Below are 72,089 nucleotides of genomic sequence, written 5' to 3'. Positions count from 1 at the left end.
TATCTCCTCATCTTTTAGGGTGACACCTTTAACTGTTAACTCATATGTATGTAAGTCACATTGTCACGTGTGTGCTGGGCCATTGTATGACATCCTCTAGAACATCTGAGAGTTTTATACAACATGCGTGAGATTCACAAACTACTCTGAGGTCCACATGCTCATTTTGACTCTGAATATTATATATTGCCTTAAACCCAGATATGAGAGTCAGTATCTCTCATTTATGCTTAGTTCAGGAATGAGGCTTATTTTTATGCCTGTGAGCTGGGTCTAAAAATGAGTGATGGTTGCACCTGTGGCAAAATCCACAAATGAGAGTCACAATTCCATCTTTGTACTGTTTTACTTGTTAGACTCAGTATCTCAGCAATGGGCTTTCTTAATGAGGGGTGGTGACAAGTTTTACTTTCAATTGTGTGTGTAATTCAGAATCACAATCTTAACTTTTTGCTGGGCTTTGTTAGGAAACGCTGTACCACCCAAGGAGTTTATACAATATTAATTATTGTTCTGTGAGCTTTCCTCAAATACGCAACCCAGGATTTTACCTATTGCCCTAAGCCTTGCGATGAGAGGCAAAATATCTTCTATTTGCTGAATCACAATGTAAGTTTGACCATCATACCTGTAAACTGAAGCAAGGTATATTTTATAATCCCATTTGTGGGCAAAAAATTACCAAAAAGAGTAATGTCACTTAGGTGCTGTGGCACGCAGCATGTCACAGTGCTGTCTCTAGGCAGAATACAGAAAGCAGGGTCATGTTATCTGGATGCTGGACCTAGCAATATGACACAATTTTACTTGTTAAAAAAAGAAACTCAACCAAGGGATGAAAGCCAAAACACTTACAGATTTGGCTGAAGATATGTCAAAATGCCCTCTGTGGCTCTGGCACTGGTGGGACTGAAGCATCATTAGAGTGTTGGGCCTACCATTATGCAATCACTCCCTCATTATTCAGGACTGCAGCAGAAGAGTAACATCATCTGAGTGCAATAGGTGAAATTTTCCCTTTGTGGGCATGGTTCAGAAAAAAGGAAATAGTCACATAACCTAAATCCTGGTCTCAGAAATACATCACAATTTCAGCATTTTAAAGGCTGAGGCAAGGGAAGAGAGTCATATCACTTAGGTCATGGGCTTAGAAACATGTCCCAATGTCCCCAGTAGGCAGAAGTCAGGCAGAATTCAGGCAGAAGAGGAGAGTGGTGTCTCATTGGTGCTTCTTTAGGTGTATGTCTCAATCTAACACATGGGCAGAACCAGACAGAAGAGCCATATAACCTGGGTACTGGGTCCTAAGGTATGTTGCAAATCCCGATTAGTTCAGAACCAAGGTGAAAGAGTTACATCACCTTGGTTCAGGTTTCACTTTCATGTCACAATGCTCTATGTGTGTGAGGCCAAAGCATTTAGTCCCATAAACTAGTTTATTGGCCCAAGAGATAGGTCACAAAGTCCCCTGTGAAGCATAGTCTTGGCAAAAGAGTATCATCACCTGTGTGCCTGGCCTAGAAATATGTCATTCTCCAGGTTGTCAGGGCCCAAGCAGGAGAGCCGCTTAACCTAGGTAATAGGTGCAGAGATATGTCACAATGCCCTACTTTGGGCATGGCTGTGGCAAAAAGTACCCACAGCTGTATGCCTGGCTTCACAATATGTCACCATCCTTCCTTTGTGCAAGGCCCATTCCAGAGATCAGAGTTTCATCCCTATGAGGTGCACACACAAATATGTTCACAATAATTTTGGTTGGCGTGGCACAGGCAAGAATGTGAACATCACCTGGATGCTAGATCCAGTGATATGTACAATCCTTACTGAGAGAAGGGCCCAGGCAGGAGAGTCACATCTCCTTGAGGTTGGCCTAGGTAGATATCACAATCCCACATATGGGCTGGAACAAGTCTGGAGAGTCAAATTACACTGGTGCTTAGCAAAGATTTATATCACAATCACACTGTCAGAAAATTCCAAAGATGTGATTTACAATACCACACATGTCCTGTTTTCATGTGTGACAGTTGACTTCATCCATGAGAGATGATGACAGTCCTTACTGTCAGGCGGGTGTGCATACAAGACTCACAATTTCACCTGAGTTGAACCCTGCTTTGACTCTTTCTGTATAAACCAAAGACTCTGTAAAATGTGTGTGTTGTAATCTTTTGTGATGTTTGTACAAGAAAGTGATTCAGGACATCACGCATGTCCCTAAACTGAATTATAAGAGTAAAAATATTCTCTGTTGGATGAGTCCACATATAAGAGTCATTATTATTCCTGCAAGCCCTGCCTAGGTATTTGTTATAATTTGTTCTGTTGTTATGAATCAGGCCTAACAGCCACATCACCTAAATGCTGGGCCAGAAATATTCCAGTATTCTTTTTGCAGGAGGGGTCTTGTCCAAAATATCACATAACTTGTGTGCTAAATCCAACTCTGTTGCACAATGTTCATTTTGGGCTGTGTCTAGGCAGGAGAGGAGAGTCACAGGACCTAAAAGCTGGGCTCAAGCATGTGTCAAAATGCCTCTCAACAGGAGAGTTTCTCCAAAAAAAGAGAGCCATGTCATTTGAATGCAGTGTTTAGAAAAGGTACAATTACTATAGGAAGCAGGGTACAGGTCAAAGAGGAGAGTCATATACCCTAAATAATGGGTCCAGAAACATGTGACTATTTTGCCTGAGGACACTTTTTAGATAGCACAGTCAAATCACCAAGGTGCTTGATGAAGATATTTGTCAAAATCGCTTTTGTAGGCTATATCTAGGCAGAATTATTAAATCACTCAGGAACTGAAATACAATATATGTCACAATTACACTTGCGGAAAGGTTTAGGTATAAGACTCAACTGTGGGCTTTGTAAATGTGGGATGGTGGCAACTTTTAATTCCACCTGGGTGTGTAATCGAGAGTCCCAATTTGAACTTTTTGCTGGCCCCTGCTATAAAAATTTCTACCACAAAGGAGTTTATAAAATGTAAGTTAGTTGTGTAAGTTTCTGTGAGCTTGGTACAAATATGCAGCCCAGGACCTTATCTATTGCCCCAAGCCTAACAATGAAAGGCAAATATTTTCTATTGGCTGAATCCCAGTATAAGTTTGATCATCATGGCTGTGAGCTTAAACTGGGTATATGTTATAATGACATATGTGGGCAAAACACTACGCAGAAGGGTAACATCACTCAGATGCTGTGCCCAGCAATATGTCACAATGCCTTCTGTATGCAGGGTGTAGGAAATTGGGTCACGTTAACTGGGTGCTGGACCCAGAAATACGACACAATTTCACATGTGTAAGAAACCCAGCCCAGTTATGAGAGCCAAAACACCTACATAATGGGCATAATATATGTCAAAATACTTTCGGTATCAGCAGCACAGGCAGGAGCATCACATCTTAAGGGTGCTGGGCCCAGCAATATACAATATGCCATAATTATCTCTTTATGCAGATCCCATGCAGAAGAGTAACATGATCTGCATGCTGGGCAATAATATGTGTCAAATTTCTTTTTTGTAGGCATGGTTCAGGAGAAAGAGAAGAGAAACAGATCCTGAGTCCTGGGCTCAGCAATGTAACAAAATCTTCCTTTTATGAAGGCCCAGGAAGAAAAACAGAGTCACATCACTTAGGTCATGGGCTCAGAGACATGTCCTAATATTCCAACTAGGCAGAGCTCAGGCAGGTGAGGACAGCCGAGAGTCACATATCCTGAGTCCTGGGCTCAGCAATGTGACAAAATCCTCCTTTTATGAAGGCCCAGGAAGAAAAAGAGTCACATCACTTAGGTCATGGGCTCAGAGACATGTCCTAATACTCCAACTAGGCAGAGCTCAGGCAGGTGAGGACAGCCGAGAGTCACATATCCTGAGTCCTGGGCTCAGCAATGTGACAAAATCCTCCTTTTATGAAGGCCCAGGAAGGAAAAGAGAGTCACATCACTTAGGTCATGGGCTCAGAGATATGTCCTAATACTCCAACGAGGCAGAGCTCAGGCAGATGAGGACAGCCATATCACCTATGTGCTTCCATCAAAATATGTCACAATTTAACATGGGGGCAGAAACTATGCAGAAGAGCCACATCACTTGGGTGCTGGGTCCTGTGATATGTCACAAAGTGCTCTTAACACAGCACCTAGCCAAGAGAAATACATCATACTAGGTGAAGGGTCTCTGCTTATGACACAATGCTTCATCTGGTTAGGACCCAGGGAGAGAGTCACTTCATTTAGGTGATAGGCCCAGAGATATGTCACAATGTACTGTGTGAAGCATAGCCCTGGAAAAGGGTACCATCACCTGTGTGCCTGGCCTAGAAGCGTGTCACTTTCGAGGTTGGAAGGACCCTAGCAGGAGAGCCACATAATGTAGGTGATAGACCCAGAGATATGTCACATTGCCCTCCTCCAGGCATCCACAGGATAAGGAGGAACCTTGCCTGTGCGCCGGTCCTTGCGCTATGTCACTATCATTCTGTTGTGCAGTGCCCATTCCAGAGAGGAGACTCACATCAACTATGAGGTAAACACAGAAATATGTCACAATAATTTTGGTGGGCAGGGTGCAAGTAAGGATGTAACGTTACCTGGGAGCTAGGTCCAGTGATATGTCACAATCATTACTGAGAGATAGGACAAGGCAGGAAAGTCATGTCACCTCGAGGTTGGCCTAGGTAGATTTCATAACCCCACCTATGAGCTGGAACAAGTCCGGAGCCTCAGATTACACAAGTGCTTAGCAAAAATTTATATCATACTCACACTGTCAGAAAATTCCAAAGATGAGATTTACCATCTTACCACACATGCCCTGTTTCATGTGTGACAGTTACCTTTATCCATGTGAGATAATGAGTTCTTACTTTCAGCTGGGTGTGCAAACAAGACTCATGATTTCATCTGTGTGCTGAGCCCTGCTTTGACTTTGTGTGTATGACCCAAAGACTTTGTAAAATATGTATGAGTGTTGTAATATTTTGTGACCTTTGTACAAGAAGGAGATCCAGGACATCATGCATGTCCCTAAACTGAGTTATAAGATGCAAAATATCCTCTATTGGCTGAGTCCACACATGAGAGTCATTATCATGGCTGTGAGCCATGCATAGGTATATGTTACAATTCACTCTGTGGTTAAGAAGGAGGCCTGACAGCCATATCACATAAATGCTGGGTCAGAAATATTCCAATATTCTTTTTGTAGTCAGAGCCCTCTCAGAAATATCACATAACTTATGTGCTATGTCCAGCTCTATGGCTCAATATCCCTTGTGGACAGTGTCTAGGCAGGAGAGGAGAGTAATATCACCTAAATGATGGGCCCAAAATTTTGTCACAATTCTTCCTGTTGACAGGTCCCAGGCAAGAGTGTCATATCATTTGGATGCAGGGATTATAAATACTACAATCCACCAAAGAAGCAGGGTACAGGCAGGAGAGAAGAGTCACGTAACCTAGATGAAGGGCACAGAAATATGTTACAAGAGCCCCTGAGGACATTTCAAGATACATCAGCCAGATCACCAAGGTGCTTGACCAATGTATCTGTCAAAATCTCATTTGCTATACCTAGGCAGAATTATTAAATCACTCAGGAGTTGAGCAAAGGTATATGTCACAATCAGACTTGTGGAAAGGCTTAAGTCTAAGAGTCACCATCCTGCACAAGTCGTATGCTCTAGTCATATGAGTTGTTACTAGGCTTTTGTTTTGGTCTCTGGTACATGGCAGAATATCACCTGTGGCCAGAGAGAACACAAGAAAGTCCCATCACCTATGTGGGTCTGGGCCACTAAGACATCACTATTCACCTTGTGGGTAGGAACCTGGTGGAAGAGCCACAGCACCTGGATTTCAGTGACATATCAAAAGCCTCTCTTCTGGGCAGGGCTTTGGCAAGAGAGGAGACTCACTTCACAAAGGCAGTTGGCCTAGATGTTTGCCACAATGTCTATTCCGTGCAGTAACCAAACTGTAGAGTGGCCTCACATAGGTGTTTGTCCCAGGAAATATGTCACAATCTGCCTGTGGTCTGGGCCAAGGCGAAAGTGAAGAAACATCACCTAGGTACTGAGCCAAGTGATATGTTCAATGCTTCCTGTTGGCAGAACCCAAAAAGAAGAATCACATCACTTGAATGCAGTACCCAGTTCTTTGTCACAATGCCCTGTAAGTGCATGGCCAAGGAAGTAGAAGAGAGTCACATCACTTACAGGATGGACCTAGATATATAACAAAATTCCTTTTGTAGAAAGGTTTCAGGCAGATAACTCACATCATCTGGGTGATGGTCCCAGTGACATATGTAAAATTTCCCTTTGAAGGCAGAGCCACGATGGATGTTATCTATTGCTTAGCTGCTTGTTCCACATATGGCACAATTACTTCTGTGATCTGGGCCTAGAAAATGAGTCAAATTATTCATTTGCTGGACAAAGTGACCTATCCCAATATGACACTCTCATATATGTTCGGAAATAAGTTTCACATCCCACACAAGTCCTGGTTTTGTGTATGTGAGTCAATTCTTTCTGTAAGTTGGATCAAAATGGAGGAGTCAAAATCTCAACAATGGGCAAGATTCATGTATAAGAGCCGCAATCCCCCTTGAACATTGTGGTCCAGGAGGGGAGTCACGGCACCACAGGTGTGCTGAATCCTGGTTCAAATGTTAACAAACCACCTGTGGATCAGGTCCATGTAGGTGAGTAATTATTTCAAACATCGACTGCTTTTTATGTGTGAGATTTAGTCCCTCATTCCTAGACCCTGTTAATATGCGAGAATGACAATCATTTCAGTGAAGTGTGCATACAAGAGTCATATTCTTACCTGGTTGCTGGTCTCTGTTATGACACTCTTTGCACCATTAATGCTTTATATGATATACCTGAGTATTATAATCCTTCGTGACTTTTATACAAGTGAAAAACACAGGGCTTTACCCATGGCCGTGAGACTGGCTATGAGAGTCAAAATATTCCTACAGGCTGGGCCCAGGTATGAGAGTTATTTTTGTCCATGCGTGCTTAACCCAGGTACGTGTCAAAATTTCACCTGTAAGCAGAGACAAGGAAAGGGAGTCAACTCACCTCGACACTGAGCCAGTGATACAGCATAATCTCATTTGTATGCTGGGCCTAGTCAGAAGAGTCACTTCACCCGGGTACAGTTTCACATAATATGTCAGCAAGCCCACTATGGACAGGGAAGAAAAAAGAGAGGACAGTCAGTCCACCTATGTGCTGGACTCCGCAATATGTAACAACCCTCTCTCTTGGTAGAGTCTAGAATATGAAGGAGAGTCACATCATGTAGGTTTTTCAATCAGCGGTATGTCACAATTTGTTTGCTGAGCAAGGCTCAGGCAGGAGGTGAGAATCACATTACCTAGATGTTAAGCCAAACAATATTTCACAATGTCTTCTGGGTGCAGGACACTGTCAGAAGAGACAAATCCTCTAGCTTATAGACCCATAGATATGTGATAATATCCCCTTTTGGCAGGGTCCAGACAGAAGAGACACATTATGATTCTAACACAGTGATATGTTACAATCCACCCAAGGAAAGGAATTTAAGCCAAATAGTCTCAACACCTAAGCACTATGCCTATTAATAGGCCAAATCCCCTTGTCTTTGAGAGTGACATTATAAACTCTGAGCTGGGTGTGTATATGAGAGTAACAATTTCACTAGTATCCTGGGCCGTTGCATGACTCTCAACAATTTTCAAAAGCTTTATACATCACGCATGAGAGTTTCAAACCACTCTAAGGCCTACATATTCACATGGATTCATGACCTTACATATTCCCCTAAACCCAGGTATAATAGTCAGCATCTCCTCTATAGGCTGGGTTAGAAATGAGACTCATTTTTATGCCTGTGAGCTGGATCTAGAAATAAGTCACAATCCCACCTGTGGCCAGATCCACATACGAAAGTCACAATTCCAACTTTGCACTGCATTCATTTGTAAAACTCAGGTTCTTAACAATGGCCTTTGGACATGTAGAATGATGACAGCACTTGCTTTTACCTGGGTGTGTAATCAAGAATCTCAAACTGAACTCTTCACTGGTCCCTATCACCAAACTCTCTATACCAACAAAGAAGTTCATACATTATGAGTTAGTGTTGTAAAGCTCTGTGAGCTTGGTACAAATATGCAACCCAGACTTTATGTATTGCCCAAAGCCTAGCAATGAAAGGTAAAATATCTCCTATTGGCTGAATCTCAGTATAAATTTGACCATCATGCCTGTGAACTGAAGTCATAGTCCCATTTGTGAGCAAAAAAAGTAGGCCCGAGGGTAACATCACTTAGGTGTTGTGCCAAGCAACATGCCACAGTGCCCTCTCTAGGTAACATAGAGGAATTAGAGTCATGTTAACTGAGTTCTGGACTCAGCAATATGAAACAATCCATTATGTGGAAACAAACAAAAACAAAAGTGAAAAAAAAAAAAAAAAAAACAGCAAAAAGATAAGAGCCAAAACACCTACATAATGGGCCCAGGATCTGTGAAAATACCTTCTCTGCCTCCAGCAAAGTCATGAGTTTTATATTTTCAGGATGCTGGGCCCAGCAGTATGTTATAATATTCTCTACATACAGGACCCACGTAAAGGCGTAACATTATCTGGGTGCTGGGCCCTGCAATAGGCCAAAATTTCTGTTAGTGGGCATGATTTGAGATTAAAAAAAAAAAAGGTGAATCAAATAACCTGATTGCTAGGTTGAGCAATATTTCACAATCTCTCCATTGTAAAGACCCAGCAGAAAAAGAGAGTCACTTCCCTTAGTTCATGGGCTCAGAGATATAGTCCAGTGTACCCAGTGAACAGGGCCCAGGCAGAAAGGGAGACTCATATCACCTAAATGTTTCCCTAGTTATATGCCAAAAACCTTACCCACGGGCAGAAACCAGGCAGAAGAGCCACATCACCTGGGTACAACTGCAAGTAATATGTCACCATCCCCAGCATAGATAGGTTTCTTATAAAATTAGATAATGACACCACGTGGGTGCTCTGCTCACCAATATGTAACAATTCCCTCTCTTGACAGAGTCCAGGAAAAAAAGGGGACTTCTGTCACCTAGGCTCTGCACTCAATGGTATATGACAATTTTTTCAGTGAGGAGGATCCAGGCAGTAAAGATGGGTCAAATTTCCTAGATTCTAAATCCAGCAATATGTCAGTGTCTCCTCTGGGCAAAGTACTGGCAGGAGAGACATATTACATAGCCAATAGGCCTGGAGATATGGGAAAATATCCTCTGTTTGCAGGGCCCTGGAAGAAGAGTCACATTATTTTGATTCTGACCCAGTGATATGTAACAATGCCCTAATGGAATGAAATTTAAACTAAAAGTTCTCAACACCAGCTAGTAGGGCAAGATATATGACAAAATCTCCTCATCTTTAAGGGTGACACCATTAAATGTTAGCTATCTGTGTATAAGAGAGTCACAATCTCATGTGTGTGCTTGCCATTGTATGACACTCTCTATAATACCTGAGAACGTTATGCAACATGCATGAGAGTTGCAATCCTCTCTGAGGCCTACAGGCATTTACAGAATTATGATTATGCATATTGCCCTAAACCCAGGTATGACAGTCAGCATCTCTCCTATAGACTGGTGTTAGGGATGAGATCATTATTATGACTGAGAGTTGGCTCCAAAAATGAGTCACCATCCCACCTGCGGCCATATTCATTTATGAAAGTCACAACTCCATCTTTGTGGTGTATTTGCTTAGACTCAGGATCTCAACAATGGGCTTTGTAGATGTAGGATGGTAAAAACTTACTTTCATCTGAGTGTGCAGTCAAGAATCATAATCTTAACTGTTTGCTGGGCACTGTTAAGAAACCCTTTGTATCACCCAGGAAATTTTTATTACATGAGTTAGTGTTGTAAACTACTGTGAGCTTTGTAGAAATGTGCAATGAGTAACCTGACTCTTTGACCTAAACCTGGTGGTGAGAGGAAAAATCTCTCCTATTGGCTGAATCCCAACATAAGCTTGATCATCATACCTTTGGACTGAAGCAAGGTATTTCTCACATTCCCATTTTTTAGCAACCTATGCAGAATATTAACATCACTTAGGTTCTTTGTCAAGCAATATGTCATGATGCCCTCTGTAAGCAGCACCTAGGAAAGAGGGCCACATTAACTGCAGGCTGGAGTCAGCAATATAATACAACCACACGTGGAAGAAATTCAGCAAAGTGGTAAGAGTGAAAACACCTAGAAAATGGGCCAAAGATATGTCGAAATACCTTCTGCGGTCCTGGCACAAGCAGGAGAGTCACATCATTAGGGTTCTAGGCCAAGAAATATGCCACAATTTTCTCTTTATGCACAACCTAGGCAGAAGAGCAGCTTCATCTGGGTACTGGGCCCTGAAATACGGCAAAAGATCTGTTCCTGGGCGTTGTTCAGTTACAAGATGAGAGTCACATTACCTAAATGCTGAGCTCATCAATATCTCATAATCTTACCATTGTAAAGCCCTAGACAAAAATAGAGTCACATCACTTAGGTCACAGGCTTAGAAATATGGCCCAATATCACCAGTAGGCTGGGTTCAGACAGAAGAAGAGTCATATTACCTAGATGCTTCTTTAGCTATATGTCACAATTTAATATGTGGGTGAAAACCAGGTTGAAGAGCCACATCATGTGGTCCTGGGTACTGAGGTATTCACAAGTCCCTCTTAGAAAAGGACCCAGGCAAGAGAGTTATGTCACCTAGGTGCAGATTCCACGCTTATGTCTCAATACTTCATGTGGGCAGGACCAAGCAGGAAGTCACATCACCTTGGTGATAGGACCAGGTATATATGACAAGGCATTTTTGAAAGCATGGCCCTGGCAAAAGAGTTCCATCACCATTGTGCCTGGCCTAGCAGTATGTCACTATTCAATTGGGCAAGTTTCAAGCAGAAGAGCCGTATCACCTACACGATAGGTCCTGTGATATGTCAAATGCCCTTTTTTGGGCATAGCCCTGGGAAAAGAGCATCATCACCTGTGTGCCTGGCCTAGAAACAGGTCACTATTTTGCCCAGTGTTCAAGGCCCTTTCCAGAGAGGAGAGTGACATCTTCTAACTGATGGACACTGCAATATGTCACAATGATATCTGCGAGCATGGCGCAAGCAAGAATGTAACGTCACCTGTGTGCTGGATCCAATGATGTTATAATTCTGAGTGGAGGGCCCAGGCAAAAGAGTCACGTCACTTCAAGGTTGGCTTAGGTAGATACCAAAATCCCATAGGTAGGCTGGAACCAATCTGAAGGGTGAACTCACACAGGCACTTGGCAAAGATTTATATCAGTCATGATGGAATAAAATTCTAGGGATTAGATTTACAATATCAGGCGTGTTCTATTTTTATGTGGGACAATTGCCTTCATCATCTGTAATGGTGAAAGCCGTTACTGTCAGCTGAATGTACATATGAGAATCCCAATTTTCTCCATGTGCTAGGCCCTGTTATGACTCTCTCTATACGACACAAGGATGTTATAAAATATGTGTGAATGTTGTAATCTTCTGTGACCTTTTTACCAGAAGGAGATGCTGGATATCACTTATCTCCCTAAGCCTAGTTATAAGAGTCAAAATGTTTCCTATTGGCTGGGTTCACATATGAGAGTCCTTATCATGTATTTTAGATGTGTCTACAGATACGGCGCCATCTCATCTGTGGTAATTAAACAGGCAGAAAACGACATCACCTAAATCCTAAGCCAGAAATACCCCAACTTTATTTTGTAGAGAGGGCCCTAACAGAAATATGACAAAACTTAGGTGCTAGACTCAGCTCTATGGCATAATGCCCTTTGTGGAGTGTGTCCAGGCAGTAGAGGAGAGTCATATCACCTAAATGAAGGGCCCAGAGAGATATCACAAAGCCCCCCCTTTAAAAAGCCCAGACAAGAGACTCATGTCATTTGGGTGCAGTGCTTAGAAATGCTACTCTTCACTGGAAGCAGGGTTCATGCAGAAGAGGAGAGTCATGTAACCTAGACAATGGCTCCAGAGATATGTTATGATCACTTCCGAGAACCTGTTAGGACACAAGAGTAAAATCACAAAGGTTCCTGGGAAAGGTGTAGGTCCAAATGTCATCTGCGGGCTATAACAAGGCAGGATTATTAAATCACTCAGGAGCTGGGTAAAGGTGTATGTCACAATAGTACCTGTGAAAATCTGGGGCAGGGATGAGAGTAATGATCCTGTCCTGCACGTGTCCTGGCTCTGGGGACAAGCGTCATCATTAGGCTTTTTATCTGGTCTCAGGTAAATGGAACAATATCACCTGTGGGCAGAGAGAAAAAGGAAAGTTCCATCACCTTAGTGGATGCTGGTCCAGTGAAATGTCTCAATTGTCCTTGTGGCTAGGACTCTGATAGAAGAGTCACATCATCCGGATGCTGGTTTCAGTGACATATAAGATCCCCCCTGTGAGCAGAACTTAGGCAGGAGAGAAGACAAACTTCACTTAGGCAATTGGCCTGAATATACGTCACAATGGCCCCTATGTGTAGGATCAAGGCAGGGGAGTAACCCTCGCTTTGGTGCTAGGTTCAGCAACATGTCACAATCTCTCTGGCGGTCAGGGCACAGGCAAGAGAAAAGAAATATCACCTAGTCGCTGAGCCAAGTAATACGTTACAAAGCTTCCTACTGGCAGAAACTTCATTCTCCAAAAAAGTCACATCACCTGGGTGCAGTACCTAGTTACGTGTCACAATCCACCACCAGAAGTGCAGGGCCAAGACAGTAGAAGGAAGTCATGTCACTTAAGTAATCAACTTATATAAAAACCACAGTGCTCTCTGTAGGCAGGCCTCAGGCCAAGATTTCACATCAGCCAAGTGCTGATCTCAGTGATATGTAAAAGTGCCCTATGTTTCATTACCAAAAAAGATGTTACTTATTGCTTAGGTGCTTGGTGCATGTAAGTCACAATTTCAACTGTGCTCTGGGCCTAGAAAGGAGAGTCAAAACACTCAGATTCTGTGCAAAGTTATACTTCTCAGTTACACACTCAAAAATGTTCAGAAATAAGTTTCACAGTCCCACACAAGTCCTGGATTTGGGTATGAGAGTCAACACCTCCTATAAGTTGGGTTGAAGTACAGGTGTCACAATCTCAAAAATAGGAAAGATCCACATAGAAGAGTCTCAATCCCACTTGAAGATTGTGTTCCAGTAGGAAAGTCAAAGTACCACAGTTTGACTAAATCATAGTTCAAACATCACCAAATCACCTATGGATCAGATTCGTGTATGAGAGTAACAATTTCAAGCTTCAACTGCTTATGTGTGTGAGATTTACTACCTCATTTGTAGGCTCTGTACATGTGTGAAGATGAAAATCATGTCAGTTGTCTATGCATCCAAGAGTCACAATGGAACCTGGTTGCAGGTACCTGTTATGAAACTCTTTGTAACATTCAGGCTTTATATGATATGCCTGAGTAGTATAATTTCCCGTAAATTATTACAGGTGGGAGATCTAGGACTTTACCCATGGCCTTAAGACTGCCTGTGAAAGTCAAATATCTCCCACTGGCTAGGTCTAGGTATGAGAGTTATTATTGTGCTGAATCCAGTTATTATATGAGCTGAATCCAGGTATACATCACAATTTCACCTTTGGACAGAGACAAGAGAGAAGAGTTACATTATCTGGTTGCTGAGCAAGGGATACGTTATAATTTCCTTTTTAGTCAGGACCCAGTCAGAACAGTCATATCACCTGGATACAGTCTCAGATAATATTATCATGACCACTAAACCCTGGATTGAAAAATAGAGGATTGTCACGCCCCTAGGTGATGGGCTCAGCAATATTTTATTATTTCCTCATTAGCAGAGTTCAAGACAAAGCTCACTGGCAGAGTCCAAGACAAAGAAGAGAGTCACATCACCTAGGTTTTGCACTCAGTGGTATGTCAAAATTTCTTCAGTGGCCAGAATCCAGGCAGGAGTGGAGAGTCACATTACCTAGATACTATAGTGATATGTCCCAGTGTCCACTGTGGCAGGGCACTGGCATGAGAGACACCACATCACCTAGCTGATAGGCCCAGAGATACGTGATAATATCCCCTGTTGGCTGGGTCCAAGAAGAAGTTTCACATTATTAGGATTCTGACCCAGTGATAATTCACAATGCACCTATGGGCAAAATTTAAGCCCTAATTCTCAACACTTGGTTACCAGGCCTAGTGATAAGACACACTCTCCTCATCTTTTAGGGTGACACCTTTAACTTTCAGCTAAGGTTGAATATTAGAATCACAATCTCACATGTATGCTGGGCCAATGTATGACACTCTTTACATCCGAGGGCTTTATAAAACCTGCATGAGAGTTGTAAACCTCTCAGCGACCTGCATGCTCATATGGGTTCACAATTTTACACATTGCCCTCAATTCAGATTTGATAGTCAGCATCTCTTTTATATGTAGGGTTAAAGGAGAAGACCCATTATTATCCCACCTCCAGACAGATCCACATATAAATTCACAATTGCAACTTTGTGCCGTATTCCACAGTGGGCATTGTATATGTAGGATGGTGACAACTTTTAATTTTACTGGGGTGTATAATCAGTACTCCAAATCTGAACTTTCTACTGGGCCCTGTTATGAAAGTTTTTACCACCAATGAGTTTATACAATATAAGTTAGTGTTGTAATCTTTGGACTTTGTACAAATATGCAACTCTCTGTGTACAAATATTACTCTCTGTGGTTATGAAGCAGGCAGAACAATCACATCACCTAAATTCTTGGCCAGAAATATTCCAATATTCTCTTTGTAGGCAGGATCCTGTAGAAATGCCACATAAATTGTGTGCTAGATCCAGCTTGGTGGCACAGTGTCCCTTATTGGCAGTGTCCAAGCAGGAGAGGAGAGCTGCCATATCAGGTAAATGATGGAACCCAAAATATGTCACTATGCCTCCTCTTGACAGGGCCCAGGCAAGAGAGTCATATCATTTGGATACAGTGTTTAGAAATGATACAGTTACCAAAGAAAATCATGTACAGGTGGGAGAGAACAGTCATGTAACCTATGTGATGGGCCAGAAATACGTTACAGTCACGCCTGTGGATATTATTAAGATAACACAGTCAAATCATGAAGATGCTTATACCAAGGATTTGTCAAAATCTCATTTTGATGCTATACCTATGCAGAATTATTAAATCACTAAGGAGCTGGGTAAAGGTATATGTCACAGTTACACTTGTGTATCGCTTTAAGACTAAGAGTCACCATGCTGCACATGTCCTGGCTCCAGATATATGTGTTGTTATTAGGCTTTTATTTATGGTCTCTTGTATAAGGCACAATATCGGCAGTGGCCAGAGAGAAGAGAAGAAAATCTCATCAGCTACATGGGTGTGGATTCAGTGAGAAGTCACAGTCTACCTTGTGGACAGGACCCTGGCAGAAGAGTCAAATCACCTGGATGCTGGTGTCAGTGAAATATCAAAACCTCTTCTCTGGGCAGGATTTTTGCTAGAGAGGACACTCACTTCACTTGGGCAATTGGCCTAGCTATTTGTCACAATGCTTCTTATGTGCATTACCAAGGCTGGAGAGTGACCTCACAAGGGTGCTGGACCCAGAAATATGTCACAATCTCCCTGTGGTCAGGGCGAGGACAATGCGAGGAAACATCACCTACATTCTGAGCTAAGTGATATGTTACCATGTTCCAGTTGGCAGAACGCAAAAAGGACAATGATCTCCTGGACACAGTTTCTGCTTATGTGTCAAAATGCACTGTAAGGGCAGGGCCAAGGCAGTAGAAGGGAGTCACTTCAATTCATGGTGGATGTAGATATAAAACACAATTCCTCTTGTAGGCAGGTTTTAGGCAGATAATTCACATCACCTGGGTGATGGTCCCAGTGATATATGAAAGTGCCCTTTGCAGACAAGGCCAAAGAAGGTATTACATATTTCTTAGGTGCTTGTTCAACATAGGGCACTATTTCATCCGAGTTCTGGGCCTAGAAAAGAGAGTCAGATTATTCATGTGCTGGACATGGTTACCTGTCCAAATCACACTCTCAGATATGCTTGGAAATAAGTTTCACATGCCACACAACACCTAGTTTCCTGTACCTGAGCCAACTCTTTCTATGAGGTAGATCTTAGTAGAGGAGTCACAATCTCAACAATGGTCAAGATTCATGTATAGGAGCCCCAATCCCCCTTGAAGACTGTGTTCCAGTAGGGAAGACACAACACCACAGGTGTGCTGAATCATGGTTCAAACTTTACCAAACCACCTGTGAATCAGATCTATGTGTAAGAGTAATTATTTAAACATTTGACTGTTTTTTTATGTGTGAGATTAGTATCTCATTCCTACGCCCTGTTCATGTGTGAGAATGACAATCATGTCAGCTGGGTGTGCATTTAAAAGTCCCATTCTCACTTCATTTCTGGCCTCTCTTATGACACTCATTGTACAATTAAGGCTGTATATGATATACCCGAGTGTTATAATCCTTTGTGAACTTTATACAGTTGAAAAACTCAGGACATAACCCATTGTCGTGAGACTGCCTATGAGAGTCAATTATCTCTACTGGCTGGGTCCAGGTATGAGAGTTATTATTCTGCATGTGTGCTTAACCCAGATATATGTCAAAACTTGGCCTGTGAGCAGGGACAAGAAAGGAAAGTCACATTACCTGGGTGTTGAGCCAATTATACAGTGTAGTATTATTTGAAGGCTGGGCATAGTCAGAAGTGTCAGCTTTATGCTGGTCCAGTGATACAATATAATCTTGGTGATGTGACAGCCTCAAAGATTATGTCACCAAGCACACTATTGCCAGGAAAAAAAGAAAAAGAGGAGTGTCACTCTACTCTACCTCAGTGCTGGGCTTTGCAAACTGTAATAATCTGCTGGCTTGGAAGAGTCTAGAATATGAAGGAAAGCCACATCACATAGATTTTGCAATCAGTGCTATGTCACAACTTCTTTGGTGAGCCACACCCAGGCAGGAGAGTAGAATCACGTGACCCAGATGTTAAGTTAATATTTTCCAATGCCTTCTGGGGGCAGGGAACATGCAGGAGAGAAAAATTCCCCTACTTATAGGTCCAGAGATATGTGATAATATCCCCTGTTGGCAGGGTCCAGACAGAAGAGTCACATTACAATGATATGAACCCAGTGATACGTCACAGTGCACCTGTGGGAAAGAATTTATGCCAAAATGTCTCAACAGGTGGGTACATGGCCTAGTAATATACCAAATTTTGTTGCCTTTGAGGGTGACACCATTAACTGTGAACTGACTGTCTACATGAATATAACAATTTCATGTGTTTCCTGGGCTGTTGATTGACACTCTGTGACATTTGAAGGCTTTATACAGCATGCGTGAGAGTTGCAAACCACTCTGAGGCCTACATGTTTGTATGGATTCATGATCTTACATATTACCCTAAACTCAGGTATAATAGTCAACATCTCTTCTGCAGTTTGGGTTCAGGGATGAGACAGTTTATTATGCCTGTAAGCTGGATCCAGAAATGAGTCACCATCCCACCCGTGGCCAGATCCACATATGAAGGTCACAATTCTGATGTTGTACTGTATTCACTTGTTAGACTCAAGACCTTAACAGTGAGGTTTGGACATATGGAATAGTGACAACGTTTGCTTTTACTTGGTTGTGTAATCGAGAGTCCCAATCTGAATTTTTGCTACTCCCTGTCATGAAACTCTCTGTACTCCACACATTTATACATTATGAGTTAGTGTTGTAAAGGTCTTTGAGTTTGGTACAAATATGCAACCCACAACCTCACCTATTTCCCTTGTTCTAGTGATAAAAGGCAAAATATCTCCTTTGGCTGATTCCCAGTGTAATTTAGACCATCATGCCTGTGAACTGAAGTAAGGTATATGTCATAATCCTATTTGTGGGCCAAAACTAGGCAGGGGTGTAACATCACTGTGCTGTGCCAAGCATCATGCCACAATGCCATCTCTAGGCAGCGTATAGGAATTAAGTCATATTAACTGGGTACTGGACACAGCAATATGACACAATCCCATATGTAGAAAAAGAACAGGCAAAAAATCAGAGCCAAGACATCTACAGAATAAGCTCAGTATATGTCAAAATGCCTTCTGTAGCTGCAGGAAAGCATGACAGTCACATTTTTAGTGTGCTATTATTATATATTAGTATATGCCATAATTCTCCGTGTACGCAAAATCCAGGCAAAAGAGTAACATTATATGTGTGCTGAGCCCTGCAATAGGTCAACATTTCTGTTTGTTTGCATGGTTCAAGAGAAATAGCTGTCAATAAATCTGAGTGCTGGGCTCAGCAATATGTCACAATGCCGTCACTGCAAAGACCAGACTGAAGAAGAGAGTCACTTCACTTAGGTCTTGGGCTCAGAGATAGATCCCACTGTCCCAGTAGGGCAGGGCATGGGCTGAAAAGGAGAGTCATATACCTAGGTGCTTTCCTAGTTGTATGTCACAATCTAACATGTGAGCAGAAATCAGGCTGAAGAGCCACATCACCTGGGTAGACCCTCAGGTAATATGTCACCATGCCCAATGTAGACAGATTTGATGAAAAATAAAAGTAAAAAAAGAATCACAACACCTGGGTGCTGGGCTCAGCAATATGTAGAAATTCCCTGTCTTGGCAGAGTCCAGGACAAATAGGAGAGTCATGTCACCTAGGTTTTGCACTCAGTTGTATGTCACAATTTATTTGGTGGACAGGTTCCAGGCAGGAGTATTACCTAGATGCTGTATCTAGTGATATATCACAATGTCCCCTGTGGGCAATGCACTAGCAGGAGAGACATATCACCTGGCCAATAGGCTTGGGGGTGTGTGAAAATATCCCCTGTTTTCAAGGCCATTATCATTATTCTGACCCAGTGATATGTGACAATGCCCTTTTGGAAAGGAATTTAAACAAAAATGTCTCAACACTGGGGTATGACGCCAAGTGATATGACACAATCTCTTCACCTTTAACGGTGACACAATTAATGGTTAGCTAGTTGTTTATATGACAGTCACAATCTCATGTGTGTGCTGACCCTTGTATGACATTCTCTGCAATATCTGAGAACACTATACAACATGCCTGAGAGTTGAAAACCTCTCTGAGGCCCACATGCTTATATGAACTCATGATCTTACATATTGCCCTAAACCAAGGTATGACTCTCAACATCTCTTCTCTAGGCTGGCTTCAGAGATGAGACTGTTTTTAAGCCTGTGACCTGGGACCAGATATGTATGAGTCACCATCCCACCCGTGACAAGATTAGCTTTTGAAAATCACAACTCCAACTTGGTCCTGTATTCACTTGTTAGACTCAGGACCTTAACAATGAGATTTGTAAATGTGAGAAGATAACAACTTTTACTTGCATTTGAATGTGTAGTGGAGATTCACAATCTCAATTTTTTGTTGGGATCCGTCATAAATATCTCTGTACCACCCAGGAAGGTTTTATGATATGAATCAGTGTTGTAAGTTTCTCTGAGCTCTGTATAAATATGCAATGAAGGGACTAACTTATTGATGTAAACCTAGCAATGCAAGGCAAAATATCTCCTGTTGGCTGAATCCCGATATAAGCTTGATCATCATGTTTTTGAACTGAATCAAGGTATCTGTCATAACCCCATTTGTGGGCAAAATCTAGGCAGAAGGTTAACATCACTTAGGTGCTGTTCCAAGCAATATGTCACAATACTCTACCTAGGCAGGGCCTAGGAAAGAGGGTCACATTAACTGGGGGCTGGAACCAGCAATATGCTACAACAACACGTGGAAGAATACCAGCAAAGTTATGAGAGCCAAAACACGTACAGAAAGGGAACAAGATATATCAAAATACCTTCTGTGGCTCTGGCACAAGCAGGAGAGTCATATCATTACGGGACTGGGCCAAGCAATATGCCCTAATTCCCTCTTTACGCATGACCTAGGCAGAAGAGTAACATCATCCAGGTGTTGGGCCCTGAAATACAGCAAAAGTCTTGTTTGTGGGGGTTGTTCAGCAACCAGACAAGACTTACGTTACCTAAGTGCTGGGCTCATTAACATTTCACAGTCTTCTTATTGTCAAAGCGCAGACAGAATAAGAGAGTCACATCATATAGGTTATGTGCTCAGAGATATGGCCGAATGTCACCAGTAGGCAGGGATCAGGCAGAAAAAGAGAATCATATCACCTAGGTGCTTCTTTAGGTATATGTCACACTTTAATATGTGGGAAAAAACAAGGCTGAATACCATATCACATGGTCCTGGGTCCTGAGATATTCACAAGCCCCCCTTAGAAAAGGACCCAGTCAAGAGAGTTACATCACCTAAGTGCAGGTTCCACACATATGTCACAATGCTCCATGTGGGCAGGGTCAAGCAGGAAGTCACATCACCTAGGTGATAGGCATAGAGATATGTCACAAAGCTTTTCTTTTCTTTCTTCCTTTTTTCTTTTTTTTTTGAGATGGAGCCTCGCTCTGTTGCCCAGACTGGAGTGCAGTGGCACGATCTCGGCTCACTGCAAGCTCCGACTCCTGGGTTCACGCCATTCTCCCACCTCAGCCTCCCAAGTAGCTGGGACTTCAGGCACCTGCCATGGCACCTGCCTTATTTTTTTGTATTTTTAGTAGAAATGGGGTTTCACCGTGTTAGCCAGGATGGTCTCGATCTCCTCACCTCGTGATCCACCCGCCTCGGCCTCCCAAAGTGCTGGGATTACAGGTGTGAGCCACCATGCCCAGCCATAAAACTTTTCTTAAAGCCTGTCCCTGGCTGAACAGTACCATCACCTTTGTGTCTGGCCTAGCAATGTGTCACTATGCAGGTGGGCAGATCCCAAGCAGAAGAGTCATATTACCTGCATGATAGGCCCTTTGATATGTCAAAATGCCTTCTTTTGGGCATGGCCCTGGCAAAAAAAAAAAGTATCATCACCTGTGTGCCTGGCCTATGAATATGTGACTATCCTATCCTATGTGCAGTGCCCATTCCAGAGAGGAGAGTTACATCTTTTAAGTGACGGACACAGTAATATGTCACAATGATGTCTGTGTCATGGTGCAGTCAAGAATATAACATTACCTGGTTACTGCATCCAGTGATGTCAAAATTCTTACTGAGAGCAGGGCCCAGGGAGAAGAGTCAAACCACTTCAAGGTTGGCCCTGGGAGATCTCAAAATTTTATATGTAGGCTTCAACCAGTCTTAAGAATGAAATCACAATGGTGCATGACAAAGATTTGTATCAGAGTCATGATGGAATAAAATTCTAGAAATTAGATTTACAATACCACACATGCCCTATTTTCATGTAGAAGAGTTGCCTTCATCCGTCTATGATGGTGAAAGTTCTTGCTGTCAGCTGGGTTTGCATATGAGACTGACAATTTTCTCGGTGTGCTAGGCCCTGTTATGGCATTCTTTATACAACACAAGGGTGTAACAAAACATGTGTGAGTGTTATAGTCTTCTGTGACATTTTTACCGGGAAGAGATCATTGACATCACTTATGTTCCTAAACCTAGTTATAAAAGTCAAAATTTCTCCTATTGGCTGGGTTCACATATGACAGTCACTATCATGGCCGTTAGTTGCGCCTAGGTATATGCTACCATGCTCTCTGTGGTTATTAAATGGGCAGAAAAACCACATCACCTAAACCATGAGCCAAAAATGTTCCAATATTTTATTTGCAGGAAGGGCCATAACAGAAAAGCCACAAAATTTGGTCATAGGCCCAGGTCGTTGGCATAATGTCCTTGCTGGAGAGTGTCCACACAGGAGAGGAGAGTCATATAACCTAAATGATGGGCCCAGAGAAATGTAACAATGCCTCCTATTGAAAGGGCCCAGGCAAGAGGGTCATGTCATTTAAATGCAGTGCTTAGAAATGCTACACTCTTCACTGGAAGCAGGGTTCATGCAGGAGAGAAAAGTCAAATACCCTAGATGATGGGTCCAGAGATTTGTTACGATCCCTTCTGAGGACACTGCTAAGACAGGGAAGTCAAATCACCAAGGTTTTTGGCCAATGTATATATCAAACTGTTATCTCTGGGCTATAAATAGGCAGGATTATTAAATCACTCAGGAGCTTGGCAAAGGTGTATGTCACAACAACACCTGTGGAAAGGTTCAGGGATGAGAGTCACCATCCTGCAAATGTTCTGGCTCTAGGTACAGGAGTTGTTGTTATAATTTTTTTATCTTCTCTCAAGTATATGGCACAATATCACCTGTGGGCAGGGAGAAGAAAGGAAAGTCACATCATCAGAGTCGGTGCTGGTCCAGTGAAATGTCACAATCCTTCTTGTGGGGAGGACTCTGGAAGAAGATTCACATCGCCTGGATGCTGATTTCAGTGATATATCTAAATTCCTTCTGTGGACAAGGCAGGCGTAGGAAGGAGAGGAGAAAAACTGCTCCTAGGCAATTCGCCTGGATATATGTCACAACTGTCCCTATGGGCAGGAAAATGCAGGAGAATGACCTCACCTTTGTGCTGAGTTCAGCAATATGTTACAATCTCTCTGGTGGTCAGGGCTCAGGCAAGAGAGAAAAAACATCACCTAGGTGCTGAGCTAAGTGATATGTTACAAATCTTTCTATTGGCAGAACTCCACCCAAAAATGAGTCACATCACCTGGGTGCAGTATCCTGTTATGTGTCACTAGGCACCATAAGTGCAGGACCAAGGCAGTAGAAAGAAATGACATCACTTACATGACAGAGCTAGATAAAAGCCATAATGCTCTTTGTAGCCGTGTTTCAGGCCAAGATTTTACATCGGCTGGGCGCTGGTCCCAGAGATATGTAAAAGTGCCCTCTGTCGCATTCCCAAAAAGGTGTTATACGTTGCTTAGGTGCTTGGCGAATGTATGTCACAATTTCAACTGTCCTCTGGGCCTAGATAAGAGATGCAAAACACTCATAGGCTGGGCAAAGCCATATTTCTCAATCACACTCTCAAAAATGGTCAGAAGTAAGTTTCACAGTCCCATACTAGTCCTGCCCTCAGGTATGAGAGTTAACATCTCCTATCAGTTTGGTCGAAGTACAGGAGTCACAGTCTCAACAATGGGCAAGATCCATGTATAAGAGCCCCAACTCTGGCCAGGCACTGTGGTTCATGCCTGTAATCCCAGCACTTTGGGAGGCCGAGGTGGGTGGATCACCTGAGGTCAGGAGTGGCCAACATGGTGAAACCCCGCCTCTACTAAACACAGAAAAAATTAGCCGGGCATGGTGGCAGGTGCCTGTAGTCCCAGGTACTCAGGAGGCTGAGGCAGAAGTATCACTTGAACCCAGGAAGTGGAGGATGCAGTGAGCTGAGATGGCACCACTGCACACCAGTCTGGGCAATAAGAGAAAAACTCTGTCTCAAAACAACAACAACAACAACAATAACAAAAACCCCACTCCCACTTGAAGATTTCGTTCCAGTAGGAGAGTCAAAGCACCACAGGTCTGCTGAGTCATGCTTCAAATGTCACCAAACCACCTGTGGATCAGATTCATGTATGAGAGTAAGAAAAATTTCTACTGCTTATGTGTGTGAGATTTAATATCTGATTTGTAGGCTTTGTTCATGTGTGAGAATGACAACTGTGTCAGCTGGGTGGGTGTCCAAGACTCCCAATAGCACCTGGTCACTGGTGCCTGTTATGACATCCTTTGTACCACTCAGACTTTATGTGATATGACAGAGTAGCGTACTTTTCTATGAATTCTTACATATGTGAGATTGAGGAATTTAACCATGGTAGTCAGACTGTCTAAGGGAATCAAAATAAATCCCCTGGCTGGGTCCAGGCATGAGAGTTATTATTGTGCATATGAGCTGAATCCAGGTCTATGTCACAGTTTCACCTTTGGACAGAGGCAAGAGAAGAGTCACATCACCTGGGTCCTGAATCAGGGAAACAGTATAATCTCCTTGTAGGCAGGACCCAGTCATAAGAGTCATATCAGGTGGGTACAGTCTCAAATAATATGTCAATATGCCCACCGTATACAGGATTGAATAAATAGTGGACAGTCACATCCCCTAGGTGCTGGGCTCAATAGCATGTTACATTTCCCTCTTTTGGCAGAGTCCATAACAAAGAGGAGAGTCATATCACCTAGGTTTTGCACTCAGTGTTCTGCAACAGCTTCTTCAATGGGAAGGATCCAGTCAGGAGGGTAGAGTCATATTACATAGATGCTATATCTAGCAATATGTCAAAATGTTCCCTGTGGACAAGACATTGGCAGGAGAGACATATTCCTTAGCTGAAAGACACAGAGATGTTTGATAACATCCACTGTTTGCAGGGCTCAGGAGAAGAATTACATTATGATGATTCTGTCCCAGTGATATGTAACAAGGCATTCAGGAAAAGGAATTTGACGCAAAAAGTATCAAAACCTGGGCACTAGGCCTAGTGATACGACACAATATCTTCATCTTTGAGGGTAACACCTGTAAATTTTGGCTGACCATGTATATTAGTGTCACAATCTCATGTGTATGCTGGGCCAATATATTACACTCTGTAAAATACCCGTGGGGTTTATGAAACCTGCGTGAGAATTGCAAACCTCTCTGAGGCCTACATGCTCATAGGGACTCACAGTCATACATATTATCCTAAACCTAGGTTTGGTAGTCAACATCTCTCCCGCAGACAGGGTTAAGGGGGAAGACCTATGATTAAGCCTGTGAGCTGGGTCCAGAAATGAATCACCATTTTCCCTGTGGCCAGATCCACATATAAAAGTCACAGTTCACACTTTGCGCTGTATTCCCTTGTTAGACTCAAGATCTCAACAGTGGGCACTGTAAATGTGGAATGGTGACAACTTTTATTTTCAACTGGTTGTGTAAGCGAGAGTCATAATCTGAACTTTTTGCTGGGCCCTGTTATGCAACTCTCTACCAACAAAGAGTTTATACAATGCAAGTTATTGTTGAAAGATTCTATGAGCTTGGTACAAATATGCAACCCAGGATTTAACCTATTGCACTAAGCCTAATGATGAAAGGCAAAATATCTTTTATTGGGTGAATCCCAATATAAAGTTCGTCATAATGCCTGTGAAGTGGACCTAAGTATATGTCATACATGAGAGCCAAAGCACCTACCTAATGGGCACAAGAGACATCAAAATATTTGACTCCAGCACAGGCAGGGAGTCAAATTTTAAAAATACTGGGTTCAACAATGTGCAATATGCCATAATTTTCTTTTTATGCAGAACCCAGGCAGAAGAGTAATATCACCTGGGTGCTGGACCCTGCAATAGGTCAAAATTCCTTTCTGTGGGCATCATTCGGGAAAAAGAGGAGAGTCACATATCCTGAGTGCTCTGCCCAACAATGAGTCAATATCCTTATTTTGAAGGCCCAGGCAGAAAAAAAGAGTCACATCACTTCAGTCTTGGTCTCAGACATGTGTCCCAATAGCCCCTCTAGGCATGGCACAGGCAGATTAGGAGAGTCATATCACCTAGGTGCTTCCCTAGGAATACGTCACAGCATAACATAAGGACGCACACCGGGCAGAAGAACCACATAATTTGGGTGCTGTGTCCTGAGATATGTCATGAGGCTCTCTTAGGACGTCAGCTAGGCAAGAGGCTTACGTCACCTCAGAGTAGGTTCTCTGCTTATGCCACAATGCTTCATAGGGGTAGGGCCCAAGGAGCAAGTCGCTTCACCTAGGTAATAGGCCTAGAGATATGTGACAATGTCCTCTATGAAGTATGGCCCAGGCAAAAGAGTAACATCACCTGTGTGCTTGGCCTAGAAATATATCAGTCTCCAGATTGGCAGGGCCCAAGTGGGAGAGCAGCATAACCTAGATGATAGGCTCAGAGATATGTCACAATGCCCTTTTTGGGCATGGCGCTGGCAAAAGGCACCTATGCCTTTGTGCCTGGCCTTGCAATATGTCGCTATTCTTTCTCTGTGCAGAGAACATTCCAGAGAAGAGACTTACATCATCTGTCAGGTGGACACAGGCATATGTCACAATAATTGTGGTGGCCATGGTGCAGGCAACAATGTAACATCACCCGGAGGCAAGATCCAGTGATATACTACAATCCTTACTTAGAGAATGGCCCAGGCAGAAGAGTCACATCACCTTGAGATTGGGGCCTAGGTAGATATCAGAATCCCATATACATGCTGGAACAAGCCTGGAGAGGCAAACTACACAGGTGCATGGCAAAGATTGATATCACAATCACACTGTCCAACTATTCCAAATATGAGATTTACAATACCCCACACATCCTTTTTCGAGTGTGACAGTTGGCTTCATCCACGTGAGATGATAACAGTCCTACTGTCAGCTGGATGTGCACACAAGACTCACAATTTTACCTGCATTCCGAGACCTGCTTTGACTCCTTCTGTATAACCCAAGGACTTTGTAAAGTATGTGTGAATGTTGTAATCTTTTGTGACCTTTGTGCAAGAAGGTGATTCAGGACACCATGTATTTCCCTAAACCTAGTCATAAGAGTCAAAATATCCTCTATTGGCTGAATCCACATATAAGAGTCATTGTCATTCCTGATAGGCATGCCTAGGTATATCTTAAAATTCCCTCTGTGGTTATGAAGCAGGCAGAAGAGCAATGTCACCTAAAGGCTGGGCAAAAAACATTCCAATATTCTCTTTGTAGGCAAGGTCTTTTCAGAAATGTCTCAAAACTTGTGTGCTAGATTTATCTCTGTGGCACAATGTATTTGTGGGCAGTGACCAGGCAGTAGAGGAGAGAGATACTACCTAAAACCTGTGCCCAGAAATATGTCACAATGCCTCCTGTTGACAGGATCCGGAAAAGACCGTCATCTCATTTAGATGCAGTGTTTACAAATGCTACAATTACTAAAGGAAGCTGGGTACAGGCCAAACAAGAGAGTCATGTAACCTAGATGATGAGTCCAGAAATATGTGACATTCCCTCTGAGGAGACTGTTAAGATAGCACAGTCAAATCACCAAGGTGGCTGGCACAGATATTTGTCAAAATCTCATTTTGGGGCTATACCTAGGCAAAATTATTAAATCACTCAGGAGCTGGGCAAAAGTATATGTCACAGTTAAACTTGTGGAAAGGTTTAGGAATAAGACTTATCATACTGCACATATTCTGGCTCCAGATAGATGAGTTGATATTAGGCTTTTGTTATGACCTCAGTTATAGAGCACAATATCACCTGTGGCCAGAGAGAAGGAAAGAAAGTTACATCACTTATGTGGGTGGGGGTCCAGTGAGATGTCACAGTCCCCCTTGCAGGCAGGATCCTGGCAGAAGTGTTACATCACCTGGATGCTCACATCAGTGACATTAGAAAACTCCCTATGTGGGCAGGACTTTGGCAGAAGAGGATGCTCATTTCACCTGGGCAATTGTCCTGGATGTTTATCACAATGGCCCTCACGTGCAGTACCCAAGCTGGAGAGTGACCTCACATTGGTGCTGGGCCCAGCGATATGTCACAATCTCCCTTTGGTCAGGGCCCAGGCAAAAGCAAAGAAACATTACCTAGCTGGTAAAACAAGTAATATGTCACATAAATCCTGTTGACAGAACCGTAATAGAAGAATCACTTCACCTGCGTGCAGTACCCGTTATGTGTCACAATGCACTGTAAATGCAGGGACAAAGGAGTAGAAGGGAGTCACATCAATTACATAATGGACCTACATATAAGACACAATTCTCTTGGTAGGCAGTTTTCAGGCAGATAATTCGCATCATCTGGGTAATGGTCCCAGTGATATGTAATAGTGCCCTTCATAGAAAGAGCCAAGGGATGTGTTACATATTGCTCAGATGCTTGTTCGACATATGGCACAATTTCTTCTGTGATCTGGGTGTATAAAAGAGATCCAAATTATTCATGTGCTGTGCAAAGTTACCTGTCCCAATCACACTCTCAAAAAGGTTTGAAAATAAGTTTCACGTCTCACCAAAGTCCTGGTTTCCTGTATGTGAGTAAACACTATCTATGTGCCGGGTCAAAGCAGAGGAGTCACAATCTCAACAATCAGCCAGATTCATATATGACAGCCCATTCTCACTTGCAGATTGTGTTTCAGTTGGTGAGTCACATCACCGCAGTGTGCTGAATCATGGTTCATATGTTACCAAACCACCTGTGAATCAGATTCCTTTATGAGAGTAATTATTTCAGCTTTTGAGTGCTTCTTTATGTGTGAGATTCAAGGGCTACATTAGTAGGCCCTGTGCATGTGTGAGAATGACAATTGTGCATGTGTGAGAATGACACAGATATTTTGCTTTGCCAGTCCAGCTGAGGCTCCCAGGCCACTCAGACTCTGAGGAGAGTCCTGTGAAGAATGACAAACTTGGCACTAAGCAGCTTGCAATCCAGGCATTTCTTCAATATAGAATTAACAACAGAAGCTTTGAGTAAACACAATTGTGGATAATTAACATGGTTAAGAAAGTAGTTCTACAAATGATTAAGGTCAGGTACCATGGTCTAAAATAAATACTATTAGGGGGCAACTTTCCTGGTCGAGCTCCCCACTGAGAGAGCTATCTGGTTCAAAGACTGGTTAATGGAGGTAAAATAAACAGACTTAACTGGGGAAGCCTATATTGTCCCTCATTTTACCCTATGACCTAATATTCTCAAGTAAGAACTGGCCACCTTAAGCCTGTCCAATTATTACAAGCTATGTAACTTTTCAGCCTTCCAAAGCTTTGTGACTCTTCCTTATTACGTTCCCCAGTATTTCCTTTTAATATTTCTGCCACAAACCTGAGTGAATCACAACATACTGGCTCTGTCCAGGTATGAGAGTTATTATTGTGCAGGATTGCTTAACCCAGGCATTTGTCACAATTCCACCTATGAGCAGGAAGAAGCCAGAAGAGTCACATCACCTGGATGCTTAGCCAATTACACAGTATAATCACATTTGTAGGCTGGGCATAGTCTGAAGTCACATCAGCTGGATACAGACTGAAATAGTATGTCATTAATCCGGAGATTGACAGAAAAAGAGAAGAGTCACTCAACCTAGGTGCTGCACTCTGCAATATGTAATAATCCCCTCTCTTAACAAGGAATATGAAGGAGAGTCATATTCCCTAGGTTTTGTAATCAGCAGTATGTTACAATTTACTTGGTGAGCAGAACCCAGACAGGAGAGGTAGGTAGTATGACCTAGATGTTAAGCCAAATGATATTTTACAATGTCCTCTGGGGGCAGGGCACAGGCAGAAGAGACAAATCACCAAGATTATAGGTCCAGAGATATGTGATACTATCCTCTTTTGGCAGGGTCCAAGCAAAAGAGTCACATTTTTATGAATTCTAACCCAGCGATATGTCACAATGAACCCATGGGAAGAAATTTAAGCCAAAATGTCTCAACACCTTGGTACTCTGCCTAGCAATATGCCAAATCTCTTTGTCTTTGAGGGTGACACCATTAACTGTGAGCTGGTTGTGTATCTGATAGTCACAATCTCACATGTTTCCTGGGCCACTGTATGACCCTCTACAACATTTGAAGGCCTTAAACAGCATGCATGAGCATTGCAAACCACTCTGAGGCCTACATGCTTCTATGGACTCACAATATTAGATATTTTCCTAAACCAAGGTATGACAGTCCACATCTGTCTTATATGCTGGCTTCAGGAATGAGACCATTATTATGCCTGTGAGCTGGCTCCAGAAATGAGTCACCATCCCACCTGTGGCCAGATTCACTTACGAAAATTACAATTCCAATTTTGTACTGTATTCACTTGTTAGACTGAGGACCTCAACAATGAGTTTTGTAAATATAGCATGGTCACAACTTTTACTTTCACCTCAATGTGTAGTTGAGAGTCACAATCTTAATATTTTGATGAGCCCTGTTATGAAACTCCCTGTACCACACAAGAAGTATTTATGATACGAGTTAATACTGTAAACTTCTGTGAGCTTTGTACAAATATCCAATGAAAGAACTTACCTATTGACCTAAACCTAGTGATGAGAGGAAAAATATGTCCTATTGGCTGAATATAAGCTTGATCATCATGCCTTTGAACTGAAGCAAGGTATATGTCATAATCCAATTTTTGTGGGGGCAAAACCTAGGCAGAAGTTTAACATCACCTAGGTTCTGTGTGAAGTAATATATCATGACGCCCTCATTAGGCAGGGGCTAGTAAAGAGGGTCACATTAACTGGGGGATGGAGCTTTGTAATATGATAAAACCACACATGGAAGAAAGCAAGCAAAGTGATGAGAGCCAGAATACCTACAGATTTGGCCAAAGATATGTCAACATACTTTCTGTGGCTCTGGCACAGGGAGGAGAGTCACATCATTACGGTGCTGGGCCAAACAGTATGCCATAATTCCCTCTTTATGCACGACCTAGGCAGAAGAGTAACATCATCTGGGTGCTGAGCCCTAAAATATGGCAAAAGGCCTGTTCATGGGCGTTGTTCGGCAACCAGTCGAGAGTCACATTACCTAAGTGGTGGGCTCAATATGTCACAATATGTCAATTGTTTAGGTATATTTCACATACCTAGACAATTTAATAGGTGGGCAGAATCCAGGCTGAAGTGCCACATCACACGGTCCTGGGTCCTGAGACATTTGCAAGCCCTCCTTAGAAAAGGTCCCAGTCAAGAGAGTTACATCACCTGGGTGCAGGTCCCACATATATGTCACAATGTTCCATGTGGGCAGGGCCAAGCAGGAAGTCACATCACCTAGGTGATAGGCATAGAAATATGTCACAAAGCTTTCCTTAAAGCATGTCCCTGGCAAAAGAGTACCATCACCTTTGTGTGTGGCCTAGCAATATGTCACTATTCAAGTGTGCAGGTCCCAAGCAGAAGAGACATATTATCTCTATGATAGGCCCTGCAATATTTCAAAATGCCCTCTTTGGGGCGTGGCCCTGTCAAAATAGTATCATCACCTCTGTGCCACTCCTAGGAGTACGTCACTATCCTGCCCTGTGTGCAGGGCCCATTCTAGAGAGGAGAGTTACTTCTTTTAAGTGATGGACACAGTAATATGTCACAATAACGTGTGTGTCATGGTACAGGCAAGAATGTAACATCACCTGGATGCTGGATCCAGTGATGTTACAATTCTTACTGAGAGCAGGGCCCAGGCAGAAGTGTAACATCATGTCAAGGTTGGCCCAGGTAAATATCAAAATGCCATATGTAGGCTTGAACCAGTCTGAAGAGTGAAATCACACCGGTAACTGGCAAAGATTTATATCACAGTCTTGAAGAAATAAAATTCTGGGGATTAGATTTAGAATACCACACATGTCCTGTTTTCATGTAGGACAGATGCCTTCATCCACCTGTGATGGTGAAATTCCTTGCTGTCAGCTGGGTGTGCATACAATACTCACAATTTATTCTGTGTGCTAGGTGCTTTGTGACACCCTCTATTCAACACAAGGGTGTTAAAAAATATGTGTGAGTGTTGCAATCTTCTGTGACCTTTTTACCAGAAGGAGATTCTACATCACTCATGTCCCTAAACCTAGTTATAAGAGGCAACATTTCTTCTATTGGCTGGGTCCACATAAGAGAGTCATTATCATGCCTATTAGCTGTGCCTAGTTATATGTCACCATCCCGTCTTTGGTTATAAAAGAGATAGAACAAACACATCACCTACATTCTAAGCCAGAAGTATTACAACGTTCTCTTTGTCAGCAGGGCACTAACCGAAAAGTCAGAAAACTTTGGTGCCAGTCCCAGCTCTATCGCATAATGCCTCTTGTGGACAATGTCCAGGCAGGTGAGGAGAGTCATATCACCAAAATGATGGGCTCAGAGATATGTCACAAGGCCTCCTGTTGAAATGGCCCAGGCAAGAGAGTCATGTCATTTGGATGCAGTGTTTAGAAATGCCACACTCTTCACTGAAAGGAGGTTCAGACAAATGGGGAACATCACATTACCTAGATGATGGGCCCATAGATATGTTATAGTTTTTTCTGAGGACCCTCTACAACAGGAGAGTCAAATCACCAAGGTTCTAGGTCCAGGTATATGTCAAAATGTCATATGCAGGCTATAATTAGGCAGGATTATTAAATCACTGAGGAGCTGGACCAAGGTGTATGTCACAATAGCACTGGTGGAAATGTTCAGGAATGAGAGTCACCATTCTGCACATCCTGGCTCCAGGTATAAAGTTGTTATTATTCCTTTGATCTGTCTCAGGTATATGGCATAATTTCACCTGTGGGCAAGGAGAAGAAAGGAAAGTCACATCACTTCAGTGGGTGCTGGTCCAGTGAAATGTCACAATCCTCCTTGTGGGCAAGACTCCTGGAAAAGAGTCACATCACCTGGATGCTGGTTTAAGTGATATATGAAAATCCACCCTAAGGACAGAGCTTAGGCTGGAAAGGAGACAAAATTCACCTAAGCAATTGGCCTGGAGATATGTCACAATAGCCCCTATGTGCAGGACCAAGGCAGGAGCGTGTCCTCACTTTGGTGCTGGGTTCAGCAACATTTCATAATCTCTCTAGTGGTTAGAGCTCAGGCAAGAGAGAAGAAACATCACTGAGGTGCTGAACCAAGTGTTATGTTACAAAGCTTCCTATTGGCAGAGCGCCACAGGAAAATGAGTCACATTACCTGAGTGCAGTACCCAGTTATGTGTCACAATGCACCATAAGTGCAGTGCCAAGGCAGTAGAAAGAAGTCATATCACTTATGTGATGGACCTAGAAAAAAGCCACAGTGCTGTCTGCAGGCAGGGCTCAGGCCAAGATTTTACATCAGCTGAATGCTGGTTTCAGTGTCATGTAAAAGTGCCCCCTGTCACGTTGCTAAAGGTGTTATATGTTGCTTGTTGCATGTATGTCACAATTTCAACTCTGCTCTGGGCCTAGAAAGCAGAGTCAAAACACTCAGATGCTGGGCAAAGTCACACTTCTCATTCACACACTAAAAAGTGTTCAGAAATCAGTTTCACAGTCCCACACAAGTCTGAGCTTCATGCATGAGACTCAACATCTCCTATGACTGGGTCAAAGTACAGGAGTCACAATATCAACAATGGGCAAGATGCATGTATAAGAGCCCCAATCCCACTTGAAGATTGTGTGTCAGGATAAGAGTCAAATCACCAAAGGTCTGCTGAGTTGTGGTTCAAACATCGCCAAACCACCTATGGATCTGATTCATATATAAGGTAACAATTTCTAGCTTCAGCTGCTTATGGGAGGGAGATTTAGTAAATCATTCATAGGCCCTGTTTATAACAAACATGCCAGCTGGGTGTGCGTCCAAGAGTCACAATAGCACGTGGTCACTGGTGCCTGTTATGACACCCTTTGTACCACTCAGGATTTATATGATATGCCTGACTAGGCTACTTTTCTGTGATTTCTTATAGGTGGGAGATTTGGAATTTATCCGTGGCTGTAAGACAGACTATGAGAGTTAAAATATTCCCCCTGGCTGGGTTCATGTATGAGAGTTATTATTGTGCAAGTGTGCTGATTTCTGGTATGTATCACAATTTTCCCTTTGGACAGAAACAAGGCATAAGAGTCACATCATTTGCATACTGAGCCATGGATACACTATAATCTCCTCTGTGGTAAGGAGCCAGTGACATGGGTCATATCACTGGGTACAATCTCAAATAATATGTCATCTTGACAACTGCATACAGGGTTGAAAAAATAGTGGATAGTTACATCCTCTACGTGCTGGGCTCAGCAATATGATATAATCGCTGCTCTTAACAGAGTCCAGGACAAAGGGGAGAGTCACATCACCTGTGTTTTGCACTCAGGGGTATGTCACAATTTCATCAGTGGGCAGGATCCAGGCAGAAGAGGTGAGTCACATTACCTTGATGCTATATCTAGTGGTATGTCATAGTGTTCCCTGTGGGCAAGACACTGGCAGGAGAGACACATCACCTAGCAAACAGGACTAGAGATATGTGATAATATTTCCTGTTTGCTAGGTCCAAGAACAAGAGTACACATTATTATGATCCTAACCCGGCGATATTTCAAAATCCACCTATGGTCAAGAATTTAAGCCACTAATCTCAACACCTAGGGTTACCAGGCATAGTGATATGACACAATCTCCTTATCTTTTTGGGTGACACTTTTTACTGGTATGTATGTAAGTGTCACAATGTAACGTGTTCTGGGTCATTGTGTGACACATTCTACAATATTCAAAGGCTTTATGTAACATGCATGAGATTTGCAATCCATTCTGAGGCCTACATGCTCCTGTTGACTCACAATCTTATGTATTGCTTTAAATTCAGTTATGATAGACAACATCTCTCTTATAGGCTGGGTTCAGACAGGAGACCCATTATTATGTCTGTGATCTGAGTCCAGAACTGAATCACCATCTCAACTGTAGCAACACACACATATGAAAGTCCCAATTCCATCTTTGTACTTTATTTACTTGTTAGACTGAGGACTTCAACAGTGGTCTTTTTAAATGTGGGATAATGAAATCTTCATCTCTCTCCTGCATGACATGTGTAATCAAGAGTCACGATCTTAACCTTTTGCTAGGCCCTGTTATAAAACTCTGTGTACCAGCCAAAAAGTTTACAGAATTTGAATTAGTGTTGTCATATGTGAGCTTTATGCAAATATGCAACTTATAACCTTACCTATTGCCCTAAGTGTAGCAATGAGAGGCAAAGTGTCTACTATTGGTGCAATCCCAATATAAGTTTGATTATTATGCCTTTGAAATGAAGCAAGGTAAATTTCAAAATCCCATTTGTAGAAAAAAAAACTTGGCAGGAGGGTAGCACAATTTAGGTGCTGTGTCAAGCAATATGTCACAATGCCCTCTCTAGGCATGATATAGAAGTGAGGGATCCATTAAATGGGGGCTGGACCCAGCAATATGACACAATCCCAAATGTGGAAAAAAAAAAGAACCCAGACAAATGATGACACCAAAAACTCCTACTGAATGGGTCTATAATATGTAAAAATACTTTATGTTGCTCTGGCACAGGAAGGAGCGTTACATCATCAGGGTGAGGGGCCCAGCAATATGCCATAATTATCTCTTTATGCAGAACCCAGGTAGAATTGAAAGATTATCTGGGTGCTGGGCCCTGCAATACCTCAAAAATCTTTTTCTTGGGCATGGTTGGGGAAAAAAGAGTCATAGTACCTAAGTATTGGGCTTAGCAGTATGTCAAATCACCCCATTGCAAAGACTCAGGCAGAAGAAAAGATTCACATCACTTAAGACACAGGCTCAGATATATGACCCAATGTCTCAAGTAAGGAGGGCTCAGGCAGAAGGGTAGAGTCATATCACATAGGGGCTTCCCTAGGTATATAACACAATCTAACATATGAGGTGAAAGCTGGCAAAAGAGCCACATCGCCTTGATGTGGGCTCTTGAGATATATCACACAAGCCTCCCTTAAGACAGCACCCATGCAAGAGTGTTATAACAAATAGGTGCGGGTTGTACCATTATGTCACAATGCTCCACGTGGGCAGGGCTCAAAAAGATAGTCAGATCACCTAGGTAATAGGCCAGAGATATGTTACGATATCCTTCTTAAGGCATGGCTCGGGCAAAAGAGTACCATCACCTGTTTGCCTAGCCTAGTAATGTGTCACTATCAAGGTAAGCAGGGCCCAGGCAGGAGAGCAAAATCACCTAAGTGATAGTACCAGAGATTTGTCACAATGCCCTCATTAGGACACGGCTCTAATAAAAGATTACTGTCATCTACGTGCCTGACCCAGCCATATGATACTATCCCCCACTGTGTGCAGGGCCCATTGTCATGAGGAGAGTTACATCACCTAAGTGGTTGTATGACATACGACACAGTGATATGTCACAATGATGTCTGTGGGAATGGCACAGGCAAAAATTTAACATGACTTGGGTGGTGGACCTAGTGATATGTCATGACCCTTACCGAGAGCAGGACCCAGGCAGGAGAGTCACATCACCTAGATGTTGGACCAGGTAGAAATCACAATAACAACCTCAGGCTGGAACCAGTCTGGAGAGTCAAGTCACACAGATGGTCAGCAAGGATGTTTTTTCAAAATGACACTGGGAGAAAATTCCTGAAATGAGATTTACACTACCACACATGTCTTGTTTTCATGAGTGAGAGCTGGCTTCACATATTTCAGACAGTGACAGTATTTACTGTCAGCTGGGTGTGTATATGAGACTCACAATTTCACCTTTCTGCTGAATAGTGTTTTTACACTCTCTGTACAAGCCAAGGGCATTATAAAATATCTGAGGGTGTTATAATCTTCTTTGACCTTTTTTTTTTCTTTTTTACCAGAAAGAGATTTATGAGATTTATTCACTCTTGTTTTTGTTGTTGTTTTTGTTGTTGTTGAGACAGAGTCTGGCTCTGTCACCCAGGCTGGAGTGCAGTGCTGCAATCTCTGCTCACTGCAACCTCCACCTCCTGGGTTCAAGCAATTCATCTGCCTCAGCCTCCTGACTAATTTGGACTCCAGTCGCACACCACCACACCCAGCTACTGTTTGTAGTTTTAGCAGAGATGGTGTTTCACCATGTTGGTCAGCATGGTCTCGATCTTTTGACCTTGTGATCCACCTGAATCACCCTCCCAAAGTGCTGGGATTACAGGCCTGAGCCACCACGACCAGATAATTTACTCGTGTTTCTAAAGTAAGTTAGAAATGTCAAAGTTATTTTTATTTGTGGGGTCTACATAAAAGAGTCATTATACCTGTAAGTTGTGCCTATGTATAGGTCACAATTTACTCTGTGGTAATGAAATAGGCATGACAGCTAAGTCATCTAAATGCTGAACCAGAAATTTTCCATTATTTTTCTTGTAGACAAGTTCCTTGCAGAAAAGTTTTGTAACTTGGGTGTTACACCCAGATGTATGGCATAATGCCCCTTGTGGGCAGTGTCTAGACAGAAGAGGAGTCTCATACCACCTAAATAATAGGCCCAGAGATATTTCACAATGTGTCCCATTGAAAGGACCAGGCAAGAGAGTCATATCATTTAGATGCAGTGCTTAGAAAAGCTATAATCCCCAGTGGAAGCAGGGTCCAGGCAGGAGAGGAGAGTCAGGTAACTAGATGGTGGGTCCAGAGACATGTTACAATCTTTCCTTAGGATATTGTTAAGACAGGAGAGTCAAATCACCAAGGTGATCACCCGAGGTATATTTCCAAATCTCATTTGTGGGCTACACCTAGGCAGGATTATTAAATCACTCAGGAGCTAGGCAAAAGTATATATAACAATAACACTGGTTGAAAGTTCCAGGAATGGGAATAACCATCTTGCATATGACCTGGGTCCAGATTTAAGAGTCGTGATTAGTCCTTTTGTCTGGTCTCAGGTATATGGCACAATATCACCTGTAAACAGAGAGCAAGGAGGAAGGTCACATCACCTGGGTGGGTGCTGGTCCAGTGAGATGTAGTCATCTTTCTTGTAAGCAGGGCCTTGGAAAGAGTGTCACATCACTTGGATGCTGGTTGCAGTGATATATCAAAATCCCCCATGTGGGCAGGGCTTAGGTAAGTGAGGAGACCCTCTTTACCTAGGCAATTGGCTTAGACATATGTCACACTGGCCGCTATGTGCAAAACCAAGGTATAAAAGTGATCTCACCTGGTGCTGGGTTTAGCAATGTTACAATCTCCCCTTCGGTCAGGGTGATACAAGAAAGGAGAAACATCACCTAGGTGCTGAATTAAGTGATATGTTACAAAGCTTTCTGTTGGCAGAACCCAAAATGCAGACTCACATCACCTGGGTGCAGTATCCAGTTATGTGTCACAATGCACTATAAGTGCAGGGCCAAGGCAGTAGAAAGCAGTCACATCACTTACATGATGAACTTAGATATAAGCCACAAAGTCTTTTATAGGCAGGGATAAGGCAAATATTTCACATCACATGGGTGCTGATCCCTGTAATATGTAAAATTGCCCTTTGTATGCACACCCAGGCATCTATACTTAGGTGTTTGGTCGTCAAATTGTTCAGGGGATCAGCTAACTTTTATGTCCTGACCACATGATAGTAAATATTTAGAAATAAGTTTCACAGTCCCACACAAGTTCTGGATTTTTGTATGTGAGTCAACACTTCCTGTGAGTTGGGTCAAAGCAGAGGAGTCACAGTCTCAACAGTGGGCAAGCTTCATGTATAAGATGCCCAATTCCACTTGAAGAATGTGTTCCAGCAGAGGAGTCACAGCCTCACAGATGTGCTCAATCGTGCATCACCAAACTACCCATATAGAAGAGGAGCAATTTTAACTTTTGACTGCTCTCTTTGTGAGGTTTAATGCCTTATTTGCAGGCCCTGTTCTTGTGAGAGAATGACTACCGGGTCAGCTGGCTGTGCATTCAAGAGTCACAATGATACTTCCTTCCTGTTCCCTGTTATAACACTGTTTTTACCACTCAGGCTTTATATAATATGCCAGAGTGTCATAATCCTCTGTGAACTTTATACCATTAGGAGACCCAGTACTTTACTTGTGGCCATAAGACTGGCTATAGGAGTCAAAAAATCTCTCCTTTCTGGTTCTAGGTATGACAATTTTATTTGTGCATGTGAGCTGAACCCAGTTATATGTCACAATTTAACCTGTGAGCAGAAGCAAGGTGGGAGAGTCTCATCACCTGGATTCTGAGCTCAGGATACATTATAAACTCCTTCAAAGGCAGGGCCAAGTCAGAAGAGTCACATCACCTGGGTACCGTATCAAGTACTACGGCATCATGTCCACTGTAGACAGGTTTGAAGAAAAAAAGGAGAGTCACACCACCTAGGTGCTGAGCTCAGCAATATGTAGTAATTACCTCTTTTGGCTGACTCTGGAACAAGGAGGAGAGTTGCATTACCTAGGTTTTGTACTCCGTCGTATGTCACAATTCATTCTGCGGTCAGGACCCAGGTAGGAGACGAGCGTCACACTTCCAGATGTTACTTCAAGATATGTCATAATGTTCCTTGAGGGTAAAGCATGGGCAAAATAGACAAATTACCTAGCTGATAGGCTCAGAGATCTGTGATAATATACATTTTTGGCAGGGCCCAGGTAGAGCAGTCACATTATTATGATTCTGAACCCAGGATATATCACAATGCAAACAAGGGAAACAATTTATGCAAAGGTTTTAACACCTGGGTACTAGGACCAGCGATAAGACACAATCTCCTCATCTTTGAGAGTGACACCTTTAACTGTTAGCTTGGTGTGTATATGAGTCACAATGTCACGTGTGTGCTGGGCCATGCTATGACACCCTCTGTAATGTCTGAGGGCTTTATATAGCATGCGTGAGAGTTGCAAACTACTCTGAGGCCCACATGCTTATATGAAATCACAGTCTTATATATTGCCTTAAGCACAGGTATGATAGCCAACATCTCTTATTTAGGCTGATGTCAGGAATGTCTGTGAGCTTGGTCAAAAATGAGTCACAATCGCACATGTGGCCAGATCCATATATGAGAGCCACAATTTTATCTTTATATTCTTTTCACTTGTTAGACTCAGTACATCAACGGTGGGCTTTGTAAATGTGGGATAGTGACGACTTTTACTTTCACCTAGGTGTGTAATTGACAGTCACAATCTTAACTCTTTGCTGGGCCTTGTTATGAAACCCTGTATCACCCAAGTAGTTTATACAAGACAAATTTGTGTTGTAAACTTCTGTGAGCTTTGAAGAAATTTCCAACCCAGAATTTTACATGTTGCCCTAAGCCTAGCGATGAGAGGCAAAATATCTTCTATTGCCTGAATCCTAATATAAGAGACCATCATACCTGTAAGCTGTAGCAAGGTATATGTCATAATACCATTTGTGGGCAAAAAATTAGGAAAAAGAGTAACATCACATAGGCGATATGGCAATCGACATGTCACAATGCCCTCTCTAGGCAGAACCTAGGAAGGAGTGTTACATTAACTGGGTGCTGCGCCCAGCAATATTACAGAATTCCACATGTGAAAAATATTAGCCAAGGGATAAGAGCCAAAACTCCTACAGAAAAAGCCGAAGACATGTCAAAAATACTCTCTGTGGCTCTGGCACAGATAGGACAGTACCATCATCAGGGTGCTCAGCTGACCATCTGCAATAATTTTATCTTTATTCAGGACTCTGGCAGAAAAATAACATCATCTGAGTGCAATAGGTCAAAATTTCTTTGCGGTCACGGTTCAGAAAAAAGAGTAGAGTCACATGATGTAAATGTTGGGCTCAGAAACATGTCACAATCCCACCATTTTAAAGGCCCTGGTACAAGAGAGCCATATGACTTTGGTCATGGGCTCAGAGATATATCCCAATGACCCCAGTAGGCAGGGCTCAGGCAGTCAAGGAGATTCATATCACCTAGGTGCTTCCTGAGGAATATATCACAATGTTACATGTGGGCAGAAAACAGACAGGAGAGCCACATAGCTTGGGTTCTGCATGCTGAGATATTTCACAAGGCTCTCTTAGAACAGCTGCCAGACAATGGAGTTACGTCACCTACATGCAGGTTCTCTGCCTATGCCACAATGCTCCATGTGGGTAGTGCCTAAGGAGGAATGGACTACACCTAGGTGATAGGGCCAGAGATATGTCACAAAGTCCTCTATGAGGCATGGCCCTGGCAAAAGAGTACCATCACCTGTGTGCCTGGCCTAGAAACATGTCACGCTCCAGGTTGGCAATACCCAAGCAGGAGAGCCACATAACCAGAGATACATCAGAATCCTCTCCTTTGGGCATGGCTTTGGCAAAAGAGTAGCCTCACCTGTGTTCTCAGTCTTGAATCATGTCACTACCTTTTCTTTGAGCAGGGCCCATTCCAGAGAGGAAAGTTACATCACCTATGAGGTGGACACAGAAATATGTCACAATAATTTTTGTGGGCATGCTGCAGACAAGAATGTAACCTGTGGCCAGAGAGTAGCCAAGAAAGTCACATCAGCTATGTGTGTGCGGGTCCAGTAAAATGTCACAATACACTTTGCGGGCAGGACCCTGGCAGAAAAGCCACATCACCTGCATGCTGCTTGCAGTGACATATCAAAACTCACTATGTGGGCAGAACTTTGGCAAGAGAGGAGAACCACTTAGCCTAGGCAACTGGTGCAGATATATGTCACAATGACCCTCATGTGCAAGACCAAGGCTGTAGAGTGACCACAACTTAGTGCTGGGTGCAGCAATATGTCACAATTTCCCCATGGTCAGGGCCCAGAGAAAATATGAAGAAACATCACCTAGGTGCTGAGCCAAGTGATATGTTCCAATGCTTCCTGTTAGCAGAGCTCAAAAAGGAGAATCATGTCACATGGGTGCAGCACCCAGTTATGTGTCACATTTCAGTGTAAGTGCAGGGCCAAGACAGTAGAAGGGACTCACTACACTTATGTGATGTACCTAGATTTAAGACACAATTCTTGTAGGCAGTTTTCAGCAGATAATTTACATCACTTAGGTGATTGTCCCAGTGATATATAAAAGTGACCTTTGCAGTGGGAGTTCTGGAAACTATTATATGTTTCTTAGGTGCTTGTTTCACATATGGCAAAATCTAGTCTGGGATTAGAAAAGAGAGTCAGACGATTCATGTGCTAGGCAAAGTTACCTCTCCCTTTTATATTCTCAGAAAGATTTGGAAATAAGTTCCACATCCCACACAAGTATTTCTTTTGTGTAAGTGATTCAATTTTTCTGTGAGTTGGGTTGAAGCAGAGGAGTCACAATCTCAGCAACGAGCAAGATTCATGTATAAGAGCCCCAATCTCACTTGAAGATGGTTTTCCAGTAGGGGAGTCAGCACTACAGGTGTGTTGAATCATGGTTCGTATGTTACCAAACCACCTGTGAATCAGATCCATGTATAAGAGTAATTATTTCAATCTTTGACTGCTTTTTATGTGCATGATTTATTACCTCATTCCTAGGCCCTGTTCATGTGGGAGAATGTCAATCGTGTCAGCTAGGTGTACATACAAGTGTTCTCACCTCATTGCTGCTTTCTGTTATTACACTCTTTGTATCATTAAGGCTTTATGTGATATACCTGAGTGTTATAATCCTTCGTGAAATTTATACAAGTGAAAAGCCCAGGACTTTACCAATGGCTGTGAGACTGGCTGTGAGAGTCAGTTATCTCTACTGGATGGGTCCAGGTATGAGAATTATTATTGTGCATGTGTGCTTAAACAAGGTACATGTCACAGCTGGATCTGTGAGCAGAAAAAATGCCAGGAGAGTCACATCAGTTGGGTGCTGAGCCAGTTATATAGTATAATCTTGTTTGTAGTCTGGGGCTAATCAGAAGGGTAACATCACATCACCTGAGTGCTGAGCCAGTGATACAGTATATACTCATTTTTTGGCTGGGCCTAGTCAGAAGAGTCACATCACCTGGGTACAGCCTCAAACAGTATGTCACCAAGCCCACTAAAGACAGGAAAGAAGAAAAAGAGGAGTGTTCCACCACCTAGATGCTGAGCTCGGCAATATGTAATAATCCTTCTTTTGGAAGAGTCTAGAATATGAAGGAGAGCTACATCTCCTAGATTTTGCAATCAGCGGTATGTCACAACTTCTATGGTGAGCAGGGCCCAGGCAGGAGAGGATAGTCACATTTTCTAAATATTATGTAAACCGATATTTCACAATGTCCCCTGGGGACAGGGCACAAAAAGAAGAGACAAATCACCTAGCTTATAGACCCAGAGATATGTGATAATATTCCCTCTTGGCAGCGTCAAGGCAGAAGAGTCACATTATTATGATTCTAACCCAGTGATATGTCACAGTGAATCCATGGGAAGGAATTTAAGCCAAAAAGTCTCAACATCTTGGTAACAGGCTTCGTAATATGCCAGAACTCCTTGTCTTTCAGAGTGACATGATTCACTGTGAGCTGGGTGTGAATATGAGAAACACAATCTCATGTGTTTCCTGGATCATTGTATCACACTCTACAACTTTCAAAGGCTTTATACAGCATTCGTGAGAGTTGCAAACCACTCTGAGGCCAACATGCTTGTATGGATTCATTATCTTATATACTGCCATAAACCCAGATACGATAGTCAACATATCTTCTGTAGGCTAGGTTCAGGGATGAGACCCCTTATTTTGCCTGTAAGCTGGATCCAGAAGTGAGTCACCCTCCCATTTGAGGCCAGATCAACATATGAAGATCACAACTCCAATTTTGTTCTCTATTCACTTTTAGACTTAGGAACTTAATAGTGGGCTTTGTACATGTGGGATGGTGACGACATTTGCTTTCACCTGGGTGTCTAACGGAGAGTCCTAATCTAAACTTTTGATGATCTCTTTCATAAAACTCTCTTTACAACCCAAGAAATGTATACATTATGAGTTAGTGTAAAGTTTTTGAGTTTGATGCAAATATGAAACCCAGGACCTCATCTATTTCCCTAAGCCTAGTAATGAATGGCAAAATGTATCCTACTGGCTGAATCCCAGCATGAGTTTGACCATCATGCCTGTGAACTGAAGTAAGGTGTAGGACATAGTCCCATTTGTGGTCAAAAAGTGAGTCAGGAAGGTAACATCACTTGGGTGCTGTGACAAGCATCATGTCACAATGTCCTCTCTAAGAAGGGTATAGGGATTAGAGTAACATTAACTGGGTGTTGGAACTGCAATATGACAAAATCCCATATGTGGAAAAAGACAACCTAGAAATGAAAGCCAAAATTCCAACAGAATGGGCCCAGGATATATCACAATACCTTCTGTGGCTTTGGGTCAGCCATGAGAGCCATTATTAGGGTGCTGGGCCCAGAAATATGCCATAATCCCTCATATGTGCAGGACCCAGGCAAAAGAGTAATGTTATCTGCATGCTTGGCCCTGCAATAGGTCAAAATCTTTGTTTGTCTAATAACCCGAGTGCTGGGCTCAGCCATATGTCACCAATGTCACCATCCTCTCATTGTAAAGACCAGGCAGGAGAAGAGAGTCACTTCACTTAGGTCATGGGCTCAGAGAAACATCCCGGTGCCCCTGTATGCAGGGCTCAGGTAGAAAAGAAGAGTTATATCACTTATATTCTTCTCTAGTTATATGTCACAATCTAACATGTGGGCAGAAACCAGGAAGAAGAGCCACATCACCTGGGTATAGCCTCAAGTAATATGTCACCATGCCCAATGTAGACATCTTCAAAGAAAAAAAAAAAAAAAAGAATTAGACCACGAGCATGCTGGGCTCAATAATATGTAATAATTCCCTCTTTTGGCAGAGTACACAACAAAGAAGAGAGCCATGTCACCTAGACTTTGTGCTCAGTGGTATGTCACAATTTCTTCAGTCAACAGGATCCATCCAGGAGAGGAGGGTCACATTACCTAGATGCTATATGTAGCAATATGTCACAGTGTCCCCTGTGGGCAGGGCACTGGCAGGAGGGAAATGTCACTTAGCCAATAGATGCAGAGATATGTGAAAATATCTGCTCTTTGCAGGGCCAAGATAGAAGAGTCACATTGTCATGGTTCTGATCCAGTGATATGTAACAATGACCTCATGGAAAAGAATTTAAACCAAAAAGTCTCAATACCGGTATACTAAGCCAAGGGATGTGGCATAATCTCCTCATCTTTAAGCATGACATCATAAACTGTTATCTAGTTGTGTATATGACAGTCACAATCTCCCAAGTGTGCTTGCCATTGTATGATACTCTCTACAACATCTGAAAACTTTACGCAACAGGCATGAGTGTTGCAAAACTTTCTGTGGGCTACATGTTTATATGGACTCATAATCTTACATATTGCCCTAAACTGAGGTATGTCAGGCAACATGTCTCCTACAGGCTGGCATCAGGGTTGAGACCATTATTAGGCCTGTGAGATGGGTGTAGAAATGATCCACCATTTCACCTGTAGTCAGATTCACTTATGAGAGTCACAATTCAAACTTTCGGTTCTATTGACTTGATCAATTCAGGACTTCAGCAATAAGCTTTGTGAATGTAGGATATGAGTTAATGTTGTAAAATTCTGTGATCTTTGAACAAATATGAAATGAAGGTCCTTAACTATTGACCTAAACCTAGGGGTAAAAGGTAAAATGTCCCCTATTGGCTTAATCCCACAATAAGCTTGATCATCATGCCTTGGAGCTGAAGCAAAGTGTATGTCATAATCCCATTTGTGGGCAAAAAACTAGGCAGAAGGTTAACACCATTTAGGTGTTGTGCCAAGCAATATATCATAGTGCCCTCCCTAGGCAGAGCCTAAGAAATGGGGTCACATTAACCGGGGGCTGGAACCCACAATGTGACACAAAAATACGTGGAAGAAACCCAGCAAACTGGTTAGTGCCAAAGTACCTACAGAATGAGCAAAAGACATGTCAAAATACCTTCTGTGGCCCTGGCATGGACAGAAGAGTCATATTCTTAGGGTCCTGGGCCAAGCAATATGCCACAATTCCCTCTTTATCCATGAGCTAGGCAGAAGAGTAATATTATCTGGGTGTTGGGTCCTGATATACAGCAAAAGCCCTGTTCATGGGCACTCTTTAGCAAGAACATGAGAGTCACACAACCTAAGTACGGGGCTTCTCAATACATCACAATTCTCCCACTGTAAAACTACAGACAGAAGAAGTGAGTCAAATTACTTAGGTCATGGGCTCAATGATATGACCCAAAGTCATTTGTAGGCAGGGCTCAGGCAAAAAAAGTGAGTCGTATCACCTAGGTGCTTCTTTAGGTATAGGTCACAATTTAGTATGTGGGAAGAAGCCAGGCTGAAGAATCACATCACCTGGTCCTGGGTCCTGAGATATTCACAAATCCCCCTTAGAAAAGGACCTAGGCAAGAGAGTTACATCACCTAGGAACAGGTTCCACCCTTATGTTACAATGCTCCATGTGGGCAGCCTATGAAGGAATTCACATCACCTAGGTGATAGGCCCAGATATATGTCACATAACCTTCCTGAAACCATGGTCTTGGCAAAAGAGTACAATCACCTTTGTCACCTGGTCTAGCAATATGTCACTATTCCAGTGGGCAGTTTTCAAGCAGGAGAGCCATATCACCTATACAATAGGCCCTGTAACATGTCATAATCTTATCTTTTGTGCATGGCCCTGGCAAAGAAAAGTATCATTACCTGTGTGCCTGGCTTATGAATATGTCACTCTCCTGCCCTGTGTGCAGGGCCCGTTTCAGAGAGGAAAGTTATATCACCTCAGTGATGGACAACATAATATGTCACAAGGATGTGTGTGGGCATGGGGCAAGCATGAATGTAACGTCACCTAAGTACTGGATCCAATGATGTCACAATTCTTCCTGAGAGCAGGCCAGGCAGAAGAATCACAAGACTTCAATGTTGGCCCAGGTAGATATCAAAATTCCATGTGTAGGCTGGAACCAGTCCAAAGAGTGAAATCAAAAAAGCGCATGGAAGAGTTTTAGATCACAGTCATGATAAAATAAATTTCTAGGGATTAGACTTATAATGCCACATGTGTCTTGTTTTCATGTAGAACAGTAGCTTTTATACATCTGTGATTGTGAAAATCCTTCCAGTCAGCTGGGTGTCCAAACGAGACTCACGATTTCCTCTTTATCCTAGGCCCTGCTATGACACTCTCTATACTACTTACAGGTGTTATAAGAAGGTGTGAGTGTTGTAATCTTCTGTGACATTGTTAACAGTAGGAGATGCTTCATGTCACTCATGTCTCTAAACCTAGTTGTAAGAGTCAAAATTTCTCCTATTGGCTGTGTCCACATATGAGAGTCATTATCATGCCTGTTAGCTGTGCCTAGGTATATGTCACCATGCCCTCTGTGGTTACTAAATAGGCAGGACACTACATCACCTAAATCCTAAGCCAGAAATATTCCAATATTCTCTTTGTATGCAAGGCCCTAACGGAGAAGTAACAGAACTTAGGTGTTATGCCAAGCTCTATGCTGTAATGTTACTTGTGAAGAGTGTCCGGGCAGGAGAGGAGAGTCATATCACCTAGATGATGGGTGCAGAGATATATCATAATGCCTTCTGTTGTAATGGCCCAGGAAAAAGGGTCATATCATTTGGATGCGTGCTTAGAAATGCCACACTCTTTGCTTTAATCAGCGTGCAGTCAGGAGAGGAAAGTCGCATAACCTAGATCATAGGTCCAGAGATATGTTATGATCCCTTCGGAGAACACTGTTAAGACAAAAGTCAAATCCCCAAGGTTTTGGCCCAATTGTATGTAAAAATGTCACATCTGGACTCTAAATAGGCAGGATTATTAAGTGACTCAAGAGCTGGGCAAAAATAAACGTCAGAATAACACCTGTGAAAAGGTTCAGTGTTGAGAGTCACAATCCTGCACGTGACCTGGTTCCTGGTACAAGAGTCATTATTAGACCTTTTATTTGTTCTCAAGTATATGGCACATTACCACTTGTGGGGAAGGAGAAGAAAGTAAGGAAAGTCACATCATTTAAGTGTGTGCACGTCCAGTGAAATTTCACAATTCTCCTTGTGGGTGGGACTCTTGGAGAAGAGTCAATCACCTGGATGCTGGCTTCAGTGACATATCTAAATCCTCTCTGTTGGCAAGGCTTAGGCAAGAGAGGAGACAAACTGCACATGGGCAATTGGCCTTGATATATGTCACAATGGCCATTGTGTGCAGGATCAAGACAGGAGAGTGAACTCACCTTGGTGCTGGGCTAAGCAATATGTCAAAGTCTCTCTGGTGGTCAGGGTCAAGGCAAGAGAGGAGAAACAGCACCTAGGGGCTGAGCCAAGTGATTTGTTACATAGCTTTCTATTGGCAGAACTCCCCTCAAAAACTCTCACATCACCTGAATGCAGTGTGTCACAATACAGCATAATTGCAGGGCCAAGGCAGTAGAAGGAACTCACATTATTTACATGATGGATCTGGATAAAATCCATAATGCTCTTTGTAGGCAGGGTTTAGGCCAACATTTCACACCAGCTGGTTGCTGGTACCAGTAACATGTAAAAGGGCCCCTAGTTGCATTGACAAAAAGTTATTATACATTGCTTAGGTGCTGGTGCATGTATGTCACAATTTCTAGGCTTGGCCTAGAAAGGAGAGTCAAAATACTCAGATGCTGGACAAAGTCAAACTTCACAATCACACACTTGAAAATGTTCAGAAATAAATTTTACAGGCCCACACAACTTCTGGCTTCGGGTATGAGAGTCAACACCTCCTATGAGTTGGGTCGAAGTAAAGAAGTCATAATCTCAACAATGGGCAAGATACATGTGTAACAGCCCCAATCACATTGAAGGTTGTGTTCCAGTAGGACAGTCAAAGCACCACTGGTCTGGAGAATCGTGGGTAAATTTCACCACAGCATCTGTGGATCAGATTCATATATGACGGTAACAAATTCCAGCTTCAACTGCTTATGTGTGTGAGATTTTTTAACTCATTCATAGGCTCTGTTCATGTGTGAAAATGACAACTGTGACAATTCGATGTGTGTAACACCTGGTTGCTGGTGCCTGTTATGACACACTTTGTACCACACAGACCTTAAATGATACACCTGAGTAGGATACATTTGTCTGAATTTTTACAGACATCTAATTTTACAGAGATCTGAGACTTTACTCATGGCCATAAACTGGCTCTGAGATTCACAATATCTCCCTTGGATGGGTCATGCATGAGTTATTATTGTGCATATCAGCTGAATCCAGGTATATGTTAGAATTTCATCTTTGGACATAGACAAGATAGAAAAGTCACATCATCTGTGTCCTTAGCCAGAAATACATTATATCTTCTTTTTAGGCAGGATCCAGTCAGAAGGCTCATATCTCCTGGGTACAGTCTCAAATAATATATCATCTTGACCATTGTATACAGGGTTGAAAAAATAGAGGGTAGTCACATTCCCTAGGTGCTGGGCTCTGCAATATGTTATAATTCCCTCTTATAGCAGATTCCAGCACAAAGAGGAGAGTCACACCACCTAGGTTTTGCACTCAGTGGTATGTCACAATTTCCTAGGTAGGTGAGATCCAGGCAGGAGAGGAGAGCACATTACCTAGATACTATATCCAGCAAAATGTCGGTGTCCCCTGTGAGAGAACACTGTGAGAGGAGAGACATATCACCTAGCTGATAGGCCCAGAGATATGTTACAATATCCCCTGTTGGCTGGATCCGTGAAGAAGAGTCACCTTTTTATGATTCTAACCCAGCAATATTTCACAATACACCCATGGGAAAGAATCTAAGCCAAGACTCTCAACACCGGGGTGCTGGGCTTTGTCATATGACACTATCAATTTATCCTTTAGGTGACACATTTAACTGTTAGTTTGTTATGTATGTAAGAGTCACAATCTCAAGTGTGTTCTCAGTCATCTTATGAGACACTCTACAACATCTGAAGGCTTTATGCAAAATACCTTAGTGTTACAAACCACTCTGAAGCCTACATGCTCGTTTGACCCAAAACATACATATTGATGTAAACCCTGTTATGATAATCAACAGTTCTCTTATAGGCTGGGTTCAGACAGAAAACCCATTATGGTGCCTATAATCTGGGTCCAGAAATGAGTCACCATCTCATCTGTAGCAAGATCCACATATGAGAGTCACAATTCCATCGTTGTACTTTATTTACTTCTTAGAGTCAGAACTTCAACAGTGGGCTTTATAAATATGAGATGCTAAAAACTTTTTCTCTCACCTGCATTTGTAATCAAGGGTCACAATTTTAATCTTTTGCTGAGCTCTATTATAAAACTCTGTGTACCACCCAAGTTTATAGACTATGAGTTAGTGTTGTAAATTTCTGTGAGCTTTGTGCAAATATGCATCTCATAACTGTAACTATTGCCCTAAGCACAGCTATGAGAGGGAAAAGTCTACTATTGGTGGAATGCCAATTATGTTTGATCATGATGCCACTGAGTTGAAGCAATGTAAGTATCATAATCTCATTTGTAGAAAAAAAAACTTAGTGGAAAAGTAGCACAACTTACATGCTGTGGCAAGCAATATGTCACAATACCCTCTCTAGGCAGGGTCTAGAAATGAGGGTTACATTAACTGGGTGCTGGAGTGCTGGACCCAGCAATATGACACAATCTCAAATGTGGAAAAACAAGCCCAAACAAATAAGGACAGCAAAAACACCTACAGGATGGGCCCAAGATATATAAAAATACTTTCAGTTGCTCTGGTACAAGCAGGAGAGTTATATCTTCAGGGTGATGGGCCCAGCAATGTGCCATAATTATCTCTTTCTGCAGGACTCAGGCAGAAAAGGTACATCATCTGGGTGCTGTACCCTGCAATACAGCAAAATTTATTTTATTGGCATGATTTGGAAAAAGAACAGTCATTTAATCTAAGTATTGGGCTTAGCAATATGTCACAGCATCCCACGGTAAGGGCTCAGGCAGAAGAAAACAGACACATCACTTAGAACACAGGCTCAGATATATGACCCAATGTCTCAAGTAGGCAGGGCTGAGGCAGAAGAGAAGAGTCATATCACCTAGGTGCTTCCCTAGGTTTATAACACAATCTAACATATCAGGAGAAGTCAGGCAAAAGAGTCACTTCACCTTTATGCTGGTTCCTGAGATATGTCACAATGCTCCCTTAGGACAGGACATGGGTGAGAGAGTTACAACAAATAGTTACAGTTTTCACACTTATGTCACAATGCTCCATGTGGCAGGACTCAAGCAGCAAGTTATATCACCTAGAGGATAGGCCAAGAGATTTGTCACAATACCCTTTTTAGGATAAGGTCCCAGCAAAGGAGTTCCATCATCTGTGACCCTAGTGCAGCCATATGTGAGTATACCATACTCTGTGCACAGCCCAATCTAATGAGGAGAGTTGCATCACCTACAGGGCTGACACAGTGATATGTCACAATAATTTCTGTGGGCATAGCTTAGGCAAAAATATAACATGACCTGTGTGCTGGAGGTAGTGATTTTTCGTGATTTTTACTGGGAGTAGGTCCCAGATGGGAGAGTCACATCACCTCAAGGTTGGCCCAGGTAGATACCACAATAACATATGTGGGCTGAAACCCTTCCAGAGAGTCAAATCATATGGGTGATTCACAAAATATTAAATCACAAGCACACTGGCGGAAAACTCCCAGGGTAAGATTTACAATACCACACATTAGTTGTTTTTATGAGTGACAGTTGGCTTCATATATTTAAGATGGTGACATTCCTTACTGTCAGATCAGTGTGCATATGAGACTCAGAATTATGCCTTTCTGCTGCATTCCATCATAACAATTTCTGTACAAGCTGAGGACATTATAAAATACTTGAGGCTGCTATAGTCTTCTTTGAACTTTTTTATTACCAGAAAGAGATTTAATCATTCATGTTTCAAAAGCAATTTATGGAAGTTGAAAATACTTCTATGTGTGAGGCCCACATATGACAGTCATTACCATGTCTGTGAGATGCTTGTAAATTGAACATTGAAATAAAAGCCCAACAAGGTACTCTTAAGGCACTAATCTGTTCCTTACCAACATTTGTAAAGAATTATAAAATAATTTATAAAAATTATATCTTTTCCATTTCTAAGTCATCATTTTTGTTAAATAAGTAATTTAGGAAAATCTGGAATTTTATTTCAGGATTTTTAAACCTCTAAGTTGTAACATCCTTCTCAAAACCACACTGTAGTTACAAAATTATCTTTCTTTATTTCTAGCTTTTGGATGCTACAGAGGGCCCATAGAGTATCAACAAGAGAGATAAACAGGATTATATGGCATGATTAGTTACACGGAATTGCCAAATGGTGTTCAATATTTTTAGGTGATATTTTGGTGACTAATACTAATACATGTTCTAAAATTATATGGGATTTCTAAAATTCTAATGTCTGAAGTATATGCTATCATCCACAATTAAGGTTGTTAGGTTAATTTATTGCAAACCATATAGATAACGAAAATTTTTGTCATATTTCTGACTGTAACTACCTTGCACACTTTGTAATACACAGATAATTATTCCTTTTTTGATTTTTTTATGAAGTGCTTTTTAATCAGCTATAGATCTTTAATAGGTGCTCTCAATTGCAGGCTTCCGATAACTTTGGAGCTTGTGACATTGAAATACAGGAAAAACTTACAGGACTCTCAAAGAGCTAAAATATGTATGAATATCAAACAAAAGAAGAGTTGACTGAATGGACCGGACTAATAGAAAATTGAAGTAGCCCTTCTGACTTTTGTTTGAGACATTACTCATTCTTGTATTATTTACCAGAGTCAAGGAAACATCTTGAGATACTTACAGCCTTTAATATGTGAGCAAGGTGTACTCATGTGTGCACAATTTGGATCACGTTTGCCTTTCTCGGCAGGACTTCTCCTGAATTCGAAAAATAGTTGTGAGTGTTCTTAACTTGTGGCAATATAGGTGTTTGTATCAGTGCAATAACAGTCCAATTTCTCTTCCAACAGAACACAACTGGAGAAACTGGTTGTTTGAACAAGGCCTTGACTAAAAAATAAGCTTCCCTTTAAGGAGTCAAGATCAACTTGCAGAACCAAGAAAATCCCAGTGGAAAAATTGGCTTTATACCTCATCTAAACAGTCCTTTAGCAGGGTTCCTGATCTGTGGTAACTAAATAATGACACTTTCTGACAGGCCCAGGAGCTCCAAGTTTATCTTGGGACCATAAGAGCAGAGAATCACCCAACTAAAAATTATCTGATTGTACAAACCCGTGGCTGGGCTTGACTTTAGAAAGTCCCATCTGAAATTTCTTGTGGAACAGAGTTCCATCAAAGCCAATGTAAAAGACCTATCTAGAAATAATTATTCTTGCTGCATTTTATGCAAATAATCAGGCCCAGTATCAGAATAAAGTTTATTTTACAAACAACTCAGTCCTATCATGATTTATTTTTTAATAGAAGAGGACTGGATAAAGTTTATGTTTCACAACTTATTATATATTTGTCATTAAATTCTAAACTCACAAGTTTTGCATTGTTGCCTACTTTTTAGAACAATCTTGCTTATTTCTGTGACCCCACTAATGATCTTCAACTGCAGCCCACAATAAACAAAAATGAATTGGTACACATGAAAATCTGGATTAACATTATAATTCTGGACAATTATCCTGCAAATTCTGCAGAGTGATGGGAATATATAGGGTGCCCACCTAAATTTTATGAAGCACAACTATAGCCACTAGTTTCCTCAGTATGTCACAGTCATTCTTTTCTCACCCTTGTAGAAGAAGAACTCAATTCCACAGCTTCATCTTAGCATTCAGCTCATGATAAAGAGTCCATGCAATGCCCTGAGACACATTTTTGCCCCAGCCTCAATTCTAAGCTTCTGTTTGACACCATAGAAAAAAGTAAAAAATTTGAGAAATCCAGAGGCAGGTGATAATGGAGGTAAAAAAGCACAATGCTGGTGAGCATAACTAATTCCCAGGGATTAAGCCAAGCCCCCGATTTCATGGATAAAGATTATGCTACTATCCATGCCATAAATGAGGTCCAGTGAACTCCAGAGCTACTGACAGCAGGGAAGAAAGGGTACACATGTGTAAGAGCAGATATATCCACCCCCTTAGGCCTCCCTGTTAACATTGGTGAAAGCTGCCTCGACACCCATGGGAGGCACCCTGTTACAATCAGTGGGACTTGGGGATACAAGGATTGAAGTGGGAAAAAGAATATTCTTTCTCCTATAGCTCAACACACCCTGGGAAATTGCTAGGAAGAGAAAGGAGCCAGGGACTCCTGCTCCTCTATCTCTTTCAAGATAAGTAACCATTCATTTTTAGTCTAGACCCATTTTGAATGCATCCTGAACCCTTGGAACTCCTTTGAAAAAATGCTAACTTTTCATTTTTTCTCCTCCGTTTGCTGTTTAGAGATAGGTAATCACATCTCCATGTTTTGGGACATTCCTCTTCAATGCATCCTCCAAGTTTGGAAGAGTTAATTTCCCAAACATTAAACTGGACAGCTTAGGATTGGACCCAGGAGAAAAGAACCCAGAAGTCTCATATGCTGTCAAAAGGGTAAAAGTTCTTTCTTTCTTTCTTTCTTTCTTTCTTTCTTTCTTTCTTTCTTTCTTTCTTTCTTTCTTTCTTTCTTTCTTTTCTTTTTCTTTCTTTCTTTTATTTTTTCCTGTTGGGCTTTTGGCCTCCCTCTACCTATGCAAACTGGTGAAAACCCTGGATTTTTTTTGAGCTGTCTCTTCCACATTTCCCTTGGTTCATTTTAATACGTGCTTTTTAGTAACACAGTTTGATTCTCCTCACCTTCAGGCTATCAAACTTCAAACAGTCACACTACCATAGGCTGAGACAATGGCCCCTTTCACTGGAGACACTTAGGCCTCTAAGGAATAACTGACTGCCATTTATTTCACAACAGTGCCCCCTGTCATCAGGAAGCACTTAAAAGTGGTTTTTGTCCTCATCTTTATCCTTATTCTAACAGCAGTTAGATATACTTATTGACAGTGGAAAATAACAGAGTTAGAAAACAGCCAAGTGTCTTGGACAAAACCCCATCTTCAAGCCTAAAACAGCCTGAAGGCTGAAAAATCGAGTGCTTGTGCTAGATGAAGCCTGCCTTTTTCCAACAGATTCTCTTTGAATAATTTCCATCTGAAAACTGGGGGAAGGGAGTGGAGGCTTGGAAGGCCATGGAAACTTTACCCCTTGTGCAAGGAGGAGGAGCCTGGCTTCATCAGTTCCTGTGTGATGGTCTGGTGTTCAGCAATCCGTGAAGTGGGGGCCTGGTAAACACGACTCCCACTCACTTCGTTGAGAGTTTTTCTTTTTTTCTTTTCTTTTACCCAATCAGCTCTACTCTTTATCCTTCAGGAGTGTCCCTGAGCCTAATCTTTCCTAGTCATGTGACAAGAACCCAATTTTGCTGAAGGAGAACGTTCTGCAACATGAGGAATTAGAACGTTTGTTTAAGATAAGCTGAATTTTATGCATGTGGGTTTCATTCTGGCCTCTGTTATTTGCCTTAACATTGATTTAACTGTCTTTATGCCAGCACCACACTATTTTGATTACTGTAACTTGGCAATATGTTTTGAAATAAAAAATATTTATCTAAGTATATTCTTTTTTTCCAAAGTTGTTTTGCTACTTTTTTTGTTTTGTTTGTTTTTGAGTGTTTACATAAATTATAGTGCAATATTTGAGGGCTTACTCCTGTGATCCCAATACATTGGGAAGCCAAGGAAGGTGGATTGCAGGACCCCAGTAGTTTGACACCAGCCTGGGCAATATGGTGAAACCCTGTATCTACAAAAAATACAAGAACTTGCTGAGCATGGTGGCATGCACCTGCAGTCTCAGCTACTTCTGGAGCTGAGGTGGGAGGATCAATTGAGCTTGATGTGTCAAGGCTATGGTGAGCCATGATTATAGCATTGCACTCCAGCCTGGGTGACACAGCTAAATATTGACTCAAACATTTTAGAATATTTTACTACTTCTGCAAAACAAAAACAAAAACAACAACAACAAAAAAAACTATTGGCTCTTTGAAAGAGTTCTCATTGACCTGTAGATCATTTCTAATACCATTAACTGAGGCACCACTCTTTTCATGAGGGCATTAGCTGCAGGGAGTCTGTCCCTTGCAGACCCCTGACCGAGCGACAGATGAATAAAGTACCCTGTCACACAGATATTCTGCTTTTCAAGTCCAGCTGAGGGTCTGGGGCCACTAACAGTCTCCAAAGGGAGTCCTGTAAAGAGTGGCAGCTGTGCCCTGAGCAACTTGCACTCCAGGCATTTATTTAGTATAGAATTATTAACAGAAGCTTTGAGTAGACACACTTGTGGATAATTAACCTGGTTAAGAGAATAGTTCTGTGAATAACGAAACCTCAGGCACCACGGTCTAAAGTAAATGCCAGTGGGGGCAATTTCCCTGGTTGACATTCCCCAGAAAGGACCATCTGGCTTAAAGGTTAGTTAATGGAGGTGGGGTAAAAAAACTTAATTGGGGAAGCCTCTATTGTCCTTAGCATTTACCCTATGACCAAATGCTTTAAGGTTAAAACCGACTACCTTCAGCCCCTTGAATTATTACAAGCTATGCAACCTTTCAGCCTTCCAAAAGTCTGTGACTATTCCCTATAACTTTCCCTAATTATTTTCTTTTAATATTTCTGCCATCCTCCTGAGTGAATCTCAAAATCCTCCTCTCTGTTCTTTTCTGCATCAGGTTTTTGATTGCAGAGCACAGATATGTGCAGTCATAGGTTTGTCAGGCGAGGTGGTCACTGATCTTATTCCAGCTTTGCATCATATAAATAGCAAATAACACAAAACAATCATGAGTATAATTAACAACACTTCTTCCAGTCAGAGTGACTTGCAGAGTTACTTGCCATCTGAGTTCACTCTGTGCTATTAATGAGGAACCTCACTGGGGGAATGTTGATTTCCTTTTATTTAAGCAGTGATGTTGTTAGAAGCTGGAAAGGGGGTGTTAGTCTAAGTACTAGGGTAGAACAAAGGAGGTTACAAGATGGGCTTAATAGAGCTTGGCAGATACAGGTAGTAGACAAAGTGAGAGAATAAAAAAGAAGCAGGATTTGCATAGCCTTCTGAGTCATCTTTCTCTGATAAAGCTGCATCATCTTGCAGGGTCTCTCCTAGGCTGGCTCGAGTTTTTTCTTCTTTTAATCCTTTGATGAGGATGCAGTGTCTTGGCTGGTGCTTGTGTATTGGAAATTGTAGAGATTGTGTCTGTGCTAAGATATCTCTCATAATCTTTGTTAAAGAGCAGGTTAGTGCTTTAAGAAAAACTTGTGCTTTTAATGTCTTGTTTACAGAAAAACTGGATGACACATCTTTTTTAAATTAATTTATTTTTATTATTGTACTTTAAGTTTTAGGGTACATGTGCACAATGTGCCGGTTAGTTACATATGTATACATGTGCCATGCTGGTGTGCTGCACCCACTAACTCATCATCTAGCATTAGGCATATCTCCCAATGCTATCCCTCCCGCCTCCCCCCACCCCACAACAGGCCCCAGAGTGTGATGTTCCCCTTCCTGTGTCCATGTACTCTCATTGTTCAATTCCCACCTATGAGTGAGAATATGCGGTGTTTGGTTTTTTGTTCTTGCGATAGTTTACTGAGAATGATGATTTCCAATTTCATCCATGTCCCTACAAAGGACATGAACTCATCATTTTTTATGGCTGCATAGTATTCCATGGTGTGTATGTGCCACATTTTCTTAATCCAGTCTATGATTGTTGGATGACACATCTTTAACTTTAGTCAATATGTTTACTCAGAGAATTTTGTTAACAATTAACATTTTAAAACTTGCTTAGACTTTCAAAACAAAATTATACAACATGTCCTGAATAGTTTTCTTTTTATAATGTTTTTATGACTTCCACAGACAATTTTCAACATGCCTTAACTTTATTTCTTTCATAACCTTCCTTAATAAAGGTGCAGTCTAATGGTTATAACTTTCTTAACATTTCTTTCTCTTTATGTCTTTTCTTTGTCTTACTTTTTGTGACTTTGACCTCTGGTTTTTCTAGTCTTTCTTTTTTTTCCCCTCTATTTCTCTCTTTAACCTTTCTGTTTCTCTCTGATCTTGGACAGCAATTAAATGAGTGTTGGTATCAATAGATACTTGTACATATCTAAGTTTTCCAAATTCAAGTATGGGTGTAACATCTGTTTGCTATAGCAGGTTAAGTTCTGTTTCCCTAGGGTTAACACCTGTTGAAGGAGGGGACTTACCTGTGAGCTGGCAATCTGGGCATTGTAGGATAATTTATTTAGCCAGTCTCTGAGTAAGTTGATAAGTTTCTTCAATTTGGATGGAAAAATTCATGCGATTGGGTGGCTTGGTCTAGCAGTGATGGCTTAACCTGTAGGTTTGCTTGATCACTGCTCATAAGCCAATGGGCTAGGAAGTAAGCTGTGGGCTCAAATATGTGTAATAAAAATGGGACTTGTATGTTGATCTAGCCAATTGCTGAAGTTGGAGAAAGAGTAAACCGTCCTGGCTCCAGAATAGAGTTAAGGCTGTAAAACTTCTTTAATAAATAAACAGAGTAACCTTAGCTTTCTGTTTGCTAGTAAACTCAGATTGCATGATTGAATTATATGGTCTCTACCAGACTGCTGCTTTTCCATGTTTGCGGACCCATCAGTAAACCGTGTTAAAGCATTAGTTACAGGGGAGTAAACTCTTTTTGTAGGCATTATTACCGGAGTATGAGATAAGAAATGAAAGACTTTATCAGCAGGGAGGATGTGCTTTATTTGCTCTGTGTAATGAGATAAAACTATTTGTGGGTGTATTGACAAAGATAATGAAGCTTTGAATTGCTCTTTACTTAAAGGAATCATGATGATATCGGTTATGTCGCAACTGATTTTTAACGTTTGTGACCTGAATAGATGACTTTAGTAATTAACTGAGTATAAGGAGACAGTGTTTTAGTCCCGGTATGGGGGCAAAAAACCCATTCTAGGAAACATAGCCTGGGAGTCATTTGTCCTAGTAACCCTGTAGGGGAGTGTTAGGTGGAAAAAATAAATAGCTGATTGGAATACGGTGGATCAATGCGATCTAGCTTCCTTTGAAAGACGGCTTGCTCAATTTCCTTGATTTCCCTTTTTGCTGCAAGGGTTAAATATCTGGGAGAATTGAGGGCTGGGTTGCCCTTTAAGATAGAGAACAGGTTTTGTAGTTTATTGGTAGGAATTCCAACAATGGGAGAAATCCAGGTAACATTGTCCAATAATTTCTGCTAATCATTTAATGTGTGTAAGTTGTTAGTACTTAGGTTAAACTTTTGAGGTCTTACTGACCAGGAGATTAACAGATATCCAAGATATTTTCAAGGAGGGAACATGGGTACTTTTTCAGGTGCAGTGACTAAACTTTTCAGTTGTGTATTCCTTATGACAGAGGTAAACAAATTTAAAGGTATTGGCTCCGTTGGGGCTGCTAGTAAAATATCATCCATAAAATGAATAATCATGTAATCAGGAATTTTTTTTCTACTAGTTAAAAAACAAAGTTTGCTTTTAACTACTTCTAAACTAACTCATGGGTTGTTTGTAATTTCTCAACCTTTAAACGTTACTGTTTTACTTGAATTTGGTGAGCTTCATCAGGGTGGAAGAGAGATGACAACAGTGGAGGTTATTAGAAAGAGGTTTTCTAATTCTTACATTTTACTTAAATTTTAGCTGAGAACTATAATCTGTGATGTTGCTTGTAAACAAGCAGCACATGAGATTTTGTCTTGGATAGCCTGTGGAGTTAGAGAAAGGAGCAGGCAGGTCCCGGCGCTGTGACTGCTTTACATTTATAAAGTCGCCATTTTTGCCTGTGCCATTTTTTGCCTGTGCTGGCTCCCTTCCCCAGCTGTGGGACACATGTGGCCTGGGTGGAATTTGTCACGTGTGCTTCTGTTCCACTCGCAGCAGGCTAGCTCTGGCTGCAGCTTGGCTCTTTGTTGCTTCTGTCACAGTGTGGGTGGAGTTTTTCTTTCTACTTACTGCTTCCTTGTCCTGGCCCTGTGGCTCTGGCTTTTAGTGATTATTCTTAACCCTTTATGTACCTGATTACTTGGCTGATTTTGCATTACCGGGCAGGCTAATAACTCTCCTTTTATTGCTGCCAGCTGAAGACAGGGACTAATAACTGGAGGGTATTCCTGGTCCTTTTTCTTACGTATTGAAGAAAAAGGCTCAGGTAAAATATCTGTTTCTTCTTTGTTATTTTGGCTCAGTAATATTAGGGCTGACGGAAGAGGAGGTGATAAGGCAGGTGACATTTCCTCCTCGTTCCCCTTTATAGTCTGTTCTGTGTATAATGGAGACAGGGCTGCTGTAATGAAAGCCCATAACAGCTGGGACCTGTTGCCTTTGTGTCTGATGTTGAAGATTTATCCCCACTTGTTCTCAGAGTACTACATCCAGTGTTCCTTTTTCTGGGAACCATGATCTTGGGATTGTGTCCAGAATTGATTCCTTCCAGTGGGTTATTGGTCTTGCTGTCTTCAAGAAGAAGATGCAGACCTTCACAGTGAGTGTTATAGCTCCTAAAGGTAGTGCGAACCCAAAGAGCGAGAAGCAGCAAGATTTATTGCAAAGAGTGAAAGAGCAGAGCTTCCACAGCATGGAAGGGAACCAAAGCAGGTTGCTGCTGCTGGCTCGGGTGGCCTGCTTTTATTCTCTTATCTGGTGTCACCCACATCCTTCTGAGTGGTCCATTTCACAGAGTGCTGATTGGTCTGTTTTACGGAGTGCTGATTGATCCATTTTTATCCAGTGCTGATTGGTGTGTTTACAAACCTTTAGCTAGACACAGAGCGTGATTGGTGCATTTACAATCCTTTAGCTAGACAGAAAAGTTCGCCAAGTCTCCTACCCAATTAGCTAGACACAGAGCACTAATTGGTGCATTTACAAACCTTTAGCTAGACACAGAGTGCTGATTGGTGCATTTACAATCCTTTATCTAAACAAAGTAGTTCTCCAAGTCCCCATCTGACTGAGAAGCCCAGCCAGCTTCACCTCTCAATCCCTTCTCTAAACAGGACATCTCAACTGCTGTTGGGAATTGGCCAATGACCTCTCTAGCTACTTCCTGCTAGATAGGGGCAAAGAATTATGCTGCAGTTGTAGTGTCCTCCAGAGGGGAACTCTTTAGGCCACGGAAAGGGCCAGGAGGTTGGTCCAGGGGTCCTCAGTTGAAGCTGTTAGTTGAGCTCATTTGGGGTTCCATTTGTAAGACCATCTCTAGGTTGATAGCCTCAATTCTAGAAGAAAGAAATTTGACAAGAAGGTTAACAATACAGGGCCCGAAGGCAAGTAATGGCAAGATGGCTGCCATGGGAGCTAGAAAGGGGAGGAGCCATGTTGCCCAACTCCAGAGGTTGGTATAAGGGTTTGAAAGATGTCTGATTTCAGAAGCCTTTTCCTGTAAACACCAGGCAGCATCTCGTACTATGCCTCACTGGTTAGTGTAAAAACAACTCTCTTCCCCTAAGAAGGTGCAGAGTCCTCCTTTCTCAGCAGTGAGGTGGTCTAGTCCTCTGCAGTTTTGGAGTGTCACTGCTGGTAAAGAATCTAGCTGGGATTGTAGAGTAAGGATAGATTTTGTTATTTCTCACAAACTATCTGAGAAATCCTTTGAGAGTGTGTGATGGTAAGAAAATGAAGTAGATAAACCTGCTATTCTGGTTCTTGTAGCAGTGGCCATTTCTAACCCTATAAGTAGGGGTATTAGTTGTATGGCCCTGCAATGATGGACTTGAGCTTTGAGGGGCACTGATAGGGCCTGATTTCCTGGGGCAATGTTAATGTTGGGACTTAGAAAGACTAAGGTGCAGGTGCCTGTCCAGTTAGTGGGGAGGCAGATATAGTTTGACATTCCACAGGAGAAGAATATGCCTTGGCTGGGTAGATATTTAGAAATTTACCCTGGCTTTTAAAGGAATAGGGTATACTGTTTTTTCTTTACTATTTCCATATCTCTTTCATTCTCTTTGACTTCTCCTTCATCTCTCTCTTTCTGTCTTTCTGACTCCCTCTTTGTCTGTCTGTCTCTTCCTCTCTCTCTCTCCCTCTGACTTTCTGTCTCTTCCTCTTTTTCCTTTCTGCTGGTCTTTCCCTGCCTCTGCCAGCTGCTTATGCTACTGTTCTCCCCTCTCCTTCCCCTTTTGATGGCTTTGGCAGTGTAAGAGTGCCATGCCACCTCCGTGGGTTTTTGCACTGTGTGCAATAACTCCATGATTTCCTTGTGGCATTTAATGGGGGTTTCCCCAGAGGTTAGGAACTCCCTTTCTTTCCATATTGCAGCATGGGCATGTAGGATCAGATGAGCATACTTGTTATCTGTATACACATTTATTCTTTTTCCCTTTCCCAGTTCTAAGGCTTGGGTAAGTGCCAGTATTTCTGCTTACTGGGCTCTGGTCTCTAGGGGAAAACATTTACTTTTAAGTATAGTTACATCACTAACTATGGCATAACCTGCCCTTTGTATCCCATTCTTCACAAATGAACTTCCATCAGTATATAGGCTAAGGTCAGGATTACCTAAGGGGACTTCTAAGAGATTATCTTGTGCGGCATAAGTCTGGACGATAATTTGTTGGCAGTCATGCTTGATTGGATCCCCATCCTCTGGGAGAAAAGCGGCAGGGTTGAGGGCCATGCATGTACATATTTGAAGCACCAGTGCCTCAAGGAGTAGCACCTGGTATCTAAGAAAGTGGTTGTCTGATAGCCATAAACTTCCTTTGGCACCTAGTATGCCATTTACATCATGAGTAGTCCAGACAGTGAGATCCTTTCCTTGTATTATTTTGATAGCCTCTGACACTAAGACAGCCACTGCTACAGCTACCCATAAACAGTGAGGCCAGCCTTTTGCTACTACATCCATTTCCTTACTTAGGTATGCCACTGGTTGGGGGATTGTTCCACAAATCTAAGTAAGAACTCCAAGAGCTATCCCTGCTCTCTTGGTGACATATAAAGAGAAGTTTTGTCCTGTGGGAAGGCTTAAACCGGGAGCCTGTACTAGCGCCTGCTTTAAGGTTTTAAAGGGTACTTTTGCCCCTAGTTCCCATTCTACTAGATGAGTATTTACCCTTTGGGTCTCCTTGATTACCGTACAGAGTGGTCTGGCCATCTTGCTGTATCTGGGGATCCATAGTCGGCAAAAGTGGGTGGTTCTAAGGAACCCCCGCAACTGTTTTAATGTCTTGGGGTGAGGATAAGCCAGTATTGGCTGTTTTCATTCCTTGCTGAGGGCCCTGGCCCCTCTGGCTAAGATTAGGCCTAAATATTTGACCTGCTGTAGGCAAAGTTTGGCCTTTGACCTAGACACCTTGTACCCTTGATTAGCTAGAAAGTTCAAGAGATTTAGACTAGCCTGCTGGCATGAGGCTTCCAAACCAGTAGCCAAAAGTAAATCATCCACAAGCTGAAGGACCAGAGTCCCTGGACATGACAAGTGGCCTAGATCTTGGGCCAGTGCCTGACCAAACAGATGAGGGCTATCCCTAAACACTTGAGGCAAGACGTTCCATGTAAGTTGGGACGTGTGATCTGTGGAATCCTCAAAGGCAAAGAGAAAGTGGGAGTCAGAGGCAGAGGAATACAGAAGAAGGCATCCTTGAGGTCCGGAGCTGTGAACCATTCTGCTTCCTCTGGTATTTGAGAGAGCAGGGTATAGGGGTTGGGTACAACTGGATATAGAGGAATTACTGCCTCACTGATGAGTCTAAGATCTTGCACTAGTCTCCACTGACTGGGTTTTGGTCTCCTAGAATTGGAGTGCTGCAGGGACTGCTGCATTTCCTTACTGAGGCTCAAGATTTTAAATGTTTAACAGTATCCTGTAATCCTCTATGAGCTTCAGGCCTTAAGGGAAATTGCCTTTGATAAGGAAAAGTGGTGGGATCTTTTAGCCTGATTTGGACTGGGCAGGCATTTTGCCCTTCCAAATTGTCCTTCCAATGCCCAAACTTCAGGGTTAATTCCCTCCTCAAGCCACAGACAACAAATGGGTAACTTGCTCCCCATATTCATGTAGATAATAGCTCCAGCTTTGACTAATATATCCCTCCCTAATAAGGGTGTGGGACTTTCAGGCATATTAAGAAAGGCATGTGAAAAGAGCAAAGTCTCCCAATTACAACTGAGGAGTTGGGAGAAATACCTGGTTACAGGCTGTCCCAGCATTCTTCAGATGGTAACGGATCTTGAGGACAGTCGTCCAGGACAGGAGATTAACACCGAGAAGACCGCATCAGTGTCCAGGAAGAAGCCAATTTCCTGGCCATTAATGGATAAGCATACCCATGGCTCAGTGAGGGTGACGACATGAGCTAGCACTTGCTCCAGGCACCCTCAGTCCTGTTGTTGGATCCTCTGGTTGGGGTCTTCTGGCCCAGAGAACCATTGTACTCTGGGGCAGTGCACCTTCCAGTGATTGCCTTGACATAGTGGACGTGGACAAGGGGGCAGCTTGTTTCTTATTGGATGATCTTTTTTTTTTTTTTTTTTTTTGAGACGGAGTCTCGCTCTGTCGCCCAGGCTGGAGTGCAGTGGCGGGATCTCGGCTCACTGCAAGCTCTGCCTCCCGGGTTCACGCCATTCTCCTGCCTCAGCCTCCCAAGTAGCTGGGACTACAGGCGCCCGCCACTACGCCCGGCTAATTTTTTGTATTTTTAGTAGAGACGGGGTTTCACCGTTTTAGCCGCGATGGTCTCGATCTCCTGACCTCGTGATCCGCCCGCCTCGGCCTCCCAAAGTGCTGGGATTACAGGCGTGAGCCACCGCGCCCGGCCTGGATGATCTTTTTTTTTAAGTGTCCTCGTAAACCACACTGATAACAAGCCCTACCGGGTGATTGCCCTGCTCCCTTTTCTGTCCTCTCTGAAACACCAAGGTTTGTTTGTCTGAGGGCCATGACTAAGGCAGCAGCATTTCTCTGATCTCACTTTTCCTTTTGGGCCTGTTCCTCTTGGTCCCTATTATAGAACACCAAGGTTGCCAGGTTTAGTAATGCCTCCAGATTTTGTTCAGGGCCCAGGGCTTGCTTTTGGAGTTTCTCCTGATGTCTGTGGCTGATTGGGTAATAAACTTATCTTTTAGAATCAATTGACCCTTGAGTGATTTGGGTGACAGGGCAGTATATTTTCTTAAGGCCTCCCTTAGCCACGCAAGGAAGGCAGAAGGATTTTCTTCCTTTCCCTGAGTTATGGTGGATATCACTGAATAATTCATGTGCTTTTTCCTAATTTTCCTTAGTCCTTCTAGAACACAGGTGAACAGATGTTTATGACTCTTGTCCCCATGATCTGAGTCAAGGTCCCAATAGGGATCCACACTGAGAATGGCTTGCCAACCCGTAGGGAATTTTTCCCTTTCTTCAGCTGTCATTCTATCATTTACTTGACTAAGATACAAGGTATCTCCAAACTCTCAGGCTAAAACTAAAGCCACATTCTTTTCATTAAAGGTCAGGGTTTGATCTACCAATAGCATGACATCTCTCCAAGTGAGATCGAGGCTTTGCCCTAGATCCTGTGGGACATCTATGTACCTATCAGGATCATCTGAAAGCTTTCCCAGGTCTACCTTGATCTGCTTTAAATCAGAGAGGGAGAAGGGGACATGTACCAAGGTTGGGCCAAATTCCCCTCTCCCTAGAGCTTGAAGGGGATGTAATCGATAGCCCGGGGAAGGGTTGTGTTCCTTTGGAGATTTCTTTGCTTGTTTCCTTCTGGGCAGGGGAGATTAGAGGAGGCTTATCATTAATAGGAAGGGGAGCTATAGGGAGGCTAGGATATGCAGGTAAGCTGAGTGTTCCTCCTGTGGGATGTAAATTGCAAGCTTTGCATAGTTTTGTATTCTCCTTCAATGAAAAGAAAACTTGGACTTAAGGTATTGCACTCCTTTTGCCTTACCTCTTACAGAAAAGGTCAAGCTACAGTATAGTATTGTAAGTTATATTTCTCTCAGGTGGCCATTTTTCCACATCAGAGAGAGAATATTGGGTCCTGGCCATAGTGCAGAAAAAAATAAGCCACCACTTTTTCAGGGTTTGTGGGTAAAATTGGTCCCAATGGCTTAGGATGCATTGCAAGAGTGGGTCTGTTAATGCCTGAGTGTTTCCCATCCGAAAGAGAAAACGGCCCACTCTTTTTGTTTGTTTGTTTCTCCACCTGCCCAAGAACCCACAATGGATCCTGGACCCTGCTGATCAGAATAGTTGTGCTCACTGATGCAGCAGCAGAAACACTGGTTTTCCTCCTGGACCACAACAAAACCTGCAGCCTTGCCTGTCCACCCAGACCACAAAGAGGACTGAGAAAAATCGGATTTAGTGGCCCTTACTGACATATTCTCAAAAACCTGTTAGAGTCCTAAGCATTATCCTGTTAATATTGGGAATTTATCCTTGTCCTATAAAGATGTTATGCCCCAAAAATGAAGTGGAGGGCCATACCCTGAGGGAGGGAAGAGATCACCAGAGTCAGAAGAGTGATGCCTTTTGTCCTCACTTATATGAATAAGAAAGATACAATTTCTGAGGCGTCCCATATCCTAGCTTCAGGAATAGGTTTTGTTAAGCCTGTTTGTCTGAGGAGGGATCCTAAAATTCCAGATAGTCCCCCTTAAAATGGGGCTTTGGGCAAAAATTCTCTCTTTCTGATTGCTGAGCCTGAGTGCCAGGAGAAGGGAATAGAGTCCTGGAGTTTATACCAGAAATAGTTCTTACAGGAGAAACTAGAAAAGCACCAGAGACAGGGAGTGGTTTTTAGAAGCAGGACTAGCCTCAGAGAACAGAAGCAAGAGGAAGATTGTCTGACAGGCTTTAGGACCCAGGAGGCAAGGCTCAGGATAGATAGGATAGATGGGAGAGTCTCGCTTGGGCGACATGACTAAGAGTTCCGCCATGGCTGCAGGGTCAACCAATTTGTTGTTGGGACCATGGAGCTGAATGGTTTTCCTATCAACCCTCATCTCAGCCCAGAAGTACAGGGAAAGTGGAAGCTAGTTCCATGCAAACCAACACTCCCAACTCCGAAGAGTTGGGGTTGCTAGAGAGCCCTTTCCCAGAAAGCCTGGCACCCATGTCTTTAGTTCAGTGACCAAGCTAGTTGCTTTTAACTGGCTGACAGGTGCCTGCTATTTAGCCCTAGAATTCTAAGGAAAAATAGGACAGAATAGCAAGCACAAGGGGTCGATGGTACTCACTGCTTGGCAATAGGCAATAGTCCCTTTGTGGTCACCAAAGTGTGTCTGGAATTGATTCCTTCCCATGGGTTCTTGGTCTCACTGACATCAAGAATGAAGCCATGGACTCTCACGGTGACTGTTACAGTTCTTAAAGACAGTGTGTCCAGAGTTTGTTCCTTCAGGTGTTCATGGTCTCGCTGACTTCAGGAGTGAAGTTGCAGACCCTCACAGTGAGTGTTACAGCTCTTAAAGTTGGTGTTTCTGGAGTTGTTTGTTCCTCTCAGTGGGTTCATGGTCTCGCTGACTTCGGGAGTGAAGCTGCAGAGCTTCACAGTGAGTGTTACAGCTCTTAAAGGTGGTGCATCCAGTGTTGTTTGTTCCTCCCGGTGGGTTTGTGGTCTTGCTGGTTTCAGGAGTGAAGCTGCAGGCCTTCATGGTGAGTGTTACAGCTCATAAAGGTAGTGTGGACCCAAAGACTGAGTAGCAGCAAGATTTATTGCAAAGAGCAAAAGAACAGGTCTTCCACAGTGTGGAAGGGGACCTGAGTGGGTTGCCACTGCTGGCTGAGGTGGCCTGCTTTTATTCCCTTATTTGTCCCCACCCTCATCCTGCCGATTGTTCCATTTTACAGAGTGCTGATCGGTCTGTTTTTAGCAAGTGCAGATTGGTGCATTTATAAACATTTAGCTAGACACAGAGCACCAATTGGTGCATTTACAATCCTTTAGCTAGACAGAAAAGCTCTCCAAGTCCCTTACCTGATTAGCTCTACACAGAGCACTGAGTGGTGCATTTACATTCATTTAGCTAGATAGAAAAGTTCTCCAAGTCCCCACCCCACCCAAAGCCCAGCCAGTTTTACCTCTCAGGATTACAACAGTTTGCATTATGTCCCCTAATTGAGCCTGCAAAACTGATGCTCCACTAGCCTTAAGCAACTGTTTCAACACTTTTATATACTGTTTCTGTTGAGCTGATAAATGTTGTCCCATGAGAATACCTCAGCTTGACCCAACTTCTCCCAGAACTTGGTAACCTCGAGTGGGCACCAATGACTTACTGATTAGTCACTGACTTCACCACGTGAATTCTTTTTCCACCTTTGCTTTCAGGGAGTCTGTCGCATTCCTCACTCTTCCTCTACAGCTTTCCTCATGAGGGTGGTTCTCACACTTCCTTCACAGACTGCCTCACACAATGGGCTCCAACTGCAGACCTGGCGATGGGTGAATAAACTACCTGACACACAGATATCCTGCTTTGCCAGCAGCAGAGGGTCCGAGGCCACTCCCAGACTCCACGGAGAGTCCTGTAAAGAATGGAAGCCCACCCTGAGCAACTCACCCTCCAGGCATTTATTTAGTATAGAATTAATCACAGAAGCTTTGAGTAAACACACTTGTGGATAATTAACATTGTTAAGAGAATAGTTCTGTGAATGATTAAACCTCAGTTACCACAGTCTAAAGTAAATACCATTGGGGGCAATTTCTCTGGTCGAACTCCCTGGAGAGAGCCATGTTAGTTAGTGGAGGTAGAGTAAACAGACTTAACTGGAGAAGCCTCAGTTGTCCCTAGTATTTACCCTATGACCTAATGCTTTAAGGTAAGAAGAGGTTGCCTTCAGCCTGTTCAATTATTACAAGCTATATAATAATTTTAGCCTTTTAGCCTGCCAAAAAGGTTTGTTACTATTCCTTATAACTTTTCCTAATACTTCCCTGTAATATTTCTGCCAGCGGCCTGAGTGAATCCAAACAATTAACATCTAAAGAAACTTGCCTATTCTAACTCTTGAAAAATAGTATGCTCAAGAATTTGTCTAGGTTTCATGTATATGCAGATATACTAGTTTTCTTTTGGTTTTTACTTCCAGTTATATTTTATTGTAGTCAGAAATAATATTTTTTGTGATTACCGTCAGTTTAAATATGCTAAAACTTGCATTCTAGCTTAAAAGTTTGCCTATCTAAGAAAACATGCCAAATGTATATAGAAATATGTACTATGCAATTGTTGGGTGAAACATTTTGTAGATTATCCCCAGGTCTTATTTTGCTCTTTAACTTTTATTTTTCTATATATTTTTCTTTTTCTTTTTTATTTTGTATTTACTTTCATTTTTTCTATGCATTTAAATTTGTTTCTATCTTTTATTTTTTATATTATTGTCTCTTCATTTCAAATGTTCTCCAATTTGTGTCTTGTTTGAAACATTTTATTTAATTTCTTTTTTATCTTATTTACTCCCATTCTTATCCCTTTATATTATTTTATTTTATTTCTCCATATTTATCTTTATTTTTACTTTTATTTTTTCTCCTGATTCATAAAGTTTTATTTTATTCTATTGCAAATTGTTTCATTTCTGTTTATTTCTCTTAATTTTATTGTATTTATTTTCTTCATCTTCATTTTATTTACTTTCCCTGATCTTAATTACATTTCTCTTTATTTTTCTCTATTTTGTTTCAGTTTATTTGTCTTTACTATTTTTAATTACTTTAAACTTATTTTTTAATTTTTTTCTCTTGATTTTACTTTTTTCACTTTATTTTTCTATATTTTGTATTGTAAATCAGAAGAGATAAGCTATTTTAGATTGACCCAGCCATAGTGGTCAAAACTGGTGTTTGCTCAGGCTCTCTGGCAGCCACTCTACCTCAGGTATCTCCAATCCAGGGTATAGTCAGGGCCTTCTAGCAGGATTGCTAAGATCCCTGGGCAGATGTTTCATTGTTACAGAGCCATCTAGCATTAAGTCCACGGGCTATTTATCCTGCTTTCCGAAGCCACCTGTAAGCTTCAGTGTTGCTAGGCCAAGGGCCTGGCTGCCCCTTTATTTGTGTGCCAATTCATCCTTCACACATAATCCTGGGTACTGGCCCTTCTTCCTTCTTTACAAAGACAGGCTCCACACCCACTCCACTCCACCAGGGCATATCTAGAACACATGTGTGTCTTTTTGTTGTAAGAAAGAAAAAATATTTTTCTGTTTGTCTGTTTTTGAGACAGAATCTTGCGGTGTCACTCCACCTGCAGTGTGGTGACACAATCTGGGATCACTGCAGCCTCCACATCTCAGATTCAAGAACTTGTCTGGCTTCAGCCTCCCAAGTAGCATTACAGGCATGTACCACCATCCCCAGAAAATTTTTTTTTTTTTTTGGATTTTTAGTGGAGACATAGTTTCACCAGGCTGGTTTGAAACCCCTGACCTCAAGTGATCCATCCACCTCAGGATCCTGAAGTACTAGGGTTACAGGTGTGAGCCACCACGACTGACTGAAAAATATTTTTTGAATTTAAACTTGACATATAACAGATTTATTATGAAAATTTCAGCTTTATGGGTAGATATACATGCAATTATGTGTGTGTGAAAATGGTAATAATATGAGAAGATAAACATTTCTACACCTTGTTTAATAAATTTATGGAGTTGTTATTTTATCTTTTCCTGTTTATCTCTACATGTTCAATGGAAAAATACTCAGTGAAGGCTCCTCAGTATGATAAAAAAAAGCTGTGCAATCAGACATTAATAGATGTACAGTGAAGTAACTTCTGGTTTTCATCTGGAGCTCTCATAGTTAGGACTGAAAACTCTTGGTTGTAAACTCATGTGATGAGGAATTATACTATGCTGTCCTCTTCTGCACATCTGTCTACCATCAAAATTGTTTGAATTTGCCAAAAGAAAAAAGTGGAAAGTTGTTTCCCTAACACCTACTCATCTCTCTTTCATAGTTTTTTTTTTTTTTTTTTGGTTTGGGCATTGTCCAGATTGCTTAGAAGCTCGTGATCACAGAGGACATATTTGTCAAAAGAAAGCTTTTTTGCACCAGGATTAAGTGAAGATGTTTATTACCCAGGGCCAATGGTTCCTCCAGAGCCAGGATGTAACCATTACTGAAACCAGAAAATGATGACAGAAGTTGAGAGCTGCTCATGGGGAAAGAAAAATGCTCCCTTTTGCTTTGAAAGTGGTCACTGCCTATTCTGGCATCAATCTTACATCTGACCACGATGTGTTTCATGTTCATCTTTCTTGGTATTCCACTGAAAGTTCATCTGAAAAAAGAGGCTTGAATGAGAGTAGTAAAGAGAACAATTGCATCTATAGCTGATGCTTTGGTGAGTTTTGAGGTTCAAGATGTCAAAGAATAGACTCAGAACCAGTGAATGAGATATGGAGTTTTACTTTGGACTTACATAAAGTGGAGAAAGTCCAGTGTCAGTGGGCTTAGTAGGATAACAACAGCCACTTGCAAAAAGCCTATAGTTAGTATAGTATTTTTATTTAACACATTTGTCTGAACAACCTTTCATCTGTCAGCCTTTATTTAACAAAAAATGAAAGGGCTTCAATCCTCTGTGTGGCCCGTGTTCCATGCCACAGGATAGGACAGACCAGGGTCTCAGACGTTCCTCATAGGTAAAGAATAACTTCTAGGTTGGCCACTACTAGATTTTTTTTTTCTTTGAGACAAAATCTCACTCTGTTGACCAGGCTGGGGTGCAATGGCATGATCTTCTCCTGTCTCAGCCTCCCATGTAGCTGGGATTACAGGCAAGTTCCACAATCTCTGGCTGATGTATATTTAGTAGAGAAGAGGTTTCTCCATGTTGGTCAGGCTTATCTTGAACTCTGTATTTTTAGTAGAGAAGAGGTTTCTCCATGTTGGTCAGGCTGATCTTGAACTCCTGACCTCTGATGATCCACCTGGCTTGGACTAACTAAGTTCTGGGATTACAGGCATTAGCCACTGCTCCCAGCCAGGCCACAATTTGATTTTTGTCACTTGGAAGTTTTAACACTCAGAAGCACTTTTAATGTAAGGTTAATGTCCAGCTATCCCCAAGTAAAGTTAACACTGTCAGTTGCATCCATCATATATTCTGATTCAGACAACAGAGGTTCTTCTTCCTGAGACTCTAGATAAACAAATTTTTGCTTTTACCTGAATCACTCCATTGACAGGATTTTATTTAAGGGGCTGATGTGTGTGCACGTTGCTGGTATGGATATCTAAGTTAATGAGATGGCTTCTTAGCTGGTAGGATCTGTTCCTATTATAGGTTCATTCAGGCTGCTGAGG

At 42.1% G+C, this 72,089-nt stretch overlaps 1 protein-coding gene and 1 long non-coding RNA gene across 2 annotated transcripts in view; both read right to left on the bottom strand.

The window, feature by feature from the left end:
• Window positions 1–20,406, bottom strand: part of BPY2B (basic charge Y-linked 2B) — a 21,204-nt gene extending 798 nt beyond the window's left edge. The window contains exons 1-7 of the mRNA NM_001002760.1: window positions 20,376–20,406; window positions 19,978–20,100; window positions 16,776–16,912; window positions 12,248–12,366; window positions 10,071–10,188; window positions 7,111–7,216; window positions 6,294–6,418 (exon numbers count right to left, since the gene is read on the bottom strand). Coding sequence (NP_001002760.1) covers window positions 6,400–6,418; window positions 7,111–7,216; window positions 10,071–10,188; window positions 12,248–12,325 — 321 coding nt within the window. The 5' untranslated portion in view covers window positions 12,326–12,366; window positions 16,776–16,912; window positions 19,978–20,100; window positions 20,376–20,406 and the 3' untranslated portion in view covers window positions 6,294–6,399. The remainder of the gene's footprint in view (window positions 1–6,293; window positions 6,419–7,110; window positions 7,217–10,070; window positions 10,189–12,247; window positions 12,367–16,775; window positions 16,913–19,977; window positions 20,101–20,375) is intronic.
• A 10,978-nt stretch (window positions 20,407–31,384) lies between these two features.
• On the bottom strand, window positions 31,385–68,208 carry TTTY4B (testis expressed transcript, Y-linked 4B). The gene is made up of 4 exons (NR_002178.1): window positions 68,048–68,208; window positions 40,966–41,041; window positions 39,054–39,161; window positions 31,385–32,385 (listed from the first exon to the last, which is right to left on the bottom strand). It is a non-coding gene; the product is annotated as a testis expressed transcript, Y-linked 4B (long non-coding RNA).
• Window positions 68,209–72,089: the final 3,881 nt, after the last annotated feature.

This window comes from Homo sapiens, chromosome Y, assembly GCF_000001405.40.
Source record: "Homo sapiens chromosome Y, GRCh38.p14 Primary Assembly".
NCBI classification, from domain to species: Eukaryota; Metazoa; Chordata; class Mammalia; order Primates; family Hominidae; genus Homo; species Homo sapiens.
Note: the sequence above shows the minus strand (reverse complement) of the source record. Positions and strands in the feature narration are given on the sequence as shown.